The 72,089-nt window shown below is 31.5% G+C and overlaps 5 protein-coding genes and 2 long non-coding RNA genes across 10 annotated transcripts; 5 read left to right on the forward strand and 2 right to left on the reverse strand.

Annotated features, from left to right (window-relative positions):
- The first annotated feature begins 6,169 nt into the window (after window positions 1-6,169).
- Window positions 6,170-8,718, forward strand: LOC11440945 (uncharacterized). 2 transcript variants are annotated; one of them, XR_003013073.2, is made up of 4 exons: window positions 6,170-6,716; window positions 6,861-6,917; window positions 7,209-7,439; window positions 7,953-8,718. It is a non-coding gene; the product is annotated as an uncharacterized lncRNA (long non-coding RNA). The 2 variants fall into 2 exon arrangements; XR_003013072.2 differs by having other exon boundaries at window positions 8,355-8,718.
- A 4,993-nt stretch (window positions 8,719-13,711) lies between these two features.
- On the forward strand, window positions 13,712-22,619 carry LOC11437173 (uncharacterized). 3 transcript variants are annotated; one of them, XM_024785804.2, is made up of 10 exons: window positions 13,712-13,866; window positions 15,542-15,808; window positions 15,994-16,228; window positions 17,000-17,172; window positions 17,490-17,632; window positions 17,883-18,060; window positions 18,144-18,723; window positions 20,078-20,190; window positions 20,679-20,922; window positions 22,057-22,619. In XM_024785804.2, the coding sequence occupies exons 2-10, from the start codon at window positions 15,618-15,620 to the stop codon at window positions 22,282-22,284; spliced, it is 2,085 nt and encodes a 694-aa protein (XP_024641572.1). In that variant the 5' UTR covers window positions 13,712-13,866; window positions 15,542-15,617; the 3' UTR covers window positions 22,285-22,619. The 3 variants fall into 3 exon arrangements, with proteins under 3 accessions (XP_024641572.1, XP_003620460.1, XP_024641573.1); XM_003620412.4 differs by having other exon boundaries at window positions 17,003-17,172; window positions 22,057-22,284; XM_024785805.2 differs by lacking the exon at window positions 13,712-13,866 and adding an exon at window positions 13,964-14,097.
- Window positions 22,620-23,709: 1,090 nt separating this feature from the next.
- On the reverse strand, window positions 23,710-24,252 carry LOC11436732 (VQ motif-containing protein 20). The gene has a single exon (XM_003620413.3). It carries the CDS (start codon window positions 24,250-24,252, stop codon window positions 23,710-23,712), a length of 543 nt encoding a protein of 180 aa, XP_003620461.2.
- A 6,000-nt stretch (window positions 24,253-30,252) lies between these two features.
- On the reverse strand, window positions 30,253-31,109 carry LOC112422718 (uncharacterized). Its single transcript, XR_003013259.2, has 3 exons — window positions 30,962-31,109; window positions 30,816-30,885; window positions 30,253-30,570 (listed from the first exon to the last, which is right to left on the reverse strand). It is a non-coding gene; the product is annotated as an uncharacterized lncRNA (long non-coding RNA).
- Window positions 31,110-51,111: 20,002 nt separating this feature from the next.
- On the forward strand, window positions 51,112-51,558 carry LOC11442366 (extensin). The gene has a single exon (XM_003620418.2). The coding sequence runs from the start codon at window positions 51,112-51,114 to the stop codon at window positions 51,556-51,558; it is 447 nt and encodes a 148-aa protein (XP_003620466.1).
- A 4,942-nt stretch (window positions 51,559-56,500) lies between these two features.
- On the forward strand, window positions 56,501-56,947 carry LOC11428928 (extensin). The gene has a single exon (XM_003620419.4). It carries the CDS (start codon window positions 56,501-56,503, stop codon window positions 56,945-56,947), a length of 447 nt encoding a protein of 148 aa, XP_003620467.1.
- Window positions 56,948-61,886: 4,939 nt separating this feature from the next.
- Window positions 61,887-62,333, forward strand: LOC11426067 (extensin). The gene has a single exon (XM_003620420.2). It carries the CDS (start codon window positions 61,887-61,889, stop codon window positions 62,331-62,333), a length of 447 nt encoding a protein of 148 aa, XP_003620468.1.
- Window positions 62,334-72,089: the final 9,756 nt, after the last annotated feature.

Here is a 72,089-nt window from a genome sequence, read left to right on the forward strand (position 1 = left end):
ATAAAATAAAAACAAAACTTTTTAAACGGTAGAAGTAAATCATGAAATTTGTATGACTCGTTCGATATTGTCATGCATAAAAAAAATTGTAATTAAAAATATGCAACAGTTTAATAAGTTTATATCTTATGAGAAAATAAATATATACCATTTATATCATACAATAAATCACAAATTATAATAATCTTTTAGTATATCATAAGTTTATTGAACATGCGATTTTAATGAAAAAATTACGCACACAACTAAATAGTACATCAAAGAAAATGATTTTATATTTATCGGAGAATTTATAGGATTATAAAACTAAAACAATAAAATATGGGTTAAATCATGGGTGCCTAATTCCTCTCCATTATTTTTTCTTTCTATTTTCTTAATTTTAATTTCAATTTTTTGTCAAAAACATTTTAATTTCAATTTCTAATATTTTATTTAATTAATAGAAAGAGGGAAATAAAGTTTTGGAGGGTGGGTAGTTATAAGATTACAATAATAAATTATTTTTTAAAATTTAATTAATAAAATGAGTGTTTTGAAGGGAAAAGTTGTGGTGTAGAACTTGTAGGATTATAACAATATAGCTGTGGAGGTTGGATAGCTATATGATTATAACTATAAATATTTTTTTTAATTTAATTAATAAAATGAGATTAAGGGAGGGAAAAGTTATTGTAAAACTTGTTGGATGCCAATATAGTTGGGATCGTTTGCCTTTTCCGGCACCCTCTAGCATTTTTTTGTTTAAAAAATGACATATTTGTAAAATCTCATTGTAATAATGTATAGTTAGAAAAAATAATGAGGATAGAAAAAGGAGTTTCATAATTATGCAAAATAGTATGTTTAATATCATATCAAACTTATTAAAACAAAATAAAAAATGAATATGAAAAAATAAAAAATAAAATCCTCAAGAGGAAAAAGATGTAGTGAATTGTACCAAACATTGCAAAATGTATACTAAATAATGTTTCTCTTTGTTTTTTCGGCAGGTTATAGGAGAAAGTAATAACATGGGATAAGAATGAATAAGAAAGTTGTTGAACTTTTCCATCAAATATTGTGTGCTTGCATTAAAAGTGATGCCCCCAAAAAATAAATCAAAAATAAGAATCAACAAACAACAACTCTAGCACAAGGAAGAAGGAAAGATGAGATGATACATGAGGGGAGAAGGAAATAACAACCAAAGAAAAAGAGAAATGTATTGAGAAAGGTGGAAAGTAAACGCCCAATTTGTAACAGCTACATGTAGACGTAGCAGGCGTGGTTCAAAGAATTTGTTGGTCATGAATTTACTCATGTATATCTTTCTTACTAAAGCTTGTTTGGTCAAGCAATCACATACCCTAATTTTAACCTAATATTTTCCCTCCATCATCCAAGCATTAAATTCTCCTAAGTGCTTTTCCTAATCATCACTCTAAGTTCAAATTCAAATTTTCCCTCCCCCACATCTTGAAGTCTACGGATGCATGTGCATGTGCTCTCTTTCCCATGCAAATATCTCTTCCCAACATACCTCTTTACATGTTCTATGCAAATTTATGCAAATTAATGTTCACACTCTTTCCCGTATACATACTTCCACTACCATACATGTGGTCTATATATATGTGTGTGTTATGTTGATAGCTTGGTTGAAAATCAAATATACATTACATATTACCTTGAGTTTGACGTGGAAGATGCAATTAAAGATTCTTCATGTTTTGATATGAGTCTAAATACAATAACCTTATGTGTTTTCATTAGCTGTTGTCGTTTTGATGTTGTGTTTGTCTTTTATTTAATTTTGGTCGACTTGAAACGTGTATAGAACGGAGATTGTGCAGCTTTCTTCAATTTTGTACGATATATATGTTTTGTGATCATGCCTCCATCCGATGTGCGCAGAACTTTGGTTGCACCAATTAGCAGAGTTCGAAAGGGATACCTTTTAATCAGTTTGAACAATACTTCCTTCCATAACAAAATTATATGTTATCATGAAGTGTTATATTATGTGGGAAGTATTTGGTTTTTTTTTTTAAGAAATTTGTGTGCGGGTTAGTTCTGGCAATGTAATTTTGGTTTTTTGTTTAAGAAATTATGTGTTTCTTATATCATATGCGCTTACGGTTCATCTAAGTATTACATGCATGGTGATTTTTTTAAGTTCAATATGCAATCATTTACTATATGTTCTTTTCAAAAAATAATGGTTACATATATACTATAGTTCAATATGCAATTTTACCAAATTATCCTAATCAACTATTGATTTGTTTTTTATTAAAGAAAAAATAATACTTTGGAAGTTATGTAACATAGTATTAATTGAAAGGTACAATTGAAAAAAAAAAAGTTATTATTGCATTGGAAACTGAAAATAACATTCATTTTTAAACAATTTTTTTTGGATAAAAGGATACTCATTTTGAAACGAATGGAGTATTTGGTTAACCAAAATTTGACATCAAGTTGAAAGCACACAAAATAGAAATACAAGAAGAAGTTTCCTTAATCCAAACAAAACCAGATATGAGCATAGCAAATTTTGCTAAATAGTGTACAACTTATCAACACGATTAATATGAGAAAATTGCAAACTATGCAAGCAACAGAATACATCGACACAATCCTCAACTATGACACCTAAATAGGAGTGATTTTGTTGTTTTCTTGCAATTGTTCTAATTGTGTTAAGAAAGGAATGGAGGTAGTACGTGATTAATACAAGCATTTTTTTGTGCTCTATTTAATCGAGGAAGGCTAGCAACAATAATTTTTCAACACTCTTTTTAACACTCATTCTTTTATTGGATGAAATTAATTTATGTTCCACCATTTTGTGTCGGTTCAATTTTCAAAGTGTTGACTCACAAGGATTTAAATTAATGAACACGTGAATATTAGAGAGAATGTTCAAGAGAGAGTGTTGTTAACATTACTCATATGTAATCTCTTTCATGAGAATTTCACACGAGGAGTGTAGTGCATATTTGTACATTTATAACTTTTTATTTTTACAATTTGAACAACCTACAATAACAAAAACAAATGGTTCAGATTTCACACAAAACAACTTTTTTTTTTTTTGGTAGATAGACGAAATGGCAAAGCCATTATAAACTCACACATAAGTGGAGGTACCGGGGTTCGAACCCCAGTCATGGCACCCGGCCTAACAATTTCGGCATTTTTGCCGGTTGAGCTAGGACTTCTGGATTCACACAAAACAACTTTAATGGGAGAGAATCTCTTCCCGTAATCATGGAATATGCTCTATAAAAAAAATACGGCTGAAATTAAAATGTGGAATGGTAAGCATTAGTGAACTTGCATAAAAAATTACCATGCTTTTCTTTAAAAAAATCACACATTGAGAAAGTTGATAGTGTATCTTTCAAATAACACCTCAATATTTATTTTGATGTTTTTTTTTAAAGAAATAGTGTATCTTTGTTAAGCTTTCAAATACGACATTCATTTTTATTTTTAAACAGAGGGAGTACATGTTTTAGATGATAGGACCCGTGCATCGCACGGGTCGATGATCTAGTCTTTATATCTAATCTAATCTAACTTATTCCTAATCCTAGTTAACACTCCAATTACTACTTAAAACCCTAATTCTATAATTTTAGGCGCCAATCAATATTAGCCCTTGGATCCAACCCTTTTTTTGCGCCATTAGTCTATCAACCCTACATCTAATCTTGATTATGGGAAGCACAAATGGTAATTATTGCTTGAATGTATATCAACCGTTGATTACAAAGCAAACTGATCTGCACACATTCCACCTAAATTAACTAACGTAAATGCATCAAGTCAAATGACTACAACCTTCTATTGCATTGCACTAAATTCTAATTTTGATTTCCAAAAGCTACCCCACTTTTAATATTCTCTTTCTTGGATACGCTAAAAATTCTCCTTCTATGTATTGGAATTGTACAAGCATTCAAAATAGTTTGAGTATTCCAAAATCATCCTTCTTAATTTTTCAAAATCTCATTCTTACCAAGAATTTGACATTTTTATGTATTCTCTCTAAACACCCAGTTCTATTATCTTAGTAGTTTCTCACTCATAGAACTTCTTCATTCTTCTTATTCTTCATTTCCCTTGCCCCTTTTTCTAAAAGGATTTTCAAGTTCTTCTCTGGAACCGATAAAATGGGTTTCCATGCAATACTTAACTGTATAGGTTATGTGTGCCCTATGTGTATATATACATGCTCTTATTCCCTCATACTTTGACTTTTCTTCTTATCATTTGTGCCATGCCGAACATAGATATCCGAACACTGCTATCATACCATTGTCTGACCGGTAAAACTATAAAGTTCGATTAGTCCGTTTTTCTATTTGTATTGGCATAAGATTTCTGATTTGGTTGGTGATTATGCAGCGCCATTGGATCCCAACCCTGTTGGTGAATTTGATACGATGGTTAACGAGCTTCGTCGGAAATATCGAACATATGTGGTTGAGTTCGACATTGAGCATGTAAGTTATTTGGGTTGTTATGTATATATGTGTCCTCTCATAATTAATATCAATGTTCTGTCCCCTCATAATGAGCTTCGCCGTGTTTTTTTTTCCGACGTTCTTATTTTCTATCAATGTTCAGGGAGCTGTTCTTCTTCCAATGATGTTCAGTCATGACTTTGGTGACCAGATCGATCATCACACGATGTTGGTTGAAAGCAAAGGAAATGAGTTTGAGGTTTATGTCGAGAGACACATCAGTTGCATCTATCTAACTAGGGGATGTCATGCGCTTTGGGATTTTAACAAATTTTAGCTGGGTGCTTGGATAACAATGGTGTTTGTTGGGTTGGGCAAGTTTGAAATAAGCTTGAAGGATAGATTTGGGAAGAAGATCCGTAATCCTGTTATTTCCGGATCGTTTGCAATTTTGAAGCATACCTTTGTGTAGTTCTCGAACATTTGGTTTAGAATGATGGGAGTTTGGTTTATGTTAAGAAATATAGTTGATATCCCAAAAGAATGGCTCCCATCATCACTTCAGTGTCTGCAATTATTGCTGGTAAAAGGAACATCAATCTTCATATTCATGTCATCAATGTCTGGAGTGTTCTAGATTTCAGCAAGCCAGCATAAGATAGCTCGATACACATGTTGCTGCTAGACGAAAAAGTATCTCACGGTGCAAAATGATTCTTTAATATTTATCACCATAAAACTTGATGTTTGTCTGACGTAAAGTTTGTGTCACTATGCAGCTAGGAAAAATTCAAGCAATTGCCAAGAAGGTCCTTATACCTAAGATTCGGTCCTTGGTGCAGAATAGAGCAGCTTACTAAATCGAAAATGTCTTGGTTATTCACAATGAAGCAAAGTATAGATGCATTATACACAGGTTTAAACTAAACCTGATAGAACGAACGAATTAGTTCACAAGGCATAGGCATCACATGTTGCAAGTGTATGTTTCATGTGTTAAGTATTTCATGTCTGTCCTGGATCTCAGGTTTGTTGTCTTTTGGTAAACATATTTACCCAATTAGCTGTATTGGAAGCCTACTTTATGACACTATTTATGTATTATGATATGCTTCAATATTAAGTGCATGTGTTTACTATTACAATGTGCATATCAGAGCAGATTTTATTGGGCACCAAAGTGAGCATATTTTCATGTCTATGACAATCTAGAAAAAATCCATCCATAGATGAATTTCAAGTCCATGTAGTGACATATTTTATGCATTTTGTTATGCTAAATTGTGAAAGGCACGAGTTCACCGTTATCAAGTGTCGTGGTTAGTTATTGAAATTCTTAACGTGCGATCATTCGTAAATTGTGTATCAAATGTCGTGGCGTAGTATACATACTTATCTCAAACTCACATTAAATATACCATGTTAACTTTTCAATAAACATATACGATTATTATATATTTCTTCAAATAATGTTTTAAACTATATATGACCCGTGTGGTAGCGCGGGTAGACGAACTAGTCTAATCCTAAGGTACAATTGCAAACAACACATACATAACCCTAAACCCTAAATATTTTGGCGCTAAACAACTTTTTTTCTTCAATGCACACCCTTTTTCCAAAACCCTAATGCTTTTGGCGGAATTCTTTCTCAATTTGAAATTCAAATTTTACAACTACAGCTTATTAACTCCTCAAGTGCTTCACACGGCTCTATGCATACTTAGGAAGAATACAATTTTCTGGATACCAAATTGTATTTATGACTTTGTCTCCCACACTTAATTTTATTCATTTTCCAAATCATCGTTTTTTCCCAATTTCAAACAAAAAAAATAAAATCAGATCTTCCTTCTTCTCAACTTCCCATTAATCTTTCGTTTCAGTGTGTTTGATCTTTAAATGTAGGTCGAACATAAGGTGCTATTCTTCTTCATCTCTCCCCCTTTTTTGTGTCATACATTATCCCAGAATCATGGCTGCTTCTTCTCTCTTTCTCCACCAAAGCCTCCCTCACGAGTCACGATCTCCGATCTCTTCTATGCAGTGGTGTACGTTTGATCTTTAAATGTAGGTCGGGTGGTCTCGGCGGTGGAGACAACAAGCGGTGGACTGGTGAACGGTGATTAAACAGGAACTCACATTAACAGAAACCCAAAAACACCATCCTTTCATCACTCAGCTTCTTCTTCATTGCTCCGCTCCGATCGAGAATCTCACCGTCTATTCAACCTTCTCGCTTAGCTTCTTCTGTGAGTATGTGACTGACTATAGTGAAATTTGTTCCTCCCATCACTCATCTTAACCCTTTTTCTCCCACAAGTGAAGAATTTTGTTTCTATATTTTTCTTTCTTAACAAATCTATGTAACATATGTGGTTCCATTTTTGTTTGTTTCAGCCTTACGCGTGAGAACAGGAAACAACAACCAAATGTTGAAGACATAAGCTACAAAAGGTAAATACAAATTCCTCTGTGTGAATTAGTTTTTGTTCTCACTTTTGCCCACCAACTATTCGATATTTGTTTCAGCCTTGGCAAATTTAAGTGTTGGGTTATTTAACTGAGTTATATTTGCAGTTAAAAAAAGGATATAGACTAAAAAAATGACATTTTTTATCAAGCATGTTGTCAATCAAATTATGATGATACATGAAGTGTGTTTTTTAAATGACATTGGTTACTTGGTTTTGAGCTGCAACATTAAGATGTCTCATAACATGACAAACATTTAACCACTGGCTGCAGGTTAAGATTCACAACATTTTGGAGGCAACATCTTGCACCTAGAGCTTCAGCCAGCAGAGGATCTACTTCAATATATGCTCCAACTTACAAAAAGAAAATTCAGCAGTACCAGTTCTGTCATAAGTGGCCATTCCCCGCCTTATCGACCCTCTGTGAAGTTGCCAGCATCCACAGAAATATTTTAAATTGATGCACTTTCATGCACAATGTTGGGAGTTGCTTAAGCATTTGGTGAGAATGTCGTCTCTTGATATTTTGCTTTCTTTAATCTTCTGAAATTTAGTTATTCAAAGATGAATAAGTATGGAGGAATTTTGGATAAAGATTTTATTTAAGTAGAATGGCTTATAGAGTTTTATTCGTATTTAACCCCTGCATAGTCCATTTGTTGTAATGATTTCAAAGATCATGTATTTATAAAAAATTGCATTGTCCATGTTTTAGCATTGTCTTTTTAAGTTACTGTGGATTGCTACAAATTGTACTCTGCACTCTGAAACATATGATACTGTCAATAATTGAGTGGAGCCTTGATGATGTAGGAGATGAGTTTTTATCATGAGTCTTCTTCAGTAGCATATATAGCCTTCAGTAGCATATAAACCACAGTGCTATGAATTTTTTTCATGCCAATGTACTATGTAATGATTGATGGATTAAGATAGTAGCATATACAACTTTTTTTTGGTAATTATATTTACTTCACTGTTTATTCAAATTTGATTTGATGTTGACTATGTGCAGGCCCTGATTATATAACCAAAGAACTTTGTTTGGAGTAAACTCAGCCTCATTGTGCTTTCCACTCAATTATTGAAATTTAAACAAGATGTGGAACTTTATGCCAAAATAACTTTGTTTTATTGTTGAGGTGGTCCTTTGGAGATGCTAATTTTATAGAAAATTATGTTTCTTTTGTTGAAGGTCTTGGTTTAATTTACTTGATACCATTTAATTACTTGATACCAATCACTATTGCTTTTGGCTTATTATATTGTGTTTTGCTATTTATATATATGGTACTGTCAACATATATACAAAAGAAATAAGATTTTATGCTACTGCTTTTTCGAAATAAATTACTTTGATGCTAATATTTTATGCTACAGTGATTGGTTCTAAAAGTTTGATGTTTATTTTGAACAGAAAATGGCGAAGTTACCGGCATCCTTTACATAATAATTTACTTTAAGGAAGACTTGAAGATACCGGTAACCGATGAGGAATGTGAAGATATAGATGTTACAATCAAATGTAGTTTATTTTTTATTAGAATGTTCTCTTTTTTTTTAAGTACTACAAAGAGGGTCAAAGGACCATGATTATAATGTTGTTTAGTTGACTACTATAATGTATAAAATTTTCATTGTAAGAGTGAAGGATGTAATTATCTTGCAATATCTAGAGCTACATCAAAGAATGGTCTGAAGATTCTAATGACCAATGAGAATGGTGTTAGCATGGATAACACTTCGAATGTTGTTTACAAAGAAATTTTTCGTAATTTACAAACATGAACTCCTTTTTATTTGTATTTTTTTTTTGGTCAAGTAGTTGTATTTTTATTATTAACATTGTATTGGCACCAAAAGCACATTATTTTCTATCTATTTGAATGTTATGTTTGCCATCAATAGGATCCGTGCGGCAACACGGGTGGAAGGTCTAGTCGTGTATTTATATGTGATGTTGCTTGTGGACAATTTGGTCGAAAATGGCGAGTTAGTGAGATAATATGTGGGTTTTTTATGTGCTGTATGTCTGAGCGACATGAGTTAGTGGGAATATATAAGTTATTTGTTGTGTTTTTTAATTTAATTATTAATTAGTAGAATTAGAATTTTGGAGGGATATTTTTTAAAAAGAACTTGTAGGATAGTTATAAATGATAGATTTTTTTTTTGTTACTACTTCGATGAATGTAGTATGTGGGAACACGGAACTGGATCCTCGGCAACGCTTGTGTCTCTTGCCATCTTTGCTGCCACCTATGAACCGTTGGATATTGCTTTCTTCTTTCTCAACCGTTGAATTTACTTGTGTTTATAGAAAAATGTTTGAGCTCTTCGTCCACATTCTTTACACTTAATATTAGGATTAAATGTACATAATATTAATTTTATTATTTGTTTTTTTTTGACAAAACATTTAATAACTTATAATTCTAAAAAAAAAAATCAATTATTGTTAATAAAAAACACTCAATAACTTTAAAACTTGTTTTTCTTAAGAAAAGTCTCTTTTGTTCATAACTTGTGTTCATTGTTTTAAAGTTTACTCATGTATATCATTCAATTTAATCCATAATTTAATTTAAAAGTTCACTGTGCCTTTAACTTTGAAATCAATCAATTTGATCCCTTTATTTATGTAAATCTTCCTTTAATATATGGATATGATCGTATATTTTCGATCCATTAACTATTTTTATCTCGTAATGTGTGAAGGATTATCACTATAGTCCTTAGATTATTCAAGAATTTTTTTGACAACATAATAACATTCAATGATCAAAATGATTAACAAAAAACACTTACGAACACATTTGTAATTTTGATGCATATGGAGCGATTTGACAATATAAGATACAATTCCAAGAAACAAGTTGTGTAAACATTTATAAGTTAAGAAACTAAATTCCCTAAAAAATAAAAATAAGGAACTAAATTGATTGATTTTAAAGTTAAGAGACCAAGTTGAATTAATTTGCATAAATTAAGAGACTAAATTAAGCAAAATTTGGTTTAAGTTTTCTCAAGAACAACAAGATTTAAAATTTATTGAATGTTTTATGAAAAAAAAAATATTAATATTATTTTTTTCTTTGAAGGGATTAATATTAATATTATTTTATTATGTACACTTTGATTATGCAGAAAAATATAATTGCTCTGTTTGGTAAAAATAGCGGATAGCTGATAAGCTAGCTGATAGCTTTTAGCTGATAAGCTAACTGAAATGTTTGGTAAAAATAGCGGTTCAACTAGCTGATAAATGTAAAATGACATAAAGGGTATTCTTAATTCATAATAAAAATTATATCATTAATTTAAGTATTTGTAATTTTGTAAACTAATTTTTCTTTAAAAAAATACTTTAAATTTATTAATTTAATATATTCTATGTATTATAAATTAAATTAAATTTTATTCACTAAAATTTTATCTTATATTTATTATCATTTAAGTGTTTCTACTTTATAAAGAAAATAACATTTACCTCAAAAACAAAAAAAAAGGTAGCACTAATAGAGTAATACTAATAACAGAGAATAAAGAAAATAACACTTACCTCAAAAAAAAAAAAAAAAAGGTAACATTAATAGAATAATAGTATTTTGTTTCGTAAAAAAAAACGAAGGTATATATTTAAAAAAAAAAATGCCAGCTGATATATATATATATATATATATATATATATATATACAAAAAATTGGAATAAAGGGATAGTAGTCTTTATTACGTAGCTTATTATAAAAATTATAATGGATAAAAATACAATTTAAATGAAATAATAAGGGTAAAATTGGAAGAAAAAGTGAGAAGCTTAAGCTCAAACACTACTTGGAATAGCTTCTGAAAAACAGCTTATAAGCTCGTGAAATAAGCTATAAGCTCATGGTGAAAAAGTGTTACCAAACAGAGCTTTTTTTGTCAAACGAGCTTATAAGCTATAAGCTAAAAGCTAAAAGCTCTTTTTTTTGTTTTCCCAAACAGACCCATTAGTACGCGTGCTATGGAAAGAATGTGGAGGAGGAGCTCAAACCTTTTCCTTATAAACACAAGCAAATTCAACGGCTGAGAAAAAAGAAAGCAATATCCAACGGTTGATATATGACAGCAGAGATGGCAGTAGACAAAGCGCTGCCGAGGATCCAGTTCTGTGGGGACAAAGCTATGAAGTGGTATTAATAATATTGCACATGTTAGACAAACCCTTAATAATATTAAGCATTCATTCATACGCAGATCGGCTAAGTGGATGAGAGATGACTATATACATACGGTGACATGACAAAGAATATCGTAAAATCTAAAAACATGCTACTACTATTTGAGTGATTGCAAACTAATAATGATGAGTACTAGTAGAATCAAATATGCATGCAATATTTACAAAAACTCTTAGATGCGAGTTTAGAGATGATATATGCCTCTTTTAGTTTAGAGATGCAACAACATTAAAACTTTTAAAGCGAGTTTATTGTTCGTTTTAGTCCCACAAGATTCGAGAGATTAGTCTTCACAGTTACGTGCGTGAAGAATGCTTGTTTTTGACCAAAAAGAAAATGTATTTAAAGGAGCCAAAAAATTCTTACAAAACCCAAGTGAAACCTTTTTTTCTTAGAAAAACCTAAGTGAAACCGAAATAATGAAAGCGACAAAAATGTGTAACTGAGTTGATTTTTTTTATATCATTTGTTTATTTGTTGAAAGGAGATATAAAAGGAAGATAAGAGTTAGATGGATTGGAAATGAAGGATAAATAAAGAAAACAATGGAACCATTCCATCTCTATCATGCGATCTAGACATTAACATAAAAAATTCATTCATTAAATACAAATCCAACTGTACCAAACCCTGATGTACCATCATATCTACCAAATTAATTAAAAAGTTATCAATCTTGGATTTCATTTGAATTTTCATTTTTGTGTTGACTTTATCTTGCTCAAAAGAAAGATATTATAATAATATGAAGTTCGATCACAAAATAAATAAAATTTAATAATTTTTTGTTTCATCTAAAAATTAAATTTAGATTTTCTTGAACTATTCGTCTAATAGAGATCATCAACCATTTAAACCAAATTATTTGAGTATCCATTAGTCTTATCATCACATATTTTTTTCCAATGAGATATTTTCACTTTATTATAAACATGAGCACAATATACATATAAACACGTTGCAAAAAATTTTAATAAAAAATGCCAAGAGCCAACTATATGTAAAGTCGTGGCATAACTTCAAATTGAAATAAAATATGAAATATTTAGAAAAGGATATCAAAGGAACAAAAAGAACCAATATTTAAAAACTAGACTTTACAAATAGTTCAACCTGTAAATCTTGGTTGGATAAACATCTTAGAATACCTTTTATAGCATACCAATTTATCATATAAACACCTCTGAATAAGTTATTTTATAATACAAGATAAAATAAATTTAAATTATTTTGTATATTTAGTTTATAAACTATTTTCGTAAGATATATTATCGAGCTTATAAAAATAGCTTACAAATATGCTATAAGTTGTTTTCATAAGTGTTTTTTTTCTTTCAAAAAGTATAACAATTGTTTATGTGCTACTAAATACTCAATTCGGTCTTATATAGTAGTATAAGTAAATAGTGGTTAAACAAACTTATGTATTTCATTCAATTTAGACCAAAATCATCAATTTTCTTCATTATACTACTAAATTATGTTATTTAGTTGTCAACAATTTTTTTTTGAAGAAGCTAAAATGAAATATATTATCAACACAAAAATGTATTTCCTAGCACAATGTGTGCATAAGAAAAACAAAAAATCTGTACAAAAGTTCCAAACCGGTGAAAGAAAAAACAACAAAAAGAGCAAACCAAAGTAATAACAACTAATTATTGTCCAACATAGCGAGGGGACTAAGCCACCAACCATGATAATTAAAAGAGAAAAGAACAAATTTCTCCTTTAACCACGAAAAGGAAAGAGACTTTACTTTGTTCACTATACGCATAATCGAGCAATCTTTATCTATGAAAATCCTGTTATTTCTTTCTTTCCATATTTCCCAAACTGTAGCAAGCCAAATGACGTTTAAAAAAGTGTTCCACACCTGAGAGCCACTGCCGAAAAAAGAATTTAGTTGTCCACAATTGTTTATGTATGATCTAAATACAATTTTTTTTTATTAGTTTTTTCTCCCTTCTCAAATCAAATCAAATCATTATCAAATAGTTGTATATAATATATTTTAGGCAATGTTAACCGATACTCTCAAACACAGGTAAAGGAAAATTATAGCGCATTGAAAGTTTACGATCAATTCTTCAAAAGTCTAAAAAATATTATTTTTAAATTAATTTTTTTAAATTCTGTCTTCATTAACCAGGGCGCCGAAACACTAGTTTGCATGATCCATGTATATTTTAATTTGTCAAATACCTTGTAAATTTACCTCTAAAAAAAATACTTTGTCAATTTTTAATTGTCCAAATAACATTCAATTGAAATTAAACATTATCATGTTTGATTTATTTATATTATTTTATATTTATATATGTGAGAAATGCTAACAAATGTTTTGTGGCATTTGCTAAAAAGTCTAATGAAAGATTTGATTCTAAAGATTATGCATTCATTATATTGAATTTAAAATTGACTTTTACTTCATTAAATTTATCAATTATTTTTAATTTGATCTTCTTAAAGAGGACACCTATCCTATAAATCCTCGTTATGACCCTTTTATATTTATCATTATTTTGACAAATATGTATTAATCATTTGATAATCCAATCATTTGACAAATATGTATCAAAATCCATTTTTTAAATCAAAAAAATAATACAAGAACCAATGTATTTTCCCAGAAAAAGAAGAAAAAAATCAAAAAACGAAAATCACACGCAATCATCAAATTTCTGGATTCTGTCTGTGAAAAAGGTAACAACTTTAAATTCTTCCCTCTTCACAAATCAAATCAATTTCTCGAATTTCATACTTTTTTCAATACTAATCTAATCACTCTTAATTTCTTCACAAACTTCAATTCAACTTACTTGTTTTTCTTTTTTTGTTGTTGTTATTATGATTTGAATTTCGGAATTTGTTAATGTTTTGCGATTTCAAGCTAGCCCATTTGCTAAAGATGAAATTTTTATGTCGTTTTTGTAGGTGGGTCACTTCGTTTTGCTTTGTTATGCATGTTTGGGAGTGATTTTCATATTTTTTTTTATTTATAATTTATTTGCTTTAATTTTGAATCATTTTGAGCATGTTATGTGTTTGTGTTTGAGTCTGAGATAGTTAAACTGTTAAAGCACTGCTTTTTTGTGAGAACTTTTGCGTTTATGCACTTAACACACACCAGATACTTTGATACAGACACCGATAATAATTTAGGAAAATGTAATTTTACGTAACCATACATGTCAGTATTGTGTCGGTGTTGTTCTCAAAAAAAAAGAAAAAGTATTGTGTCAGTGTTGAGTTGAACACCGGCACATATCAGACACTCAAACACTCCGTCAATTTGAAGTGTCGGTGCTATATAGTTTGTTACCCTCGTGTATGTTTTCTTTTGTAGATTAATGGCAACTCTCGATTGTTAATTCTAAATTTTGTAGGACTCTTGAAAGGTTTCAGAAATTGTAAGAAATGTTTGAGATTCAAATAGTTAAAGAATTAATTCTTTTTAGCACTCTGACACCTACATGTAGATATTGGTAATAATTTGAGAAAATAGAAGTGTTAGTATGTAACCGCACACGTAAGTTTTGTGTCGGTGTTGGACACTCTGGCATACCTTCAGGCTGAAGTGTTTCTTACCCTTATGCATGTTTGCTTGGTGGATTAATGGCATACTGTCTCTTGTAAATCCTAAATTTTGTAGAACTCTTGAAAGGTTTCAGAAGTTGTTAGAATTGTTTGTGGTTTATAAGTCTGATCACTATGCTCCAATTGTTATGCAATGTAGCAAATAGAAGCTATAGAGATACAACTAGCAGTGAGAAAATAGAAGTAATAGTATGTAACCACGCATGTCAGTGCCGTGTCGGTGTTAGACATTCATACACGCCTTTAATGCAATCTGAAGTATTGGTGCTATAGAGTTTGTTTCCCTTATGCATGTTTGCAATTTTGTGGATTAATGGCACACTTTTTCTTGTAAATCCTGAATTTTGTAGAACGTTTGAAGGGCTTCAGAAATTTTTAGAAATGTTTGTGGCTTATAAGTCTGATCACTATGCTCCAATTGTAATGCAGTGTTGTCAAATAGTGGTTATAGCTATTAGTGTTATAGTGTAGTGGAGTAGAATGATCATCATACTTATAAATCACAAACATTTCTAACAATTTATGAAACCTGTGAAGAGCTATTGTTCTATGATGCACGATTTAGTTCAAAATGTTGTCAAATAGTGGATATAACAGTGATATAGCCTAACCTATTGGAATTTAAACAAACCTCTATTTCGCGATTTGTGATTGACACCACTGTTGGAGAAGTTGAGATAATTAATCTATGATTCGGAGTTTGATGATGATCTAGTTTTGAGGATTCATATTGGTGTTGTTCGTTATTCATTTTGTTTACTGCCTTACCTTTATGTTTCAGTCAAGAACTTTGAGAAAAATTGGATATTAGGTGTCTTGTTTTCCATCTTGACAAGATAGTAGTAGGTTTAGTAGAGATGGCTACAGCTGGAAAAACCAGAGCTATGTTTGAAGGTCTAGTAAAAGATGGATCACTTAAATGGTTGCTTGGCAAGAAGAGTTATTTTGCTGAAGAATTTGAGGAGATGGAAAATTCACCTTCTGCTGGGAAGAACTTTGTACGCGAACTATCTCCAGTTGCAAACCTAGTTGTTCGTAGATGCGCAAAGTAAGTGCGTTTTTGGCGTTTTAACTCGTTATTGCTTCATTATCAGTTTCCAAACTTTCACTCTTGTTTGATTTAGTTTGAATATTAGGTAGCCGAGGACCCTTAACGTGTTTCTTTTCGTTCGATACATTGTCGGATGATTTTTTTATTGGAAATTAAACTGTAATTAAAAACAAATAATGCAGAATCCTCAAGACCTCTTCAAGTGATCTTCAGGAGGGCTTCAATCTAGAGGCATCTGATTCCCTAAAGAATCCATCACGATATGCAAGGAACTTATTGGAATACTGTTGTTTCAAAGCTCTTTCATTGAAAGCGCAAATATCCGGTCATCTACTTGATAAAACGTTCCGGCGCTTGACATATGACATGATGTTAGCTTGGGAGGTCCCGGCTGCAACTAGCCAACCTCTTACTAATGTATGTCTTTCAGAGTACAAGTGATATATTTCTTCAGTCTTGCCTTACCTCATGCCTTTTTTGTTATTGGGATTAGTGGTCATTTTACACTAAACTGTAACATATGGTACAAATAGTTAATAACTTGAAATTCTTTGAAGATGTTTCTGTCAATGTTAGTTCTTTCTGTACATATCTATTGGTAAATTATACTCAAAATTTCTTCTCTGTGTTAGACTTGATATTTTGTTAGTTTCCATTAGGCAAAACTGCACTAGGGTAGTTAAAATTTCAAATAGGTCCTTTATTTTTTTTCTAAATAAAAAATATCCTTTATCTTTCTAAACAACAACAACACTAGACCTTCAGTTATTTTCTATCCAAAATCGTTAAAGTCTCAGGGCCTCTCCTTCATTAATAGGCCCACAAATTGTTGTGAACGAGAGGCTCAGATTGTTGCGAGGTGATGGTGAGCCTATTAATGAAAGAGAGGCTTTGAGTTTTTCACGCTTTCAACAAAAAATCACTAAATGTCTAATGTTGTTGACGTTTAAAAAGATAAAGGACTTTTTTTTATTAATCTAAAAATAAACATAAAGGACCTCTTTAAAACATTAAATTAATTTAAAGGACCTCTGATGCAGTTTTGCCTTTGCATATTTATTGCCATATCAAATAGATATAACATGTTAAGTACCTGTCCTAATGATTATCTATATTTTTATATTATATATGCATTCTGTAGGTTTTTTTGTCGTTTCTTTACTAATACTAACGAACCTTGATGTTTAGAAGGTTGATGAAGAAGTATCTGTTGGATTAGAAGCTTTCTGTCGAATAGCTCCCGCAGTTCCCATCATTGCCAACGTCATTATTTGTGAAAATCTTTTTGAGGTGCTGAGTTCGTCAACTGGAGGCCGCCTTCAGTTCCCCATCTATGACAAGTACCTCGGTGGGATAGAAAAGTAATAACCTCTACCTTTGAATATATTACCACTTCCCCCTTTGTCTGGAATTCTGTAATAGGCTATGTATAGTTGTGATCAAACATTTACAAAATACCTCTAAGATTATACCCTCTAATTTGGGTGCACTAGCTACATGTACTTAACCAAGAAGAGTACGCGACTTTTGTACTTTATAATTGATAATTTCAAAGGTGCCAGTGCAACATTTCAAATATCTGCTTCAGTTTCTGGTTAAGAGAGTTTGTTATTTTGTTATATTCTTTATCATTGTGATTAGAGGTAGGCTCAAATTTATTTTATTTTTATCTTTCCAGAGCAATAAAAAAAATGAAGAGCAATTCAGATTCGTCTCTCCTTTCTGCTATAAGACCGACTAGAGGTGAGAAGATTCTTGAGATTGATGGAACAGTCACCACACAGCCAGTCCTTGAGCATGTAGGAATATCCACATGGCCTGGTAATTGCTTTAAAATATACATTTTATATACCATCTTTCTCAAATATATATTCCTTGACACTGCCACGTAAACACCGGCAATAGTTTGAGAAAATGAATGTAATCACATGTGTCAGTGCTGTGTCGGACACCAGACACTTATTCAACCAAAAGTGTTGGTGTATTGCCACATAGTATATACTTGCTGATGCAGCAAAAGTATGCATTACTTATTCTTGAAAACTTCAATGACTCTGTAACATGCATGCAGGAAGGTTAATCTTAACAGATCATGCACTTTATTTCGAAGAACTTCGCGTTGTATCATATGACAAACCAAAAAGATATGATTTAGCAGACGATCTAAACCAAGTTGTTAAACCCGAATTGACTGGACCATGGGGTACTCGACTATTTGACAAAGCAGTATTCTATAGTTCGACATCCTTGTAAGTAATTGCATAGTTACTTTTTCTAGATAACTGCACAAGTTTATCTTTCTATTAACTTTCATGTTGTATTTCTCTTGTAGATCAGAACCAGCTGTACTAGAATTTCCAGAGCTTAAAGGACACGCTCGTCGTGATTATTGGCTAGCCATCATCAGAGAGATTCTTTGTGTTCACAAATACATAAGCAAGTTTGGAATTAAAGGGGTGGCACGGGACGAAGCACTTTGGAAGGCTGTTTTAGGAATATTGCGTTTGCAGGCCATCCAAGATATTAGTTCTCTAGGCCCTGTACCGAATGATTCTCTTCTCATGTTTAATTTATGTGATCAGCTTCCAGGTGGAGACTTGATATTAGAAACCCTTGTAAATATGTCAAACTCGAGCGAGTCAAATCACGGGCATGATTCCAAGCCTGAAAGTGGAATGTATTCTATCTCGGTCTTGGACACAGTTTCTAACTTAGGATTCGTATTTGGAACAAGTTCAAACAGCTCTGTTGAGAGCAGGATTGCTGTTGGCGAAATAACTGTTGGAGAAACGACTTTGTTGGAAAGAGTGGTTAAAGAATCTAAGAACAATTATAAAAAAGTCGTATCGGCACAGGCAACAGTTGACGGTGTTAAAGTTGATGGTATCGACACTAATTTAGCTGTGATGAAGGTACTGATTCATTATCCATTTTTACCATTTAGCCAAGCTCTTACGATTTTGCTTTTACCAATAGTGTTATTGGATATGAAGCACTAACGCAGGCACATACACATCAGACACCAGTAATTAGTTAAAAATTGAACGAAAGTAATTGAATGTAAACATGGCCCATGGTCTAAACACAGTCACGGTCAATCTAGGAACAATGAGAACATTGGAATGAAGTAAAAAAAATGTTGATGTTTCCGATTTTTTATGGCGAAGGAGGGAAGAAAAAGAAAAGTAATAATGACTTTTTGAATTATGATATTGGTTTGATATGTTTGATGATTGATGAAATGAGACCGAGTACTAAGCCTGATTTATACTTACTCATGACTACAACTCCTAATTAAAAAATAGGGAAACAAATCATGATGATTACTAATCGTAAGAGATAGTTTTAGATACTCATACAATAAAACTCTTAGCTTTTGAATTCAGTCTAATTCATTCTTACCAGACTAACTTTTAAGGCGACGGATGCCCTTCGTTATAAACTCTTTTTAGGCCTTATCCATTTTTAATGTGACAACTGAGTTTTCCTCAATCCTCCCCGCTTGATGAATAGGCTCTGATACGATATTAGGTTTTGATTTATGCCTAACTCATATGATGGAATTAAAAGAATAAACAAAATGTTTGGTAAAAATTAGAAGAAATTGAAATGTGAAGTGTGAAGGAAAAGGAAGAACAGAACACTGGAAAAAAAAAAAAAAAACGAAGAAGAAATAACAAATACCTTCAAGGTTCAAGCTGTAAATCATAAACAGACACTGCCGTCTCTGCCGTGTGAACAAAGAAAAGAGACCTGCAAGCTCTGGGCATCTGAAAAAATCGGGGTTAAATGAAATAGATACGAGTGGGTCATGGATCAAATAACAAAGATGGGGTAACTTTCTTGCATGAACGATCGAGAAAAGTTTCAAACCTTATAGTTTCTTAAGCAATACACACATAAGAAATCATGACACTATCCAAAAATATATATTCAAAAACTCAGAAGTTGCATATAAATGTGGGGTTGTGACTTGAGATCCCACGTCAACTAGAGATACGGCAAACACCTCTTGAGCCAGCTTTTAAGGTTGAGTTAAGCCTAAAGTCCAAATTCTAAAATGGTATCGGTGCATATTATAGGTTGAGTTATAAATGAGCACCTATGGCAGTCATCCACCACAACATGGCTGTGCTTTACCACCAATATTGTACATGATTCATTTCACTGTTTCTACTTATTCCAAAATCAGAATAGAAAACTCTGACTGATTCTATGAGTTATCCTATTTTGTCTTTAATGTGTGCGTTTTCCTCTATTTTTCAGGAACTACTTTATCCTCTAGATGAACTTAGGAAGTGTCTTCAATCTTTGCTAAATTGGGATGATCCATTGAAGTCTTCTGGGTTTTGTTTGTTCTTTGGTTACATCATCTGGAGGTAAAACTTTCATACATCGATCAATATTATATTGACCTGTTATTTGAAATTGCTATAGAAATGAGAAAAATAATTTAAGGGGAAAAATTATGGATGGTATGTAATACTGAAAGAAAAACAAATTATTCTGATTTCTCAGTTTTAACATGCAGATTATGGTCTTGTTTGGTTAAACAACTTAATTAAGTGCTTATATTATAAGCACTTATTGTATAAGTGCTTATGTATAAGCTATTTCTATAACAAAAGATAAAAGTCATTGTTTTCATAAATGCTATAAGCTATTTTCGTAAGTTCTCCTAGAGGGCTGACAAAAATTGGCTGAAAATGGCTTACGGACTTGTCATAAGCTATTTTCGTAAGCTCTTGCGAACAGTCTCACAAGTACTTATGCAAATAGATAAGCTCAAATAAACCGATGCAAACAGGCTTATGATGATATATTTGCCTTCTTTTGATAACTTGGATAATCTTATTATAAATTGCAGGGGTTGGGTTGGCTATGCAGCGGCACTAGTGCTTGTGTTCATTTCAGCTTTTATGATCATTTCCAGATGTTTTAATCAAGGTAGGTCTGTAGCTGAAGTTAAAGTAATAGCCCCTCCACCAATGAATACAATGGAACAGCTTTTAGCTGTTCAGAATGCTGTCTCTCAAGCTGAACAGTTCATACAAGATGGTAACATATTTCTACTCAAGTTCCGCGGCTTGTTGCTGTCCATTTTTCCTCAGGTATTCTCTCATTCCCCTTTGCTGATTTTTACGAATCCTAGATGCATTTCTTGAAAGAAAGAAAAAAGCTTAAATATTCTTTTAGCTCTTGCCATATGTTTTATTCAGGTTTTGGTCCCTATAAAAAAGAGTTTTACAGTCCTTGCAAAATAGAAATTTGTCTTTTGGTTCTCGTTATTTTGGCTTGGTTCCTGTAAATGTAATATTCGGTTCATGTTCAATTACTCTTGTAATAAATAGTAGTCAATCCCAGATAGCGGTGCGTAGTGGCCGACCCCAAAAGTGGGATAGTGTATACGTATGACAAATAGTGGTCACCGATATTTGATTATTTTTTTGACAAACTACATGAATAATACTATAAGGTATAAACAAACTTATATATTTCTCAACAACAAAAAATTTATATTTAATATAAAATTAAATATAACACTCAAATCTCACGAGACATTCATAAATCAAAACACCAAAAAACAAAAGAGAGGAACAAATAAAATAAAAAATCATAAAACAAGAGAAACCGTAAGGTAGAAGATAGAAGAGTGTGTTTCACGGCACAGGTGAGAAGAGAGAAAAAGTTGAAAAATGTTAGGGTTTACGAAATCCTCAAAATACCCTAAAAAAAGGTTTTAAAAATAGGCTCAATTTAGAAATTTCCTACTAAAATCAAACAGCTGCTGAAGCGGCCGCTATCCACTACGCCACTATAGCAGCTGAAGCGGTCACTATCCACTACACCACTATAGCAGCTGAAGCGGCCGTTATTTCATTCTGCGCCGCTAGGACGATTAACGTAACGGTTCCTCGCCGCTACGCTATGCGCGGACGCTATCTGCCGCTATTGACTACCTAATACATAGACATTACTACTGCTTTTAGTTCTTAAAATACGACATTAATTAAATTTACTTTATAGGGACTAATTCAACACGATTCAAATATTACAGGGACTAAAACAAAGCAACTACGACCACTATCAAAATTTTAAATTAGTCTTCTTTTGCCAATTTGTACTTTTATCTTCCAAAGAGTTTGGATGCATTTCTTAACAAATAAATTGAGAAGTTTATTCAAATATTGATTGAAAATTTCTGTCACTCATTGTAATACTGGGTTCCTTTATATGACAATCAGGCTACAGAGAAGATGGCATTTGGTCTTCTATCAGCAGGGTTGGTTTTGGCTTTCTTACCAACTAAATACATAGTTCTTCTAGTGTTCTTGAACACATTTACAATGTTTTCACCTCCAAGGAAAGCTAGCACAGAGAGATGGGAGAGGAGATTTAGGGAATGGTGGTTCAGCATACCAGCTGCTCCTGTTAAACTTGAAAGAGATAAAGAGGACAAGAAGAAAAAGTGATGATGGCGAAATCTTTGCTTAAGCTATGTACATGTTTGTATTGAATACATTCCTTTTCTCCTCTTCGCATGCGGAAGTAGATTCCCTGTTGTATCAGTGCCACAGTTACAAATCTCGACTGTCCGCTCATAAGTCAGTGGCCGAGATAATTTCATATTAATGTACTGACTGTGTAGAACCATCCGATCTCAAATTAATAGCCAGGATTGATTACCACGTGTGACTTCGTGATATTTTTACAGCAGGGATTCTAAGTCCCTTCTTATATATAGGAATGTTTAAAATGTAAAACTCAACAGTTGAAGCAAAGAATGAAATGAAATCTTATCTCCCAAGAAGTGACTAGAAATTTTATTTGATCATAGTACTAGATAAGAAGTTCTAAAAAGCATGATGAAATGGAAAAGTATCATGCATGTTGCAACTGTTTTGGTCCCAAAATTTAGCTCAAGATTTCTGTTAATTGTGAACCAGCTCCACTTATGTCCAAGGACTCTATCTTCCCAAATGTAAATGTATTCATCAAGGTAAATAAAAAGAAAAGATGCATTTTCTTATCAAAGTATAACTTTATTATTTGTGCAGATAAAATCCGTTAAGAAAATGTATAGTTTCAAAAAAAAAGTTTTGATATAAAGGCTGTTAGGGATACATCCTTATCACTCTTGATCTGTCATTTATGGTTTGAAACTTTGAATACAAAGGATAAAATGAGTTGTGGAATTTCTAATTTAGAGTCATTCCTTACACAAATTATCAACTTGCCCTCAAGAAATTTATATCATCTAAAAAAGAAATTTATATCATTCAGATAATTACCAATTAAGTCTACCCTCATCATTAACTGATCATGTTCATTTCCACTGCCTATTCTTTGGAGTATGTAATACCATTATGTTCACAGTATGATGAAGAATGCAATTAAGCAGAAAACTTTAAGGCAAGTTGTGGGTGTTGTATCCTTAAAGTATTGAAGTTGTACCCCAAACATATTCATCAACAGTTTATTATAAACAAATGATACAAAAAATATTATAGTATCACTTAGACCTAGGATAATAGTAGGATGTATCAATTAAAATTAGGTGCAGTAATATGTTAGATCAATGTAATTGTAACATCTTATTATACAGTTTAGTGCACCATGTTAAACCCAAAAAACATGTGAAAGTTCTGAAAAGCTAATAAAGAAATCATAGCCATAACATAGAAAGCCAAAACTTTCTTAATAATTCCTGAATTACAAATCTATGAAACTCACTATAAAAAACAACTGGAATAAATCCTCTGAGAGGTACAAGTTTTTGTCTACAACAAAAAAGTATTATTGATTCTTCAAAAAAGAAAATGAAGTTCTATCCTGGAAAACTAGAACTTTTATTAGCTCAAAACATTCAAACCAGAGAAAAACTTCAACAACTATAATCAATAGTCACCAAACTCTTTCATCCCTCCCAAGGTCCTCATGTTATGTGAGAAAAATGAATCTGAGTAGTTCAATAAGGGCTGACTTGAGCACATGAACTCGGCTGAGCTCGACGCCAAGAAGTTTGTCATGTAAGGGTTCAACGGAGGCTCCAACATCAATGTATCTGATGGAATGAAACACGAGTTAACCTGATTTTCACCGACGTTGTTACCATAATTATTCTCATCGGTGATCACCGATGAGGATGTGTCATTGTCCTCATTTCTAAGCAAAACAACATTTTTTCGATCATTCTCTTTGTCTCCGATCAACATCCCATAGTTGCAGCTCACAGGCTCCTTCTTCGGGGTCTGATATTGAGACGACGAGGCATTTTTGCCATTTTTGCTCCCGTCGTCCTCCTCCGAGCGAGAGAGCCCGGTAAGCTTTTGCACCAATGCCATGAAATCTTTAGGCTGAGTATGTATAACACGTGGAGAATGTGTGTAGATTATAACCGGGCTACGATGTTGTTGGGGTGGTTTATTTGATGCCACCATGGTATTCATCATTGCAGACGATGTTGATGATGAGGACGACGATGAAGACGACGGTGGTGATGGTGATGATTTTTTGATGAAATGAGAATCTTTATTGATTTTCAAATGTGGTGGTAACAATCCATTAACGTTGGTGTTAGATTTTGTGGTGGTTGAGATGATTTCTTTCTTTGGATGAAATTGTGAAGGACTCATGTTTTGATTTTTCAAGAAAATGTTAACAATCACACAAACAATATAGATAAATGAAATTTAGGTTTATGGTTATGAAGAATTATATACGTACATTTGCTTTAAATGGATATACACAAACCTAAAACATTATAAAAAAAAAATGTAACAAAAATTAAGAAAAACAAAATAGAGAAAAAAATGGTTAGATTGTTATGATTTTGTGGAGGTGGTTAATTAAGGTAAATATTTATTAGGATAAATTTGTTATATATACAGGGTTTGTGAATTTTGCATATTACAAAAACTAAATTGTTTATATTCCCTCAAAAAAAAAACACTAAATTGTTATAAGCTAGGGTTTGATAGCCAATGGGAATGTGACATGTCGGCAATGTGAAAAGGGGAAGGGTATTTTTGGGATTTTAATAAGTGAGGATTAGTGTGTTGGAGGAGAGAAGAGTGCTGACGTGTACAATGAGGAGATTAAGGTGGAATCAGTTGAGGGGTGGGTCCCACGTATAGATTTTGAGGAATGTTTTTATATGGTTTTGTTGTGGAAGTGCGTAATTCAAGGTTGCTCTTCCAGAAACAAACAGAAATAACAACAATATGGCTATAATTTCGACTTTTATAATCTATGGGTTAAATAAGATTTTGTTACTTATAAATATAATCAATTTCGTTTTCAGTTTTGGTGTGGAAGTGTAAATGACATATTTCGGTAAGATTTCTTTAGTTTTAATCTTTTTATACCTAAGCTCTTAAATGTTTGGATGATTTTTTCGAGATTTGTTCAGAGCATTGTAAAAAGTTTCTCCATTTCTTAACAAAAAAAGTTCCTCTATCAAATATGAGCTCAAAATTTGACATTTATGTTTAAGTTTTCATTATTTTTATCTTAAAATGTTGGCGTTTAAAAATTTCATATTTAATTCATTACAAGTTATAATAATTTCAAATTTATATAAAATATTTTTTTAAAATATTTTTAACATGCAATAAATGATCATTCAAAATTTTAAAAGTTTAACTATAATTAAACAATTTTTAATTTAACAGGGACTAAAATTATGTTTTGAATTTTTTTATAAAGAACTAAAACATGCAACTTTTTGTATGAGGATTAAAAACAAAATTCGTTATATTTATAGAGAACAAACACTTATTCAACCCAAATTTAAACTTACTTGTAAAGTTACTTCAAAAAAAATTGATGAAGATAAGCTTGCTAAAATTTCAACATATCATCCTCTAAAAGAAGTTAAACTTTTCATTGTATTTATACTAAATTGTGTAACAGTCCGATTTTCGTTAGATTTATTTTTAATTGTTTAATATGTGTTTTTTATATGCTTTTATGTGATTAATTGCTTCTGTGTGTATTTTGGTTGGAATTATTAGAATTCGGTATAAGAAAGGTATTTTCGTCATTTTGTGAGTAAGGGTAAATTGGTAATTTTTGATGGGGATTATTTTTAGTATTTAGTGAGAACCATTATTTTACTAAGTTACTAGTGTGGTAAATAGTTATGAGTCGGTAAGTGATCGTTGTTAGTATTTTACCGTTAAGTGTGTAGAAATATTTTAGAATTGAGATTGAGTGGTTTAAGCCCACTAAGACATTAGGGTTAAGCCCATTTGAGAATAGTCTATATAAGCCTTGTCTTAAGAGAAAACTAGACTTGTCACCCGTGCTGAGAAAATAGCATTCATTTTTCATTTCATAAGATTTTTAGAGAGAGGTAGAGAGAGAAAGTACAAGAGAAGAGGAAAAGGGTTAGAAGAGAGGAGACTTGAAGAACTAAGAGGTGGTGGTGATTCTAGGAGCTAAGTCTGAGCTAGGATTTTTGCTAACTAAGGTAAGGGGGTTAGATTTCAATCATAATCACTTAGTTGTAATTTTTTTCCTAATTGTATGCTTAAGTGCTTAATTGAATAAGTGATTATTTTGCTCTTAGTTGTTGAAATTCATGCTCTTATTATGATGATATGTTTGAGTACATGAAATTGGTGATAATTGAATTGTTGTTAATGAAATTGCATGTTCATGGTATGTATAAATGGGTATATTGTGAATTGTTCTTAAATTGATGAATTGTGTTAAGTTGTTGTTGATTTATGGTTGAATTCATGTTTAATGAAGTTGTTATTGAATTTGATATGTTGTTGCTGTTGATTTGTTCCATGGGTATTCCATTTTGTGGAGTTATTGTTTGGATTGGTGAAGTTGATGTTAAGTTGTTCACGTGAAGAACCAAAATGAACTTATATAGGATTGTTGACTGAAATTTTGATGTTGTTGGGTGAGTTAGACCTAGTAGAATTTCTGTTTTCATGTTGAGGTTGCGTTAGTGGAGTCGTTTGGGAGAAAACGGGATTTTCGCTTGAAAAGTCGGTGTCTAAACGTTTTTGCAAATAAGTGATTATGTGAGGTTCTGGAAATCGATTTTTGGGTGGTTGAAACTTGAATTTTTCTGTAGATTATGATAGAGTTAAGTGTCAGGAGCGTGTAGGCAAAAACGTGAAAATTGGAAAATTTGATGTTGTCTGTTAGGCAGAAATCGGACTACGATTTTAGGCATCGGACTACGATTTTGACCAGGTTTTGGGGTGTTTCAGCACGAAAAAAATCGTACTACGATGGGGATAAATCGGGCTACGGTTTTGCCTGACCAGGAACTTTTAAAATGCATTTTTCTTCAACTAAATTGTTTCCAAACTTATTTCTAAGTGTAGGGACTTTATCCTAATCATCTAGAGGTGTTTTTGTGAAAGAAATAACTTTGTATAAAGGGTCTAATGAGTTATTGTGTTGCTTTACATTGAATTAAGTAATTATGGAACGAACTTAGGGTTTTCTTAAATGAACCTTGGTGGAACTTTGAACTAATGTTTGATGGATTATAAGAGACCTATGTTTATGCCTATATGATTAATTAAGATCGAGTTGTAGGTTTTCAAACTTGAACAAGTTACTTAGCTTTGAAAATTATCAATGTTGGCCGTTTTGCCACTTGATATGGACTTTGTCGATAATGATTCTTGTAAGTCATTTAACTTGTAAACCTTGGTGAATAGCTTTTTATGGTTAAATGAAGTTATGTGAGTGACTTGTTAAGTGTTGGATATGATGTTCATCATAAGATTATTGTATTTCATCTTTACTTGCAATGTGGAAATTCATGTATTGATATTGAATGATGATGGTGAAATGTTGAGATATATGTTTGATAATGCATATATGACATATGATGATGAATTGTTGGTGAATGCATATATGCTAATTGTTTGGTGAGATTGTGGTGAATTGTTTGTGTGAACATATGTATTGTTGTTGAGATATATGTTTATACATACATGACTGATGGTGACGAATTTTATATCCAATTTGGTGAATGGTTTGTGTGAACATAGACATTGTTGTCGAGTCATATGTTCATGCATTCATGATTGATGGTGACAGATTTTTTATCTAATTGAGGTGATTATGGTGTTCTGTTGGCATCATAGGGTGACGGCCTAGACGTTGGTGACGACGGTACCGCATGCATTTATGTGTCGTGTCTAGGGACATATCATATTGTGGCATGAGTCCTAATTGTGGAAATAATTGATATACTTGTGGTTGTGAGTGATTGGTTGTGATATTTGGATCTATCATTATGAATTATTATTGAGATTAAAATATTCATGTTAATTATTTGGAACTTGACATGATTCATTTATGTTCAAATTTATTTTATTGATTATGATTGATGTAAAGCTTACCCCTAGTAGTTTTGACCGCCTACCTGTCTCTATGGATGAGTAGACGAAGTGCAGGGTTAGTTGCTTTGGTGAGTTACTTGGTGTTTGCTTGGATAGCGGGAGCTATCTCCGTTATCGGTTCCGTAGAGTCGTAGGATGGGCACTGATCTAGGATGTTGCCTTATGATTATTATAAATTGTCTATCCTGGATTTATTTATGTTTTGGAGAATTTTATGATGATGTATTTGATCTCATGACATCTATACGTCGAGGTGTATGATTTATATCCGCTGCAACCGTTGAGAATTTTTATACATGCATGTTGTTTTGGATTTTGTTGATGACGTGGCGTCTATTTCTTGAATATTATATTATTCGCGTGTTTTATCGTTTTAATAGAAATAGGGCGTTACAAATTGAATAACACACGTCCGTTCAATCAAAGAAATCGTGGGACACACGTCAAAACTACTAAAAAAAGGACATTTTAGACCGACAACATTCTATGGTACATGCACCCCTAACTCCAAACTATTAAACAGCTACCCAAGCGCTCCCTAGCCAACAACCTTGTCCCACAAGATCGGCGGAAAGTGTCGTTGCAGCAACGAGATCGGTCGTTGATTGTCAAACCCCTTACAAGCTCCTTACGACATAAGGACGATAATGGGTTAGGGGCAACTGTTACAGACCGAACCTTGGGATTTCATGATCCAATAAGTGATATATCAAAGGCCCCAGAGCCTCCATCTATTTTTGATATGTAGGCGGGCAGAACATCTCTTGAAGGCCTTTGAACGACACAATTTGGGCGCATTACAGCACAAAACAGGGTAACTTGATGACCCCGTCTATCATCGTATCACCAACGGTTGTTACGCCTCTGATGTCTATATAAGTGTGGCATCTCTGTATACAAACTCATAAACTTAAGGCTTAATTACACTTTTGATCCTCGTGTTTTGGCCTACTCACGAAACTGGTCATGCTCTTTTAAAACAGAACAAAACAGTCATTCAATTATTATTTTTGTTGCATTTTTCGTCCTACCTCCTATTTTCAAACTCCAGAAACGCAGAGAAATGGCAGTTTTAGGCGATTTTAGACCTACCCCTATGCTCAACCATGAAATCAACATGGAATAAAACATGTGGGCACAAGGAATCTATTCTATTCGGTACACTAACCCAAAAAAACACTAATTTGAAACATATCTTAGAAATTCGGGTTTTTTTGGTTAGTGTGTTGAATACAGTGGATTCTTTGTATCCACGTGCTTTATTCCTTGTTTATTTCATGATTGAGCATAAGGGGTAGATCTAAAATTGTCATTTCTCTGCGTTTTTGGAGAATAAAATGGGGGGTAGGACGAAAAATGCAACAAAAATGATAATTGAAGGACCGTTTTGTTCTGTTTTAAAAGGGCAGAACCAGTTTCGTGAGTAGGCTAAAACACAAGGACCAAAAGTGTAATTAAGCATAAACTTAAAGCGAAACTTTGAATACTTTTTCTCTCTTGAGCAAACATTGACTTGGGCACAAGAGCTTGTGTTTGTTTTGCAGTTACTATCATCTAGAGCTGTCAAAACGGGCGGGCCGGGCTAAAAAGCCCGATTTGAATATGGGCTGCAAAAATAGAGCCCGAGCCCGGCCCTATACGGGCTCCCGGGCTAACGGGCCAGCCCTGGCCCGTATTTTTTTCTTCCCTTTTCCATTCTTTTAAGTACTGAACATACATAAATATGCCGGGCTAACGGGCCAGCCCGGACCCGTATCTGTTTTTTATTTTTTTTCCTTCCCATTCTTTAAGGATTGAAGATAATAACTTAAATATACACAAATAGGCTAATAGTGAACAAAAGATAAATTAAGATTGATCCGAGAGAATAACAATTATCCATAGTAACATTAACACAAGTTGCCAATTATCCATAATGAAGATTCTAAATTCAAAATACTAATTATCCAGAATAAGTAATAACATAACAAAAGTTTTAATCCAAAAAGTCCCTCCCAACAATTTTCAAAATCAGTTGCTCTTTATTTAACATGGTAAATAGCATTGTAGTCATCTTTTAAAAGAATAAGTTGCTAGTAACTTTAAAAATAAATTCAGTAGCATATTTGATGTATAAGATATGAGTAATGAACTATGTTTACAACTTCTATCAGAAGTTCAGCCTTTCCAATTGGTTATCCAAGAACAATCTCTGTAGTAGTAATGACAGTTAATTAGTCTAAAGAATGCTATAGGAAAAGTTAATAGCTAATTGTTCTTGTCAATATGATGAAACAGATCCCTTTCTTTTGCATGTTAGTATTTTGACATGCTTGCAGAAAATAGCGGAACACAATCTGCTATATGAAGAAAGATGCTTCCTCCTTTAAGAAGAATCTACAGGTTTGAGAATTAAATGGATAATAAAGAGTTAGAGGAAATCAACTGTGACAAATCAAAATCGGAGAGAAAATCAACACTATTCAAATTAAATTTTACACTTTTAAAATAAACTTTTTCTCATTCAAACCAAACATACATCAAAGTAAAGTGAAACAAATTTCAAATTTCACCTATTCAAACCCTAATTTCAACAGATAAAAGAAGAAGAAGAAGAAGAAGAAGAAGAAGAAGAAACGAACCTGGAAAATGATGAAGAAGAAGAAGAAGAAACAGAGTTGTTGAGCCTGAATTAGAAACAGAGCTGCTGACCTGAATTAGAAACCAATAAAACTGAGGAATAAAGAAAGGAGGAAACAAAGAAAACGAAGAAAGGAAGAAGACGAACCTATGTCTGTGTGAGTGACTGTGTGAACGAAGAAATCGAAGAAGATGATGCTTGGGTTGGGCAGGGCTTCGCGTGCGTGATGTGAGCTTGTGAACTGAAGAAGATGATACGACCAGTGGACATAGAGATTAGAGAGAAAAGAGTGGAGTGTGAGTCTGTGATGTGAGTGTATTAGGGTTTTTTAGGATTAAAAATCCATTTGGGCCGGATCCTAATATGGGTTGTCCAGTCCAGGTCCAGCAAACACCACACCAAAAATGACCCACTTTTAATTTTTTGCGGGATGCCGGGCTGCCCGTGGCCCGAACGGGCTAGCCATAACGGGCTCCTGGCTTTTTCGGGCCTGGCTAAAAAGCCCTAGAAAAATTCGGGCTGCAATTATTAGGCCCAAGCCCTACGTTTTATTCGGGCTTTCGGGCCGGCCCGTTTTGACATAAGAGCTTTGTTTAGGCCCAAGTCAATGTATGCTCAAGAGAGAAAGAGTAATAAGACGATACCGATTTTTTGAAAGTGTACGAAATCGTGCAATTAGTAAAGTTAAAACGGAAAAACAAGTGTTGAACTCGAGGACTGCGTCATATTGTCGAATTGTATATTTTAAAACTTAATTGAACAAAAAGATACGAGTGTGTTGTTTGTAATTTTTGCTACTACGAAAATTGAATAAAAGTCAGTTATAATATAAATGTGTTAGCATGAGTACGGCTTGGTTACAAACTTTACACTATTAATCTCATCCTATAAATTTAATTCATTATTCATGTTACTATCAGTTTCTTAGATTGTTTAATTCTAATCTATTGGTGATTAAACCTTTAACCTTGAGATAACCCTTAATTCATCTCTTAGTGAATTTAAAATCAATATAAAACTACAAATATTTGAAAATATAATAATTTCAAGGGTTCACAACTATATATAACTACCATAGTAAGAACATATTTAATCTCAAATATTCCCAAATTTCACTCTCATTTTAAATTGTAAATCTTACATGAATTTAAGGTTGGACAAACGATAATAAGCATTAAGGTCATGTTTTGTCAATACAACTCATCCATAACAAGAGAAAAAAAATATCTACCAATAATATTAATCATAGAATTTGCCAATTAAATTACCCCTCACCCTACTTTCTTTGTCGTTAGTAACTTACGTTAGTGTCTCTCTTCAGAAACCAATTTCCTCAAGTCAATCACGTGATTTTTTAATTATTCATGTCCATCTAATTTGTTGTGGTGGAACAATGATAAAGAAGTGTCAAGGAATTATATGAACCAATGGTGCATTTAGGAGAGGGGACCGCGTGAACATAGAGAGAAGTCAGAATGTACAAGACTCCATGCGTACATTGGAGTGTATTTTGTGGTGGTTTATTTGATGCCACTAGTAAGATACTTTTGGCAACTATGTTGAGAAAAGTTCATTAAAATATTTCTGGCACCCATGTTGAGAAAAGTCTAGTAACATATCTCTGGCAACCATGTTGAGAAAAGTCCAGTAATATAACTCTGGCAAAATGATGAGTAAGTGTGGTACCACATTCATATAGGTCTTAGGACTGAGTCCATATAAATTGATGATGATCTGTATTTGGTGAATAAGTGTAACTGTGTCTGTGTGTAACGACGAAGGTGATTATCTGTTGAGGTTCTTATGAAGATCGTTATTGGTGACTATTTTAGACAGGGCCGTTCCTAGAGTTTTACAGGCCTTAGGCATAGTATGAAAAAAGGGCCCTTTGTCTTGCATCATATTTTTTTTCTAAATGATGAATGAGACATGTATTAGTTATAGTGGTTGACATCCCAACTATGCTGGCACCCAAAGTTACTATAATACGATATTTTGACATCCCAGCTATGCTGGCACCCCAAAATATTGTGTGTCAAATACACCTCATCCTATATATTATTAATAAAAAGGAAAAACAAAACAAAAAAGTTGGGGGGGGGGGGGGGGGGGTCCGAACCTAACCCAACAAAGTTAAGTAAAATTATAGGTAACATCAAGAGCTCCTTGTTGTGATTTTATTAGCTCTTCATTTCGTTTTTTTTTTTTTTTTCGTTTTTCACTACCAGACAAATGTTTTTTAGGCAACATCTTTAAATAAATCAGATACTCAATAGAAACCAATACAAACAAACAAACAAAAAAGAAAAACCATATTAGTACCAGTAGTAAGTGAAGTAGAGAGCAATAGCACCTTAAAATAGACCGAAGTTTTAACACCTGAAAATAGAAGTGCAACAAAAAAAAAAAGAAATATATCAACACTTAATTAAGCAAAAATCAAGAATTGAATTGAAAAAAAAAATACAAAAATCACGTGTACAGTGTACAAACAATTAATTAAAAAAAATATCAAAAATAAAAAATGACTGTTATATGTACAGTACGTGAAGTGAACTCTTAAATCAATATCATGTTATATGCTTTTAAGCTTTTTAGTGTACAGTACAAATCATGTTATATGGAAAAATAAAAAATTCAATTGAAAAAAACATAAATCATTCAATTAGAATTTTAAAATTCAACACCTGAAACAATTTGATAATTGAAACAATGATTATCAAAGAGAATTGGAATAAGAAAAAAAACATAATTAGAATTCAAAACTTGAAGCAATTAGAGAATTGAAACAATATTATCAAATAGAATTGGAATAAGAAAGAAAAAAAAAAATAAACCTAAAACAATTCACCTGGAGAGAATGACTGATTTTGGAACCTTTTGGTTTTCTTTTTAGGTTTCTTTTTTCATCTCTTTCTAATTGCTCAAAAGAAGTTTTTGTTTGTGTGTTAGTTGGGCCAATTTCATTATTTTCCTCTTCATTGGGACATTCCACGTTTTTTTTTCTTTCTGTTTTATTCCTAATGGGCCCAGAAAATGATTCAGAATTAGGCCTCCTGTTACGAATTACTATACGCACCTCACTTTTTCCTTAGCTTTGCTATATACACCCCCCCTATAAAATTCTTTTTAAGGGCCCCCTACGAGCATGGGCCCTAGGCCGTCGCACTCGCGGCCTATGCCTAGGGCCGGCCCTGATTTTAGAATTGAATTGTGACATTGTGTTTGTGAAGATTTTGGTTCTTATGTCGTAATGATATTTTTTATTGATGTGGATTGCGTTGATATAGTATATACTTCAAGGTTCTGAATATTATGTCAGTGATGTGACACGACTTTAACTTAATTGCTTACGTGTTCTTCTCGTTTATTTTATACTTTTACATGTTCTCGAAACTCACCTCTTCGTTGTTTGTGTTTGCTGGCTTGGCCCTGTGGTTGCGAAACCGTAGTTCTATAGGTTTTGAGTCTTGGAGTCACGTACATGCCTTCCATGAAGACTTGTCTCGTGTCGTCTGTTATTTTGGGGGAAAACACCGCTCTGATAGTGACACGGGAAAAGGGATATGCTTACTTATTTAATTTTGTACAAGAAAATCATTGCTTGTGATGTAATAGAAATTATTTTCAAAAGCAAAAGATTCAATGTTAATATTATAATAATTTTCAAGGAAGGGAAATTTGAATTATGTTTGTTATGAGTCAATCTGATATCCTAAATCTTGCAGAAGAATTCTTATATTAATAGAAAAGTTTTTATTTGACATTTTCTGATGTGAATCAAACTCTGTTTTTCGAATGAATAATAGTAATATTTATTTTTGGGACTTAGGGTGTCACACTTTCTGTCCCTTTCGGTTTCGAATAGAGCGGTTACGTACCGTACTGAGTGGCTTTAATCGTTCAATTAAACCATATTTTGAGGTGTATATCTCGAGCGATTATATACTGTGCAGTATGTAATTGTATGTAATCGTAACAGTGATCTGAGCTGTTTTATCCTGGAGACGGCGTGGTTGTTAGTTGACCTTGCATAACTTAAATAGTGCCGCCAAACATCTTAAAGTGAGCAACCTGATCGTGACTCAACCCGATAATTCCTTTAGCAGTGGTTCTGATTTTTAAACACAAAAATAACATAAACTCATGTTAGTTAGTTTTACAATGTTAAAGACAAAGTGACAAACAAATCCTTCAATGCAGTAAACCACACTACCGCAAAAGTTGACAAAATCAAGGGGAGAACTATTATAAAGTACTATAATAAATATATACACACTCACGCAGTATAAATCTTCAAGTAAATAATGTAACGCCCTCTCTAATTATTTGATTATTTTTAATGAGTTTAGAATATACTTATATGATTTGTATGATTTATATGATTTATTTTGATGATTGATATTTTGTTATGATATATGTTGGTATTTATTAGTATAATATATATATTATTTGATTTAGAAATATAAATGTTATTTGATGTAGAAATATATATGTTATTTGATTTAGAAATATATATATATATATATATATGTTATTTAATTTAGAAATATAAATGTTATTTGATTTAGAAATATATATATATATATATATATGTTATTTGATTTAGAAATATAAATGTTATTTGGTTTAGAAATATAAATGTTATTTGATTTAGAAATATATATATGTTATTTGGTTTAGAAATATAAATGTTATTTGATTTAGAAATATATATATGTTATTTGATTTAGAAATATATATATATATATATATATATATATATATATATATATATATATATGTTATTTGGTTTAGAAATATAAATGTTATTTGTTATAGAAATAAATGTTATTTGTTGTAGAAATACACATGATTTGTTGTAGAAATATATGTTAATTTGTGTAGAGATATATGTTATCTGGTGTAGAAATATATTTCTTATTTGGTGTAGAAATATATATATATATATATATATATAGAATATTGAGATTTTGGTAGGCAATCTAATATATTTTTGTACTGAATAATATATTTTGGTACTCAATTGATATATTTAATTACTAGATCTAATAGGTGCATTACTTGTTTCCAAAGTTTCTCACTTATTAGTTGTAAATTATCTCTATAAATAGAGAACTCACACAGTGCATTCTACACACCAAAATTCACAGTTGATGCTTTCTTTGCTTTTCTTCTCTTCTCCCTCTTTTGACTTGTGTCGACGAGTCTTTCTTCTTTTTCTACTCCTTTCTGTCCCTTCGGAATTAAAAGTGTTCTTAAGACCATAATCCCTCTTCGGTTTAATATCCTTTTAGAGAAGAGAAAGCGGTAGAGTCCTTCGTCGATCAATCCAAAGGTAAGGGTGAGACTAACTTTGCAATTCTATTAAGTATGTGAATCAATGGTTAGGTTTAACATGATGTAGGATGAGTTTTTGAGGAATTGAAAAGTAGGTTAAAATTGTAGAATTAATGAATAAACGGGGAAACTTGTTAAACAGATGTAGAAACTGTCCTTAGACCATAGATAATGATTAAGATGATTTGATGATATTATATAATTAGATTAAGATGATTTGATGATATTTATAATGTTATATAATTAGATATATATTGCATAAATTTTGTTTGATGATTGAGATGTTGATGACGTGCATTTGTAATTGTTATATATGATGATTATCATTATTGATTGATGCTATTTTGTTGTTGTGATGAATATGATTTACTTTGATGATATGATTAATGAGAGAATATTATATACTGTGAATTAATGATTAAATGCATTACTTGAAATATTATTGAATGATCAAGATGTTGAAATGAATTGTTATTAAGCTTGATATGAATTGATTATGCTGCAATTGTTGTTAAACTAAGTTGCATGAGTTGTTGTTGATTATCATTTGATATTGTTATATCTTGAGATGTTTACGTGTCGTCTATGTTGCTGTTGTTGGTTATGTGAAATATTTATATGACTTATGTGGAAGATGTATGATGTTTAAGTTGTTGATACTTCATATTAATATTGTTATGTTGTGAATTGCTTGTGCTGTTTCTGTTGCTGTTATGAACTGCTAAGTTGTTTGTAATGTGATTTAATGATTAAATGCATTACTTGAAATATTATTGAATGATCAAGATGTTGTTAAAATGAATTGTTAAATGATTAAGAAGTGAATTATGGATTGAATTATACCTACTTGAATTGTTGTTGAATGATCAAGAAACTTTCGAGAATGATTTGTTATTTAACTTGATGTGATTTGATTATGCTGCAATTGTTATTTAACTAAGTTGCAAGAGTATGAATAAGTTGATGACGTTTAGCTTCAAATTATTGGATGCATGATAATATGTTGATTACGATGATTACGGTGTTTTGTTGTTAAGAGTCCATGCATAGCATTTCATTGAGCTTTGTCCTCACCACGTTTAGGAGCTTTGTCCTTCGCACGTTTTAGGAGCTTTGTCCTCTGCACGATGAAAGTATATTAATACTTATGATGACGATTGGTACCAAATGCATATAAGTGTCTAAGTTGCATTGTCGCATTTGTCGAGTCAAGGTCGTTGTTGATGAATTATCATCCATGAGTTGTTAAGTTGTCGATGAATTATCATCTATGAGTTGTCGAGTTGTCTTCTACCTATGTGTTGTTAAAGAAGTACATACGAAGATTATACGATGTTTATGATGTGAATTATATGATGATGACTAAGATGTTGCTATGTTGTTTAACATATTGATTATGATATTGTTATGTTGCTATGTTGTTTAAGATATTGATTATGATATTGCTATGTTGTTTAACATGTTGATTATGATATTGTTATGTTGCTATGTTGTTTAACATGTTGATTATGATATTGTTACGTTGCTATGTTGTTTAAGATATTGATTATGATATTGCTATGTTGTTTAACATATTGATTATGATATTGTTACGTTGCTATGTTATTTAAGATAATGATTATGATATTGTTATGTTGCTATGTTGTTTAACATCTTGATTATGATATTCTTACGTTGCTATGTTATTTAAGATAATGATTATGATATTGTTATGTTGCTATGTTGTTTAAGATGTTGGTTATGATATTGATATGTTGCTATGTTGTGTAAGATGTTGATTATGATATTGTTAAGTTGTTATGATGATATATATAATTGTTATTATTAAGTGATGAATATGTTGTTCCATATATGATTAATTATTATTAAGTGAATATTATGTTATGTTATTGATGATGATCGAATGTTGTGATTACTTGGTAATTGTTTATCAAAGATGCTATTGTTTAAGATGATTATGTTGAAGATTTATGATGTTGATTATGGTGTTAGTACGTGTTGTTATATTAATATAAAATGATAAATATGTTGTTGTTATATATTATAAGATGATGATTATGTTGTGTCGTATATGATTATTATTATAGGGAGATGATGATTACATGATATTATCTATGAGTTGTTAAATGTATTTGATGATGTTTATGTTAAGTTGATAAGTTGTCTTTTATTCATGAAATGATAATGAGATGTTTGATGAATAATTATTATTATGAATTAATGATGTTGTTATGTTGTATATGAATTAATTAAGATGTTGTTATGTTATATATGAACTATGAGTATGATGTAATGATCTATGTTGTTATGACTTGGTTAATACGTGTTATATGATTATGTTATAATGTGGTGAATATGAAGTAAATGATAATTAGAAGTTGGTTGGACTATTAAGGATTATACATCAAGAATTATTATTACTAATAGATGAAGTTATTGTGTTGTTAAATATAATTATTGAATTATATGCTTGATATTATTGTTTTGTGAAATCTCACCCCTTCTGCTTGAAAATGTTGCTCTTCGTATGAGTAACTTGCAGGTGATCGAGTTTAAGTTGCTGTTGTGAGTGGATTAGCTCTCATGTGTGTCTTTAGGTGCTCTGATACGTAATGGGATGGGAATTTTAATGTTGTCTTTCTATTCCTTACGTATTGCTTAAAGAATTTTCATGAATAAGATGTTGATCGAATTTGTATGAGATATTAATGATGAGGCCTTGTGCCAAAGACTGTTTTGATTATTGAATAATGTCCGCTGCGAAGTATTAAAGACATTTTAGTTATTGAATTTTAAAGAATAAATAGTTATTTATTCAGTTTATGATTTTAAGAAAAGAAGTGTGACATTCCGTTTTTGTTAATTACTCTGATTAAATAAATGAAATTTTCACGTTGGGAAAACGGGGTGTTACAAATAACACCTCCATCAAGAAAATTGTTGTATACACATGTTGTTTGGCCGAGAAACACATGTAAAAGTCAAAAATACCCTTCGGTAGTTAACTGTCGAGGAAAAATAAAACCAGCTGCAGTTATCTACCCAGGAAAACCTCGGGAGTTAACTACCGAGGAAAAGAAATTTTCAAAAATAAATCTCCTTCGGCACTGAAGTAGCGAGGAGTTGTTTCTAGCTTTTTAATATCAAGTCTAATAGGCAAGTTAGCAACTATAGTTTGTTACAGTTTTTATTTATTTATTATTATCATCTTATAGGTAAGTTAGCAACTATTAATCTCCATATGAAACATGTGAGGCACACAAAAATTAAAATTTCAATATTTGTTTTTGCTGGCGTCTGCAATGTATTTTCTTAAAGTTTAAGAATTTTAAATATTAGTGGTAAAGGAAATTAACCCAAGAGTAGTGTTATTTGAACAACTAAATGAGACAATTTATGTGACAACTTCTTTTTTCTCTCTTTTTATTGGTTAAAATCAATGGAGAGAAAAAGGAAGAGAAAGAATAAGAGTATAATGTGAGTATGAGAGAAAAAGTTGTCAAAATGTTGTCAGAAAGTGGTTGTACAAATATCATTTATCTTAACCCAAGTTCAAAATCAGCAAAGAAAACAAATACAAATATTTATGAGTGTTTTGCATATAAAATAACAAAGTATTTAATAGAAACATTACATCAATATTAATATTTAGAAAATAGTAACGAGTTTTCAAAATTTAATACTGTTAATTTTCTCATATCAATACATAAAAATATACTTCTACAATATAAGCCAATAAAATCCACAATGCTCGGCAAGCTTCTGGTGATGTAGGAAGATGTAGTACTAGAAAGGAGTCTGAAGTTGTATTGCTGAAGGACGTTCAATAAGGGTTGTACAAACTCCTCGGTCCCTTGACTCCACTTGCTTATTCACATGCTCCAGTGTCAATTGAAATGGTGTTCGTTCAATTCCTATTAAAATTAAGGGGAGAAAACTGTTATGAAGTACTGTAATCTATTTTAAATTTTCAAGTAAATAACACCTCCATCAGTGCTTTCCTGATAAGTGAGATATGAGAATAGTGAGGTGGAAGGAACTTTCATGATAAAAGTCATTTTTGAGGAGCGACACCTAAGTGTCGCTGCAATATCGACAATTAAGTATCGTTATTTATCTAGCGGCAGTTAAGTGCCGTTAGAGTTAATACCGACTCTTTCACATGCCTCTAAACAATTCGCAACGTGAGATGAGCAATCTTCTTTTCACTTTAATGAGACGGTGATCAAAGAATTAGAAGTAATGTAATGATCAGTGTCGGCTAGTTTGAAAGATGTTTGAGGTTTAATTGCATGCATAATCTAAATCAAGAAATTAAAAAAGTTAAATGTTATTGGACAAAGAAAATCAAAATATACTAATATGTGTAGTGTATGTATTAACCCATAATTAAATCAAAACAACAGAGCGAGTAAACAAAAACACAGTCGTAAGAATGAAATATAAAATTGTCACAAAATAATTATAAAATACTTCATCCGTTTCTATATGTAGACACTTATTTGACTAAAAATTTATCCTTAAATGTAAATCCTTTTTTAAATTACTAGATACGTTTATTATTTCTAATTATTCACGTCCATCTATTTTGATGCCACCAACTGTATTCATATCATGAAGCACATACATTGATACAGACACCAGACATAATACGGATATTGACACGTTCATACCTTTAGTAATTCGATAAAATTACATAATTTAATGTAATTGTGAAGGACTCGTGGTTTTGATTTATAGGAAATTATGGTAACAATCATACACTGATTAAGAAAAAAAATGCTTAAGATTAAGAAAAAAATTACAAAATTTATCAAAAAAATGCTACAAAAATTAAGAAAAAACTAAACAAAGAGAAAAAATGGTAAAGATTTATAAGGATGAACTCGTTAGTCTATTTCATCTTTTAAATTAAATATATTTCAATTCACTGATTTAAATTTTTACTACTCTATCGTTGAATTAATTTTGTAATTTGGTTTTCTTTTTTTATATAATTTTTGTTTACAGAGGTTCCACAATTATTATTGAAATAAAAAATCAATTTGACATGTATTTTTACCAAAAATTGATGCGAATCAATTTATGAAGGCTCACATTATTTTTTTTGATGGAAGGAAAAAAATTTGTTTGTGTTAGGGAGATGAACATGTGAGAATAGGAATGATGTGGGTGTGAGTTTTAATTAGGTTTCCAGAAATAAGAAATGACGAATTTTCTTTTCTTTTTCTTTTTTTTTAAAAGAAAAAGAAATGACGAAATTAAATGGCCATAATTTAACCTCACTCATAAACTTACTCAAAAGAGAAGTTTGATGAAGATAAACTTAGCTAAAATGAAACTTACATTGTATTGATATTTTTAATTACACGTCACATCGTAAATATAGTTCTTTTGTAAATAAGTATAGGTAATTAAGTTTCATGAAGAAATATAGGTAAATACTTTATTTTTTTTAAGTAGAGTTTAAGTTATATACGGTTCCCCCAAAAAAATAGTTATATACAGTTTTTTTTTTTGAACAAGCAAAAATGGAACTTATATTAACAAATCACGAACTCTTCCTGGTACAAGATGTACCAAGAAAGTCCAACGTATTTACAAATATACAGGGTCAAATAAAATTAGACCAATTCCAAACAGGTAAGAGGACTCGACCACCACAATTGGGAAGCAAAAACAAAAACAGCATTGTTAGCTTTTAGCCACCAAAGGGAATACCGCTTAACTCTATCCAACAACTGATCAATGGAGCTACCTGTGCTATTGAACAATCTTTGATTCCAGTCATTCCAAATGATCCACACACTAAGCAACCAAACAAGCTGCATAATGGAGCACCTTGCTCGAACACCGCCTGCTGAATGAGAGAACTGAAATAAATGATCTGGAAAGAGAATGAGGTCTGGACCCGAGACACCAAGCCAAGAAATAAATAGGTGCTGAGAAATCACAAAAGTTTTACACTTTTATTCATGTACCAAATATTCAATAATGTGTTGCGACATCAAATAATGAAGTATGACTATGACAAGTTTTATGTTTTTTATTCATTAAAAACGATGTAATAACATATCATTAAATACACGTGTAAAACTTTTATACATCGACTGTTTTATATAAATTAAACTCTTGTAACAAAGTAAATGGTTTACCATTTTACCAAATAATTTTTTGGTTTAATGGATATGTGGTGTGGCTGTAAATTAATATTATACTTATATCTAATGGATATCAAACAACGAATCGCCCGTAAGTACATGTACCTACGAAAAGAGATTGGGTTCGAACCTCAGATTCTTTATATATCATTCCTAAAGTAAATAATCAAAATGCCCCTACGCATGTTAACATGCGCTAGTGCAAATTACAACGTAACTTAAGATATATACATTGTGTGACTTAACATGTGCTAGTGTTATTTGTAGAATAACTTAGCGTAAGTTAACATGCGCTAGTGTAATGTGTAACGTGAGTTAACTCACGTTGCCATTTGTACTAGCGTGAGTTAACTCACGTTCATAGCAGACAACAGAAACTGCAATAAATGCAGTGCAGTAACAGAACTGAAACTTGAAAAGTGTAGAATGACCAGTAATCACGCCACATTCATAACTTAACCGAATTACGCCAGTTTAACAAGATTATCGGATAATACAACATAATAGATCAAAATTACTTAAAAACATCGTTTTTCTCACAATTACGTAATCACACATAAATGATCCAAACGGTCCAAATTTAAAAAATTCACCGGTAATGTCCCGTAACAATTTAAACACACTTAATGACACGTAAACGATCCAAAATAATTCATTTCATATATTTATATAATATTAGTTACATATTGGCCATAAATATCAAAATTACACAACCGGCCATCAAAAAATATTTCGGGGTGTAATACCACCAAAAAAATAGGACGAACACCGACCGACCCAAAAGGGTCATAACCTATCTAACTAGACTAGTGATAGTGCATATTCTTCGTCTTCATCCATGACTTCGATCTCTTGCTTTGGCTTTTCCGGAGTGTCGAAATTAATAGGATTATGCTCATTTGTTGGTTTCTTTGGCGGCATCGGCTCCTTAGACATGAGCTCATCGAAGGCGGTTTGTCTATCCGAAAACTGAAAAAGCCCTTGCTCTGCCTCACCAATCTTGTGAGTCATCCACTCCTTAGAAGGAGGTGGTAGCAGACAATTTTCTTTCAACTTCACATGAAGAAAGTGTTTCGGAATTAAGCAAAGGCACATTATGTTGGAATATGGATTAAATGGTGGAGCACTCCGGATTGGGAAATATGTCTCAGATGCACCACTCATTTCGGGCAAAGTCAATAGAACAACGGATCTATTGTAGCAACTAGCAATAATGTGACCCATATCCGAAGTGATGAACCACTTCTCTGGTGGCGCATCACCATTTTTAGTTGTAGGAGGGTGTAAACCATCGAAGATCTCTTTGTAACACTTCTCGGTAGCATAAAACGGCAAGTAGTCACTCTTGTGATTTTTCAACTCATTAATAAGTGCATTACGAACCAAAACATGACTATCCTTATTCAATCCCATGTGCCTAGCTACGACCCGGAAACCACAATTATCATTCCCTTTAACATTCACAATATCTTCAACAAAAGGTCTCATGAGATTTGGAATTTGTGAAATGTATGGTATTTGCAAATAAGGTTCCTTTTTAGAAGTAGGAGTTGAAATTTGTAAGCGGGACCACCAAATGCCAAGACGTGAACCTTTAGTCTTTGACACACTACTCTTGGCAGGTGAGCATGGACTATCGGAATTTTGAGCATCAATAGTTTCCCACCTAGAGGGGATTCGACCCGTGGACCTCGTTTTCGGTGTAGACTTCACCCTTTAAGGTGCCCCCTTGGTGGCCAATTTTATCGGAGGTGACTTCAACATTGTTTCCTTCGGAAATCCTAGTTCACGCAACTTGTATTTGATGAAGAGTTTCATCTTGTAAGGGGCCCTGTTGATACGTTTTTAAACGGCGTCCCATTCCTCCGTAACGGAAAAATTTGCATCAACCTCTTCTCCAATTACACTTAACCTTCGCCAATGAAGGTGTATTTCATCCAAAAGAATAGGCAATTTTTTCTTTCTCTTCTCGGCAAGAATACAAGCACAAGGCAACCAGAACATTGCCATTTGCACACAACCACAATCTTCTTTAGCAAACCCAAATCTCCTAGAGCGTTCAAATTCATCATCAATGAAACCCAAAGCGGACTTAGAGACATACCCCTCCAACTCCGAGAATATATATTTTTTTTTTTTGTATTTGTGTACCATGACGGTTATGCTCCTCCCAAAACTCCCTTGTATCTCACCAAATTGGTTTTTCAACATTTTGTCAATTTCATCCCAACATGATGCCAAGTCTCCCACGCTACTCCTCATGTACCTTTTCAATTGTGCATGAGCCGATTCAACAATGTTGGTGCTTCTACACCCTTGATGCAAGTATTTATTCGTCCATGCCCTGATCACAAAATGCTTCTTAAGGGGCAAAACGGTTTCCTCAACATATTTAACAAACAATGGAAACGGTCTGCATACCTCATCTTTGAATGTCAACCATGCAATTGCAAATGAATCCTCCGTAGGAGGGTTAATCACATCTCTCCAAGCCCTCACTATTTTCTTAACAAGCTCACAATGCTTGTCATCTTCCGCTTCCTTCGCATCTTTGTCAACAACTTTTCCTTTTCCTTTCTTTGGCTTGGGATTGACTCTACAATCCGCGATGCACCTAGATTTGGCATTCTTCCCAATATGAAAATAGCAAAGCACATGATCCGTTTAAGGGAGAACTTCGGCAACGGCTTTCATCAAAGCGGGGTCTCTATCGGTGACAATCACAGCGGCTTTCAACGGATTTTATTATCTTTTTATCACTTATATATTTAATTTCAATATCGTTTAATCATCACAACCTTACAAATATTTTTATTCACGCTGTCGTTTAATGATACAAATATTTTTATTTACTTTCTTCAACCTCACAAATACACACACACATTAACGTTTAGTGTAATATTTGATGTCCTTCTGTCTGTTTTTTTTGTTACGCTAATGCATATAATTTTTTTACTATTTTCCAATTTTTATATTTTTAACTCTTTTCCAATTTTTTCTCCCAAATTCAGTTAGTTCTACACTGCCGTTGTGGGAGATTAAGATGTTGTTTGACCTGGTTTTTTTTTTCAACTTCTCTACATTTTTAAGGAGAAGTTAGGCCAAATACAATATCAATTAAGTACTTACTAACATGATATTTCAAAAAACTACTTCTCGACAATTTATTTCACAAACATCTCTCTACGTTGGTAACCTTTTATTTTATTTTTTAATATTATGTTACAATATGTTTGTCCTTCTGTCTATTATTTTTTTTTATCACTTATATATTTAATTTCAATATAATTTAATCATCACATCCTCACAAATATTTTTATTCACGTTGTCATTTAATGACACAAAATATTTTTATTTTCTTTTTTTCAACGTCGCAAATAGACACACACACACATTAGTGTTTAGAGTAATAATGTAAACACTCATTTGACTAAAAATTTGTCCTTAAATGTAAATCCTTTTTTAAATTACTAGATACATTTATTATTTCTTTCCTAAACATACTCCTAGTTAATATATTATTTACTTATCTTGAAATATGAAAAGTCAAACTTAATACACATACAAACAAAAGACAATTTGGTACTACCTCCGTCCCTAATTATAGGGCCTTTTTGAAAAAATAACGGGAATTAAGATATTGGATATTTGTATTAAATATGTTTGTAATTACTATTGTTTTTACAATTTAATCCTTTAAGAGAGAGAGTTGGTTTATGTTTTCAACATGCTATTTATTGCTGATTGAAGAAAAAGATGTATAATAAATAGGGGCATGTATGTAAAGAAATAATTAATGTAGTTGGAAATTGCAAAGGGGTCTTATAAAAAAGGACAAAAGAAATTCTCAAAAGGGTTTTATAATTAGGGACGAGTGTAATAATATTAACACACAAAATATACACATTAATTATGCTAACAACTTTTTTCAAGAAATGTGCAAAAAGCAAAAGGGGGATATATAGGGATGGAGAGGGAGTAGTTCCTTAAATATCATTTTCATTAACAATATTTATTGTGTACACTTTGTAGGTTAGATCTTTTGTCTTTTTGTGGGTGTCAATTATAGGTAGGAATCAAAACCTAATTGAGTAGTGAAGTACCACGAAGATGGGAAGAGTGGAAAGTGTCGTTGCACCAACGAGACCGGTCGTTGATTGTCAAACCCCCTTACAAGCTCCTTACGTCATAAGGACGATAATGGGTTAGGGTCAACTGTTATAGACCGAGCCTTGGGATTTCATGATCCAATAAGTGATATATCAAAGGCCCCAGAGCCTCCATCTATTTTTGATATGTAGGCGGGCAGAACATCTCTTGAAGGCCTTTGAATGACATAATTTGGACGCATTACAGTACGAAACAGGGTAACTTGATGACCCCATCTATCATCGTATCACCAACGGTCGTTACGCCTCTGATGTCTATATAAGTGTGGCATCTCAGTATACAAACTCGTAAACTTAAAGCGAAACTTTGAATACTTTTTCTCTCTTGAGCAAACATTGACTTGGGCATAAGAGCTTGTGTTTGTTTTGCAGTTACTATCGTCCCTCATTGTAGCCATCACCGAAAATCTCATCGTCCACCACATCCGTTGCCAAAAAACTCATCAGAATATCTCCATCATATATGCTCGCCTTCAAAGGTGTATCATTACGGAATAATCCTTAAGCTCTGTTTTCGGACAGATTAAATACTCAATTTCAAAATTTAATTTATATATTAATAAGAGAACATTTTTTAAAAAAAAGTTAATATGCGTGCCTATAATATTGAATCATATATTAATACATGTATCTAGTTTCAAAATTTTGTAATATGTTACGCACTGAATTATGCATGAGTACAAAGTTCCGAAATTCAAAATGATCACCTATAAAGCACATATGGTTCATACAATGTGAATACGATACGATGCACTGATACGATACAAGAAAATTATACAATGAAAGATACGATAATTGTCATACTTTAATAAAAAAATCAGTCATGATAAGTAAGTTGACGGTGAGTCTTTATATCCGAAAAAGAGGTAGGTGAAAATTTGTTAAATATGGATTAATTTTTTTAACCACGTATATTGATTTTTCAACTACATTTTTGCTTATATTTTATTATAGATGTAATATATCATAAAAAGAGAACATCATCACCGTTAAACTATATCTCAAAAAGAACATCATTATATAATGTATATATTGTAAAAAAAAAAAAAATCTTTTCATTTTTCTAGTCTTAAAGAAAAAGTAGAAAAATCATGTTAATAATAGAAAAAGATAGTATTCCGCCTGTGCCTTGTTCTACAATCGTATCCCTCACGTATTCAAGAAGTATATGATATGTATTATACAATTGTTTTTTTATTACAAATAAAATTTAATAATCGGATACTCTTATGATATATATCAAGCAGATATCAATGTATCATACATATCAAATACTAGTATTTCATCAATTTTAAAGTATCGCAACTTCAAATTAATCACTAAATTTAGCCATCGAAACTATGCACGGATGTCTTGTTTTGAAATTTAGTTATTGTAAATTTTATATTGCATAAAATATGCAATATCTCTACCAACTAAAATAAACTTACAGGTATATATTTCAATAATATTAAAATTAAACACAGTTTTAACTTAAAAAAAAAAGTAGCAACTCGCAAAACCTCATGATTACAAACGATAACGATTTCAGACTTTTCTAATTGTAACATGAAAATTTCTAAACTGCACGATGTCGTGCTGATTTTTTTTCATTTATTTTAATTAAAACTTATTTAAACAATGGAAGTGTGCCACATATATGTTGTGTGGTTTGTGGTGCATATACTGTCGTGTACTATAACATTGCTCTTGTAACATATTTATCTTTAAAATTATCATTAAATTTGAATTTTGACTAAATTAAGTCATTTAATATTATACACACTGTACCTAATATCAAAATGTAAATTATCGATAAACCCAATAACGCTTAGATAAGATGACACAAATCTTTTTTAGCTTAATCAAGGTTCTGGGTTTGAATACAGCTTTGGGTATGCAGCAACGTTAAAACTTTTAGGGAGAGTTTTCCGTTTATTTGAGTCACACAAAATTCGAGGGATTAGCATCAGCAAGTTGCGCAGGAAGAATATCCAATTTACATAAAAAAATAAAATGTAAAATATCAATAAGTATTATTCAACGGTATCGAGAAAAAGGGTATCGAGTTTTGAAATTTTGTTATTGTTAATTTCGTATTCCTCTTTGATTATAACGTTCAATATTATTTAAATTTAACATAGAGCACCAGAGGCAGAGCCCTTCATAGGCTAGGGTGGGCCAAGACCCACCCGAAAAATTTAAAAATTAACGATAATGTCTATTTTGTGAGATTTTATATAATTTTGTATCGATTTTAAGTTTTAGTTAATCCAAATTCTCACAAAGTGGTGTAGTGATCCATCCAAAAAATTTAGGTTAAAAGAATCAAAATCTGACCAACTATTAAAGAGTAGTGAAGTACTGATGAGAAAAGATCAAATGGTGGACAAGATTCAGTCTCCACGCGCAAATATCATAAAGATTGACAAAAGAAAGAAAGAAAGAAAAAATTAAGGGAGAAAATTATTATGAAGTATTGTAATATAATATATATTAAATTTTCAAGTAAAGAAGACCTCCATCAATATGTCTTAGTGGTAAAGGAAATTAACCCAAGTTCAAAATCTGCAAAGAAAATGAATGTAAATATTTAAGAGTGTTTTTTTTTATATAAAATAACAAAGAGAAATGTTATTCGGTACTTCGGATCCTGGTTAAAGATAATTTAAAAAAAGGAAAATACTAATAAATATCCTAAGTTTGCAATAAAAAATGGTGTAATTATTAATTAGACAAAAGTAAAAACTTATATTTTCAAGATCAAAATTCTATTAATGGATTCCTTAATCATTGTACTTAGGATACTAGTTAACAAGACCCTTATTTTAAATTTTAAACATCTTATCAAGTGCCCCTAAGATATTTTTTTTTTATCATTTCTCTTAATAAAATAATAGAAAATCTTTATTGTGTACACATTTTATTTAGTAAATAAAACACATTTTATCATTAAAATCAACACTATTAATCAATTATTTCTTTAAGAGAAATGTTAAAGAGTGCCCTTAGGACATTGGTTAAGAGGACAAACTTAAAAATGATGTATTGGGAAATGGTGAAATGAAAAGTGATAGATTTAATTTTTAAAAAGTTAAAAAATTGTTGAATTCAATACAAACTTACTATTTTTAGTTTCCTTAACTAGTGTCTTAAAGACACAAATTAGCCTAACTCGTTCTATAATAACCATGTAAAATTCAAATATGATATCTATCGAGAGAGTATATGGAATTAAAAAAAGTTAAAAGTCTTTATTGAGTCAAACAGGACATCTATTAGGGTTTAAATGCATGGAGAATCTATGATTAATTTTACTGTATTACTCCTATTTAATTTAATTTAATCAAAATGTTATGTTATGAAAGCAAAATAAACAAATCTCTTAAATTATTTCCTAATTATTTTCATGAAATATTAAATGTTTGTTAAATTCGATTCATGCTTATCTAAATAATTAATCAACAAATTAATATTAAGTTCCATGCATAATAATTAAATCGTTTTTTTCAGCTTATGGAAATCTCCAATTTTTATGGAAAGCAAATTTGATTCAAGCTTATCCAAATAATTAATCAACAAATTAATATTAGGTTGCATGCATAATAATTAAATCGTTTTTTTCAGCTTATGGAAATCTCCAATTTTGAAGGCACGGATTTTTGGAGGCACAATAAACTCCCTTATCAAAGATGTCAATCTTATTTTGAAGGCACAATTGCATTATTTTTTTGGACTCTTACTTATAAAAGTTTACGCACCTTCCTAATGTTTTTCGTTCATTCCTATTTTGAAGAGACAATAATTGCATTATTTTTTGAAAAGTACTCAGCATCTCTTACTCATAAAAGTCTGCGCACCTTTCTAATGTGTTTCGTTCATTCCTTGATATGTATCACATACTCTCCTGATATATCGAGCATATATTAATGTATCTATCATACATATCAAATACTAGTATTTCATCAATTTTAAAGTATCGCGGCTTCAAATTAATCACTAAAATTAGCCATCGAAACTATGCACAGATGTCTTGTTTCGAAATTTAGTTATTGTGTACACTAAATTAAAAGTCTTTATTGAGTCAAATAGGGCATCTATTAGGGTTTAAATGCATGCAGAATCTATGATTAATTTAACTGTATTACTCCTATTTAATTAACCCTATTTAATTTAACCAAAATATTATGTTATGGAAAGCAAAATAAACAAATCTCTTAAATTATTTCCTAATTATTTGCATGAAATATTAAATGCTTGGTAAATTCGATTCATGCTTATCTAAATAATTAATCAACAAATTAATATTAAGGGGGATATTCAGGGATGAAAGGAGTAGTTCCTTAAATATCATTTTCATTAAAAATATTTATTGTGTACACTTTGTATGTTAGATCTTTTGTCTTTTTGTGGGTCTCAATTATAGGTAGGAATCAAAACCTAATTGAGCAGTGAAGTACCACGAAGATGGGAAGAGTGGAAAAAAATCTCACGCGCAATTCCATAATATTTTGTTTTTTTTCTTTCTTTCTCAATACATATACCTTATTACAACATCGTAAACATGCAAGAATTGTAAGACCTTATTATAATTCCATAACCAAGAACACAAAATCTCTCAAATCTCTTTGATATTTTGTTCAAGAACATGGCTTACTGTGGATACCCAGAGGCTTATCCACATGCATATCCACCGAATCCACCAACTTATTCACAGGTTCCACAGACTTATTCACATGCTCCACCAACTTACCCACAACCTCCATCAGTTTATCCACAGGTTCCGCCGGCTTATCCACAACCTCCACCGCCGGCTTATCCATACCCTCCACCGGCTTATCCACAAGCTCCACCGGTTCCAGCGACCTATCTATATACTCCACAACCTTATTTGCAGGCTCCACCAATGTATCCACATGTTAATCCAAGACCACAAAAACCTAAGAGGAGTCGTTTTGAAAGATTGGGATTAAAAGTAGGGTTGATTGGAGTTGCATGTGCAATAACCAGTGGGGTGACTGGAGTTGAACATATGATTTATGATGCTTTTGTTGGTGATGATGATGATGATGATGAGGATGGTTTTGAAACTTAATTGTTTTTACTTTTGGAATATATATCATATACCTACTAGCAGATAGAATAGACACTCTAACATGTTCTTCTATCCGCTTTTCTTTGCATTTAAGGTGTATTTGATTAAAATACCCCATCCGTCTTAAATTGTATGTCATTTTAGGAAAAAAAATTGTCCCAAATTGTATGTCACTTTACAATACCAATGAAATATTAATGTTACTTTTCCTATTATATCCTTAATTATTTATTACTCTTTCTTCTTTCAATTCTTTCATTTATCTTTCCCATATCATTTATTAAGGACAATTTTGTAAAACAACTCATAATATCTATTTCCCACACAATATTAATTACATTTCTTAATATGTGTTAAATGCCCAAAACGTCATGCAATTTGGGATGGAGGGAGTAAGTTATAAGCCAGTGATAAGGAGGATTTTTCCTATCCTGGTACAATAGTAAGTATTATGTATGTTTCTTTAAAAATAAATTATGGAACCTTATTCGCGCACAATATTAAGTATTATGTAAACAAAGTTTTACAAAAGCTTTTTCTTAACAGGATTAGATTTCATCAATAACAATTATTCCTCGTATTTTTCATTCTAATCGATTATATATTTTTTTATGCTTCAAATATAACTCGAGATATACTTCAGTATACATCTCCAATTCTGATTAAGGATGTGAGATCTATTGAATCCACCGAATTATGATGCTCGATGGCAACATAGTCGATTGCATAGTTTTAAAAATCGGCTTGGACCGGTCCAACCAGAAATCGGTGGGGTATCCTGTTCGGTCTGCATGATGGATCGGCTATGCAGTTAAACCGATGGGAACCGGGTGAAAATCAGCAAAACTCGGGAAAAACCGGTGACATTGTGGGTTAATGTGAACCGGGCAAGTCAACAGCATTTGACCGCACATCCAAATTAACTTTTAAAAAAATTTTAAATTTGGCATAGGTGGGACTTGAACACAGGACCAACTACTAGCGTGACCCTTTTTTATTTTTTTTTTTAATTTATTTATTATTGTTTTGAGCTAAACACAATAGATAGAGGAAGAGAGAAAGATTAATAAGACGATACCAATTTTTTGCAAGTGTACGAAATCATGTAATTAGTAAAGTTAAAACGGAAAAACAAGTGTTGAACTCGAGGACTGCGTCATATTGTCGAATTGTATATTTTAAAACTTAATTGAACAAAAAGATACGAGTGTGTTGTTTGTAATTTTTGCTACTACGAAAATTGAATAAAAGTCAGTTATAATCTAAATGTGTTAGCATGAGTACGGCTTGGTTACAAACTTTACACTATTAATCTCATCCTATAAATTTAATTCATTATTCATGTTATTATCAGTTTCTTAGATTGTTTAATTCTAATCTATTGGTGATTAAACCTTTAACCTTGAGATAACCCTTAATTCATCTCTTAGTGAATTTTAAATCAATATAAAACTACAAATATTTGAAAATATAATAATTTCAAGGGTTCACAACTATATATAGACTACGATAGTAAGAACATATTTAATCTCAAATATTCACAAATTTCAATCTCGTTTTAAATTGTAAATCTTACATGAATTTAAGGTTGGACAAACAATAATAAGCATTAAGGTCATGTTTTGTCAATACAACTCATCCATAACAAGAGAAAAAAATATCTACCCATAATATTAGTCAAATATATCGGGTGTACCATAGAATTTGCCAATTAAATCACCCCTCACCCTAATTCTTCCTTTGTCGTTAGTAACTTATGTTAGTGTCTCTCTTCAGAAACCAATGTCCTCAAGTCAATCACGTGATTTTCTAATTATTCATGTCCATCTAATTTGTTGTGGTGGAACAATGATAAAGAAGTGTCAAGGAATTATATGAACCAATGGTGCATTTAGGAGAGGGGACCGCGTGAACATAGAGAGAAGTCAGAATGTACAAGACTCCATGCGTACATTGGAGTGTATTTTGTGGTGGTTTATTTGATGCCACCAGTAAGATACTTTTGGCAACTATGTTGAGAAAAGTTCAGTAAAATATCTCTGGCAACCATGTTGAGAAAAGTCCAGTAACATATCTCTGGCAACCATGTTGAGAAAAATCCAATAATATAACTCTGGCAAAATGATGAGTAAGTGTGGTACCACATTCATATAGATCTTAGGACTGAGTCCATATGCATACAAATTCATGATGATCTGTATTTGGTGAATAAGTGTTACTGTGTCTGTGTGCAACGACGAAGGTGATTATCTGTTGAGGTTCTTATGAAGATTGTTATTGGTGACTATTTTAGAATTGAATTGTGACATTGTGTTTGTGAAGATTTTGGTTCTTATTCCGTAATGATATTTTTTATTGATGTGGATTGCGTTGATATAGTATATACTTCAAGGTTCTGAATATTGTGTTAGTGATGTAATACGACTTTAACTTAATTGCTTACGTGTTCTTCTCGTTTATTTTATACTTTTACATGTTCTCGAAACTCACCTCTTCGTTGTTTGTGTTTGCTGGCTTGGCCCTGCGGTTGCGAAACCGTAGTTCTATAGGTTGTGAGTCTTGGAGTCACGTACATGCCTTCCATGAAGACTTGTCTCATGTCGTCTGTTATTTTGGGGGGAAACACCGCTCTGATAGTGACACGGGAAAAGGGATATGCTTACTTATTTAATTTTGTACAAGAAAATCATTGCTTGTGATGTAATAGAAATTATTTTCAAAAGCAAAAGATTCAATGTTAATATTATAATAATTTTCAAGGAAGGGAAATTTGAATTATGTTTGTTATGAGTCAATGTGATATCCTAAATCTTGCAAAAGAATTCTTATATTAATAGAAAAGTTTTTATTTGACATTTTCTGCCGTGAATCAAACTCTGTTTTTCGAATGAATAATAGTAATATTTATTTTTGGGACTTAGGGTGTCACACTTTCCATCCCTTTCGGTTTCGAATAGAGCGGTTATGTACCGTCCTGAGTGGCTTTAATCGTTCAATTAAACCATATTTTGAGGTGTATATCTCGAGCGATTATATACTGTGCAGTATGTAATCGTAACAGTGATCTGGGCTGTTTTATCCTGGAGACGGCGTGGTTGTTAGTTTACTTTGCATAATTTAAGTAGTGCCGCCAAACATGTTAAAGTGAGCAACCTGATCGTGACTCAACCCGATAATTCCTTTAGTAGTGGTTCTGATTTTTAAACACAAAAATAACAGAAACTCATGTTAGTTAGTTTTACAATGTTCAAGACAAAGTGACAAACAAATCCTTCAATGCAGTAAACCACACTACCGCAAAAGTTGACAAAATCAAGGGGAGAACTATTATAAAGTACTATAATAAATATACACACACTCACACACCTTAAATTTTCAAGTAAATAACACCTCCATCTAGAAAATTGTTGTATACACATGTTGTTTGGCTGAGAAACACATGTAAAAGACAAAAATACCCTTCGGTAGTTAACTGTCGAGGAAAATTAAAACCGGCTGCAGTTATCTACCGAGGAAAACCTCGGCAGTTAACTACCGAGGAAAAGAAAATTTCAAAAATAAATCTCCTTCGGCACTTAAGTACCAAGGAGTTGTTTCTAGGTTTTTAATATCAAGCCTAATAGGCAAGTTAGCAACTATAGTTTCTTACGGTTTTTATTTATTTATTATTATCATGTTATAGGTAAGTTAGCAACTATATACCCGTCCCCCGTCCCATACCCATGTTTCGAGATCGGGGAAAACTCATACCCATACCCAAACCCAGTCAAAACGGGGAAAACCCGTCAAATTGAGTTTGGTTTGGACGGGTAACCACGGGTATGGGTTTTGTTGCCATGCCTATCCATAAGTCTGCGCATCTTCCTAATGTGTTTCGTCCATTCCTATTTTGAAGGCACAATAATTGCATTATTTTTTGGGAAGTACTCAGCATCTCTTACTCATAAAATTCTGCGCACCTTCCTAATGTTTTTCGTCCATTCCTATTTTGAAGGCAAAATAATTGCATTATTTTTTGGAAAGTACTCAGCATCTCTTACTCATAAAGTCTGAGCACCTTTCTAATGTGTTTCGTCCATTCCTATTTTGAAGGCACAATAATTGCATTATTTTTTGGAAAGTACTCATCATCTCTTACTCATAGAAGTCTGCGCACCTTCCTAATGTGTTTCGTCCATTCCTTGATATGTATTGGATACTCTCCTGATATATGGAGCAGAGATATCAATGTATCATACATATCAAATACTAGTATTTCATCAATTTTAAAGTATCGCGGCTTAAAATTAATCACTAAATTTAGCCATCGAAACTATGCACGGATGTCTTGTTTCGAAATTTAGTTATTGTGTACACTAAATTAAAAGTCTTTATTGAGTCAAATAGGGCATCTATTAGGGTTTAAATGCATGCATAATCTATGATTACTTTTACTGTATTACTCGTATTTAATTAACCCTATTTAATTTAATCAAAATGTTATGTTATGCAAAGCAAAATAAACAAATCTCTTAAATTATTTCCTAATTATTTGCATGAAATATTAAATGCTTGGTAAATTCGATTCATGCTTATCTAAATAATTAATCAACAAATTAATATTAAGGGGGATATTCAGGGATGAAAGGAGTAGTTCCTTAAATATCATTTTCATTAAAAATATTTATTGTGTACACTTTGTATGTTAGATCTTTTGTCTTTTTGTGGGTCTCAATTATAGGTAGGAATCAAAACCTAATTGAGCAGTGAAGTACCACGAAGATGGGAAGAGTGGAAAAAAATCTCACGCGCAATTCCATAATATTTTGTTTTTTTTCTTTCTTTCTCAATACATATACCTTATTACAACATCGTAAACATGCAAGAATTGTAAGACCTTATTATAATTCCATAACCAAGAACACAAAATCTCTCAAATCTCTTTGATATTTTGTTCAAGAACATGGCTTACTGTGGATACCCAGAGGCTTATCCACATGCATATCCACCGAATCCACCAACTTATTCACAGGTTCCACAGACTTATTCACATGCTCCACCAACTTACCCACAACCTCCATCAGTTTATCCACAGGTTCCGCCGGCTTATCCACAACCTCCACCGCCGGCTTATCCATACCCTCCACCGGCTTATCCACAAGCTCCACCGGTTCCAGCGACCTATCTATATACTCCACAACCTTATTTGCAGGCTCCACCAATGTATCCACATGTTAATCCAAGACCACAAAAACCTAAGAGGAGTCGTTTTGAAAGATTGGGATTAAAAGTAGGGTTGATTGGAGTTGCATGTGCAATAACCAGTGGGGTGACTGGAGTTGAACATATGATTTATGATGCTTTTGTTGGTGATGATGATGATGATGATGAGGATGGTTTTGAAACTTAATTGTTTTTACTTTTGGAATATATATCATATACCTACTAGCAGATAGAATAGACACTCTAACATGTTCTTCTATCCGCTTTTCTTTGCATTTAAGGTGTATTTGATTAAAATACCCCATCCGTCTTAAATTGTATGTCATTTTAGGAAAAAAAATTGTCCCAAATTGTATGTCACTTTACAATACCAATGAAATATTAATGTTACTTTTCCTATTATATCCTTAATTATTTATTACTCTTTCTTCTTTCAATTCTTTCATTTATCTTTCCCATATCATTTATTAAGGACAATTTTGTAAAACAACTCATAATATCTATTTCCCACACAATATTAATTACATTTCTTAATATGTGTTAAATGCCCAAAACGTCATGCAATTTGGGATGGAGGGAGTAAGTTATAAGCCAGTGATAAGGAGGATTTTTCCTATCCTGGTACAATAGTAAGTATTATGTATGTTTCTTTAAAAATAAATTATGGAACCTTATTCGCGCACAATATTAAGTATTATGTAAACAAAGTTTTACAAAAGCTTTTTCTTAACAGGATTAGATTTCATCAATAACAATTATTCCTCGTATTTTTCATTCTAATCGATTATATATTTTTTTATGCTTCAAATATAACTCGAGATATACTTCAGTATACATCTCCAATTCTGATTAAGGATGTGAGATCTATTGAATCCACCGAATTATGATGCTCGATGGCAACATAGTCGATTGCATAGTTTTAAAAATCGGCTTGGACCGGTCCAACCAGAAATCGGTGGGGTATCCTGTTCGGTCTGCATGATGGATCGGCTATGCAGTTAAACCGATGGGAACCGGGTGAAAATCAGCAAAACTCGGGAAAAACCGGTGACATTGTGGGTTAGTGTGAACCGGGCAAGTCAACAGCATTTGACCGCACATCCAAATTAACTTTTAAAAGAATTTTAAATTTGGCATAGGTGGGACTTGAACACAGGACCAACTACTAGCGTGACCCTTTTTTATTTTTTTTTATTTATTTATTATTGTTTTGAGCTAAACACAATAGATAGAGGAAGAGAGAAAGATTAATAAGACGATACCAATTTTTTGCAAGTGTACGAAATCATGTAATTAGTAAAGTTAAAACGGAAAAACAAGTGTTGAACTCGAGGACCGCGTCATATTGTCGAATTGTATATTTTAAAACTTAATTGAACAAAAAGATACGAGTGTGTTGTTTGTAATTTTTGCTACTACGAAAATTGAATAAAAGTCAGTTATAATCTAAATGTGTTAGCATGAGTACGGCTTGGTTACAAACTTTACACTATTAATCTCATCCTATAAATTTAATTCATTATTCATGTTACTATCAGTTTCTTAGATTGTTTAATTCTAATCTATTGGTGATTAAACCTTTAACCTTGAGATAACCCTTAATTCATCTCTTAGTGAATTTTAAATCAATATAAAACTACAAATATTTGAAAATATAATAATTTCAAGGGTTCACAACTATATATAGACTACGATAGTAAGAACATATTTAATCTCAAATATTCACAAATTTCAATCTCGTTTTAAATTGTAAATCTTACATGAATTTAAGGTTGGACAAACAATAATAAGCATTAAGGTCATGTTTTGTCAATACAACTCATCCATAACAAGAGAAAAAAATATCTACCCATAATATTAGTCAAATATATCAGGTGTACCATAGAATTTGCCAATTAAATCACCCCTCACCCTAATTCTTCCTTTGTCGTTAGTAACTTATGTTAGTGTCTCTCTTCAGAAACCAATGTCCTCAAGTCAATCACGTGATTTTCTAATTATTCATGTCCATCTAATTTGTTGTGGTGGAACAATGATAAAGAAGTGTCAAGGAATTATATGAACCAATGGTGCATTTAGGAGAGGGGACCGCGTGAACATAGAGAGAAGTCAGAATGTACAAGACTCCATGCGTACATTGGAGTGTATTTTGTGGTGGTTTATTTGATGCCACCAGTAAGATACTTTTGGCAACTATGTTGAGAAAAGTTCAGTAAAATATTTCTGGCAACTATGTTGAGAAAAGTCCAGTAACATATCTCTGGCAACCATGTTGAGAAAAGTCCAATAATATAACTCTGGCAAAATGATGAGTAAGTGTGGTACCACATTCATATAGATCTTAGGACTGAGTCCATATGCATACAAATTCATGATGATCTGTATTTGGTGAATAAGTGTTACTGTGTCTGTGTGCAACGACGAAGGTGATTATCTGTTGAGGTTCTTATGAAGATTGTTATTGGTGACTATTTTAGAATTGAATTGTGACATTGTGTTTGTGAAGATTTTGGTTCTTATTCCGTAATGATATTTTTTATTGATGTGGATTGCGTTGATATAGTATATACTTCAAGGTTCTGAATATTGTGTTAGTGATGTAATACGACTTTAACTTAATTGCTTACGTGTTCTTCTCGTTTATTTTATACTTTTACATGTTCTCGAAACTCACCTCTTCGTTGTTTGTGTTTGCTGGCTTGGCCCTGCGGTTGCGAAACCGTAGTTCTATAGGTTTTGAGTCTTGGAGTCACGTACATGCCTTCCATGAAGACTTGTCTCATGTCGTCTGTTATTTTGGGGGGAAACACCGCTCTGATAGTGACACGGGAAAAGGGATATGCTTACTTATTTAATTTTGTACAAGAAAATCATTGCTTGTGATGTAATAGAAATTATTTTCAAAAGCAAAAGATTCAATGTTAATATTATAATAATTTTCAAGGAAGGGAAATTTGAATTATGTTTGTTATGAGTCAATGTGATATCCTAAATCTTGCAAAAGAATTCTTATATTAATAGAAAAGTTTTTATTTGACATTTTCTGCCGTGAATCAAACTCTGTTTTTCGAATGAATAATAGTAATATTTATTTTTGGGACTTAGGGTGTCACACTTTCCATCCCTTTCGGTTTCGAATAGAGCGGTTATGTACCGTCCTGAGTGGCTTTAATCGTTCAATTAAACCATATTTTGAGGTGTATATCTCGAGCGATTATATACTGTGCAGTATGTAATCGTAACAGTGATCTGGGCTGTTTTATCCTGGAGACGGCGTGGTTGTTAGTTTACTTTGCATAATTTAAGTAGTGCCGCCAAACATGTTAAAGTGAGCAACCTGATCGTGACTCAACCCGATAATTCCTTTAGTAGTGGTTCTGATTTTTAAACACAAAAATAACAGAAACTCATGTTAGTTAGTTTTACAATGTTCAAGACAAAGTGACAAACAAATCCTTCAATGCAGTAAACCACACTACCGCAAAAGTTGACAAAATCAAGGGGAGAACTATTATAAAGTACTATAATAAATATACACACACTCACACACCTTAAATTTTCAAGTAAATAACACCTCCATCTAGAAAATTGTTGTATACACATGTTGTTTGGCTGAGAAACACATGTAAAAGACAAAAATACCCTTCGGTAGTTAACTGTCGAGGAAAAATAAAACCGGCTGCAGTTATCTACCGAGGAAAACCTCGGCAGTTAACTACCGAGGAAAAGAAAATTTCAAAAATAAATCTCCTTCGGCACTTAAGTACCAAGGAGTTGTTTCTAGGTTTTTAATATCAAGCCTAATAGGCAAGTTAGCAACTATAGTTTCTTACGGTTTTTATTTATTTATTATTATCATGTTATAGGTAAGTTAGCAACTATATACCCGTCCCCCGTCCCATACCCATGTTTCGAGATCGGGGAAAACTCATACCCATACCCAAACCCAGTCAAAACGGGGAAAACCCGTCAAATTGAGTTTGGTTTGGACGGGTAACCACGGGTATGGGTTTTGTTGCCATGCCTATCCATAAGTCTGCGCATCTTCCTAATGTGTTTCGTCCATTCCTATTTTGAAGGCACAATAATTGCATTATTTTTTGGGAAGTACTCAGCATCTCTTACTCATAAAATTCTGCGCACCTTCCTAATGTTTTTCGTCCATTCCTATTTTGAAGGCAAAATAATTGCATTATTTTTTGGAAAGTACTCAGCATCTCTTACTCATAAAGTCTGAGCACCTTTCTAATGTGTTTCGTCCATTCCTATTTTGAAGGCGCAATAATTGCATTATTTTTTGGAAAGTACTCATCATCTCTTACTCATAGAAGTCTGCGCACCTTCCTAATGTGTTTCGTCCATTCCTTGATATGTATTGGATACTCTCCTGATATATCGAGCAGAGATATCAATGTATCATACATATCAAATACTAGTATTTCATCAATTTTAAAGTATCGCGGCTTAAAATTAATCACTAAATTTAGCCATCGAAACTATGCACGGATGTCTTGTTTCGAAATTTAGTTATTGTGTACACTAAATTAAAAGTCTTTATTGAGTCAAATAGGGCATCTATTAGGGTTTAAATGCATGCATAATCTATGATTAATTTAACTGTATTACTCCTATTTAATTAACCCTATTTAATTTAATCAAAATGTTATGTTATGCAAAGCAAAATAAACAAATCTCTTAAATTATTTCCTAATTATTTGCATGAAATATTAAATGCTTGGTAAATTCGATTCATGCTTATCTAAATAATTAATCAACAAATTAATATTAAGGGGGATATTCAGGGATGAAAGGAGTAGTTCCTTAAATATCATTTTCATTAAAAATATTTATTGTGTACACTTTGTATGTTAGATCTTTTGTCTTTTTGTGGGTCTCAATTATAGGTAGGAATCAAAACCTAATTGAGCAGTGAAGTACCACGAAGATGGGAAGAGTGGAAAAAAATCTCACGCGCAATTCCATAATATTTTGTTTTTTTTCTTTCTTTCTCAATACATATACCTTATTACAACATCGTAAACATGCAAGAATTGTAAGACCTTATTATAATTCCATAACCAAGAACACAAAATCTCTCAAATCTCTTTGATATTTTGTTCAAGAACATGGCTTACTGTGGATACCCAGAGGCTTATCCACATGCATATCCACCGAATCCACCAACTTATTCACAGGTTCCACAGACTTATTCACATGCTCCACCAACTTACCCACAACCTCCATCAGTTTATCCACAGGTTCCGCCAGCTTATCCACAACCTCCACCGCCGGCTTATCCATACCCTCCACCGGCTTATCCACAAGCTCCACCGGTTCCAGCGACCTATCTATATACTCCACAACCTTATTTGCAGGCTCCACCAATGTATCCACATGTTAATCCAAGACCACAAAAACCTAAGAGGAGTCGTTTTGAAAGATTGGGATTAAAAGTAGGGTTGATTGGAGTTGCATGTGCAATAACCAGTGGGGTGACTGGAGTTGAACATATGATTTATGATGCTTTTGTTGGTGATGATGATGATGATGATGAGGATGGTTTTGAAACTTAATTGTTTTTACTTTTGGAATATATATCATATACCTACTAGCAGATAGAATAGACACTCTAACATGTTCTTCTATCCGCTTTTCTTTGCATTTAAGGTGTATTTGATTAAAATACCCCATCCGTCTTAAATTGTATGTCATTTTAGGAAAAAAAATTGTCCCAAATTGTATGTCACTTTACAATACCAATGAAATATGGATTTTTCTAACATGTGCAAATTTGCACATGTTAAGGATACTAAAAGAAGCAACTTTTTATTGAAAATCACAGTTGTTATTAAAAAGAATATATATTTAATATAAAATACACAAGTTCCAATATAAACTTACTACTTTAAATTTCTTAACATGTGCAAATTTGCACATATTAGAAAAATCCATGAAATATTAATGTTACTTTTCCTATTATATCCTTAATTATTTATTACTCTTTCTTCTTTCAATTCTTTCATTTATCTTTCCCATATCATTTATTAAGGACAATTTTGTAAAACAACTCATAATATCTATTTCCCACACAATATTAATTATATTTCTTAATATGTGTGAAATGTCCAAAACGCCGTACAATTTGGAACGGAGGGAGTAAGTTATAAGCCAGTGATAAGGAGGATTTTTCCTATCCTGGTACAATAGTAAGTATTATGTATGTTTCTTTAAAAATAAATTATGGAACCTTATTCGCGCACAGTATTAAGTACATTATGTATGTTTTATCAGAAATTAATTATGGAACCACGAAGACTGCACTTAATTCGATTTCCCTCAAATTCACCAAATTTCTAAACAAAGTTTTACAAAAGCCTTTTCTTAAGCTGATCAAATGTAAAATAGTCCAAGTTAAAGAAAATTGTGTTGGGATTAGATTTCATCGATAATTATTCCGCGTATTTTTCCTTCTAATCGATTATATATTTTTTTATGCTTCAAATATAACTCGAGATATACTTCAGTATACATCTCCAATTCTGATATATTAACGATGTGAGATCTATTGAATCCACTGAGTTATGTCTATGTTTCGAATTTGAGCAATTAGTCGATAAAATTATTATTGTTGGATATTTATTTTTATTTTACATGTGTCATTATTTTCGTGTTTAAAGTGACCGAGTCACCGATTCAATCCGATTTAATCGGTTAAATAGCTATTTAAATTTAATCTCAAGACCGAGATATCCAACCGAGTAATCCGAGTTGATCCGGTTTAAATACTATGATAAGTTTTACAATATTAAATTCTATTACTTGAATTTATATTAGAAATCAAAAATTTCAAATTCAAGAAGTACAAATTTGAATCAAATAATTATTTTTAATAATCAAATAGTTTAAATTGAAATTATTTCAAAAAAGATAGTTTGAATTAAAATATTTGAATTCATAGATTAAAATAAAACAATTGATTGAATTATTCAAATTTATTTTTTATTAATAATAACGCATAATAGTGTTTATTCAAAAAAAAAAACATCAAATAATGTTAGACATTTCTTACTTTTTATTTTCGTTTACAATATCAAATTATATTACTTGAATTTATATTAGAAATCAAACATTTCGAATTCAAAAAGTACAAATTTGAATCAAATAAATTTTTTTTAATAATCAAATAGTTTAAATTAAAATTCTTTCAAAAAAGATAGTTTGAATTAAAATATTTGAATTCAAAGATTAAAATAAAACAAATGATTGAATTATTCAAATTTATTTTTTATTAATAATAATGCATAATAGTGTTTATTCAAAAAAAAAAAAAACAAATAATGCTAAGGCATTATAAATCTTTCAAGCTTGCTCATGACATGTGGCACTTTGAAGTAAACCAAACATTCTCATGAATTTGACATTTAATGCTATTAATTTTATTTGTATTTGAGTTTTATAAAATTATTCTAATTTGATGTGTTGCTATTCATGAAATATTAAATATATAATATATCTTAACAATTATTTTAATTGAATTTTTTTCTTTTCAAACACATATACACACGAATCTATTTATATCCAAATTATTTTGTGTTTGACATTAAAAGTAACAAAACCAAATGATACACTTCATTGTATTTTGTATTTTCGTTCTTAAAAAATAGCATATTATGTATTTTCGTTAAAAAAAATAAAGAAGTTCATATGTTGTAATATTATTAAAAAAATTGGGTCAAACTTAAATATTACTATAATATGAAAACAATGATGAAAACAAACTATTAATAATAAAAAAAAATTAATGAAACATTTAGTGAGAAAATATTCACTATTATCACTGACCAAAATTTTAATTGTTTATGCTTGGATCATTACATATATTATAATATAAAAAAAACACATAATCAGAAGAAGAAAAAATGACCTCTATTTTAAATGATTATGTTACATATATATGTCAAAATCACCTCTAACTTAGCATAGGAGATTTCCTAAAAAAAAACTTAGAATAGGAGACTTTTTTATGATACGTTTTTAATGGCTATTAAAACAATTTATGGACATTAAAATTGATTCATGACCAAATAATTTTGTAAATGAATACCCTGCATAGAACAATTGTTTTTTAGGAATGTTAAAAAAAAAAAAAAAAAGGTTATTATACCAAATTACGGTGTGAAACAAGTTTATAAATTAGAAATATGGATTGACATAATTTCACATCACAATTCACAACTCTTATCCCCCGTTTTTTATTCTTTGTTCTTCTTCTTCTTTTTTAACTTTGATATCAATGCTACAAGATTTATATTTCCTTTATGTTGTGACTTTGATGAATCAAATATTTAGACAAAGATTGTTTAGTTTTTTTATTCTTTTTTCTTCATATATTTTTTTCATTGATATATGTTGTGACTTTGATGAATCAAATATTCAGACAAAGATTGTTTAGTTTTTTTATTCTTTTTTCTTCATATTTTTTTCATTGATATCAATGTTCCAAGAGTAATATTTCCTTCATGCTGCGATTTTGATGAATCAAATGTTCACATAAAAAGTAGTTTCTTCGTCTCTCCTATAAAAAAATTATTCATCTCCTTTATTTTATTTTATTTTCATGTGACTTATTTTATTTTTTTCTTATGCTTTTATGACATTGTTATGCTTTTTTGTTTTCGTTATTATTCTATTTAAATTTATGGATGATTTATAAATGAATACTATAGTTTTTTTTTTTTTTTACTTTTGTGGTTCCTATGCATACAGGGTATTGAATCAAGAAATCACGAAGAAGCACAAAAAATAAGAATATGGAGATATTATTTTATAGATGAAACCGATTATATGATGGTTGAGCTCAAGACAACATATTCTTCACACGAGGGCCTAGGGGAAAAAAGATGACATTATGACAAACTTTGAGATTTCAAATAAATTAGTTGTTCTTAGAAAAGAATCTAGATAAATTTTTTACTATGATGAGTCACTATTTTATGTATCTTATACAAAGAAGGATTGTGTAGTTTTTTGGTATGATTTATATGTAATCGGACTGAAAAATGGAACAAAGGAGTATTATATTGATGAAATTAGTTAATAAATTACTTATCATTTTAATGCTTTTTACTATTAGTTCATAATTGAGTTTATCATTTTCTGCATATTTAAAGTCAGTTTAGTCGAAATCAAAAATAAACATCATGCACACACACTATCAAATGGCAACACCCAAGTTTCACTAGCAATCTCATGTCCTCTTTTCTTTGGTAAATTATATATTCATTTATAATTTGTTATGATTTTATTTCAATAATTTCTTTAAAAAATTATTTTTCATTATGTAGTTGACAAAGAAACCTATGACCAGTTGTTTATTGGACGGTAATCAATAGCAATATTTTTGTTGTTGTTGAGGGAAGTAATAATCTTGATTAACATATTTAATTTATCCATCACATCACCATATATGTTGTAATGTAAATGGTAATTAATAAAAAAAATATTAATTAAGTAATATAGTTACAGCTCATTTAGTCATTTTCACAAAAGAGTAGATAGAACTCTTTTTTTCGAGAAAAATTTAAAAATGCCATGAAATAAACCTTTGACCAAATAATTAAGGAGTTTATTTTTTCATGTTTATAAATCATGAAAAATCTAGACATTATTATTTTTTAATTAAGATATATCTCTAGGGATCAACAATATTTTGGATGTAATTAATTTGATACAAACTTTTTAAATAAGTGATCACATTGTAATATTTGAAATAAACGTGGTAATATTTTGAATGAAATTAATTTGGTACAAACGTTCTAAATAGGCTATCTATTTTTTTCTTTGTTTCACGACATTTGATTCCAAAGACTTGGGTATATGCTTATAGTAAAGGATCATAACTTCCGCATGAATACGATATAAAAAATTGTTAGTAATTAAGTACCTTTAAATAAGCATAAAAAATATTCTATTTTGTACTTTCAAAAATTAAACACATAATTTAATTGTCTTAATTATAAATGATTTGTTAAAATTTTGAAATGCTCCAATCAGGGCTATCTTAAAGAAGAAACTCACAGAGTTCTTTAAATCATTTGAGAATATAAAGCAAGTTTTCTGTTTTCCCTTAACTCGACTTAGTGTTGTTAATTGATTCTACAACCAAACTTTGATCATTCACAATAATTAAAGATACAATTATGTCTTTATAATAATAAAAAAATGTATAATTACTTCATTAAAAATAATAAGTAAAAAAGATGACATTGAGATAGAGATTAAATTTTCAAATTAAGTTTTTTGAACTTAAAGGTTTTTTTCTTAGCAACTAATTGGGTCTCAATTTTTATACGAATTTAAAATTTGTTTTGACTTAAAATTCAAATTTACCCTCAATCACTACATTAACCCATAAATATAAATTTTACAGTATAATATTTTTAATATAATTTATATTACCAATTAACCATCCATTATTGTATTTATAGCAAAAACAATGACAATCAAATGATTTCAATACAGAGATATACATATGTCAACATGTATTGAAAAATAAATAAGGATGCAAACTTTCTTGCCTTTCTAATTTGAAACCCTAACTATTAGTTCCTTTATTTGCATTCTCACATATTTCATCTATTGCAGATCAAAGTTTGTGCTTTTTTTTCTTCATACATATATGACTCACTTATCACGTATCAAAATATTCTCCTAAATCATCAATCATAAAAAAGTTTAATAGACATGCATTTTGTCAAATGAGCATAACACATTCATGTTTTTCTACGATTAGTTTTCACCAAAGATCAAAAGTGAAGGAATTTAAAATAATACAAAAAATTTAAATATTTTTTTATATTTAATATAAAAAAGTAAGAAAATAACACCTAAAAAAACAAAATATTTCATCATAACGTTTGGAGTTCTGAGGGAGTCTACAATTTGTTGGATCATCATATTTGGTTTAGAGAAACCCAACATCTTCATTGAAAACACTTAAGACATGAGGAAATGGATTGCATCATACGCGAATAGATTGCATATAGAATACAAGACAGGGTCGTTGATTATGGCAATGTTGTTAACTCGAGGAGATATGTTGATTGCTATACTATGATTGAATCACAACGGTTGAGGTACATTAGAAAAAATCAAAAGACCATAAGGTGCAGCATTCTGAATGGTTTGCACGAGGCAATGGATATGGGTGAAACTGATGCGTCTAATTTTGGACGAAAGATAGTGTTACAACCGTCCTTTCCGGGTGGCAAACATTACATGTTTAATAATTGTCAGGATGCAATGTCAATTTGTAAGAAATATGGATATCCCGATCTGTTCGTAACAATCGCGTGCAATACAAACTAGCGAGAAATTCAAGATTTTCTTAAAGAACGAAACTTAAAGGCATCTGATAGACCTAATATTGTTTGTCCAGTGTTCAAAATGAAGTTGGATAACTTGATGGATGATTTTAAGAAAGAAGAATGTTTGGCAAAGTTGATGCAGGTATACACTGTAATATTAGTAGTATTTTAGGCTTAAATATGCAATCTGTCCCAGAAATTTGGACGCGTTTTGATTTACGTTCTTATAAAAAAAAATTAAAAAGATCCCTGTAAATTTTTTTTAGCTGACATGGGATGGCTTTGGCCACGTGGCAGTCCATGTCATTTTTTTAATTTGAAAATAAATTAAAAAATCATAAAAAAATTCCATTTTTTTTTTGAAATATGAAGAAAAAAATTGGAAATTAGTGTTTTTAAAATTTAGAAAAATAAGATTGAAAATTATATAATCTCAAAATTTATAACTTTTGAAAATATAATTTAATTTTCAGAATTAAAAAAAAAAAGAATTTTTAAAAATTTAATTTTCAGTTTTTTTAAATTTTAAAAAAATGAATTTTCAGAATTTTGAAGAAAAAAAATTTAATTAAAAATCGAAATTTTTTAATTTTCAGTTTTTTTTTTCCGATTTTTCAATTTAAAAAATGAATTTTTAGAATTTTGAAAAAAATAAACAAAAATTAATTATGTGGCATGCCACGTCAGCGCCACGTGTCATGTGGTGGGGCCCATCCCTTTTCGCCTTGCATGGACAGGGGCAGATGTACGAAATATTATCCGAAGGATTATAAAGGAACTAATTTTTGCAAGTGGATACTCTCAATTGGAGACGGCAACGATGTTTCGGGTGACAATGGTGAAATGAAGGTAGAAATTTCTTAAGATTTGCTGATATCAACCACAACAAATCTGTTGATGTCACTTATAGACTTTGTGTATCCTAATCTGAATGATAACCTTGGTGACCAACTATTTTTTCAAGAAAGGGGAATACTCGCACCAACGCTTGATTCAGTTGAGCATGTTAACGAATTTATGATGTCGCTGATTCCAGGTGAAGAGAAAGAGTATTTAACCTCTAATTCTATTTTTAGATCGGGTGAAAATTCTGATGTCTAAAGCGAGTGGTTCACACCAGAATTTCTTAATGGTATTAAGAGCTCTGGAATTCCAAATCACAGGTTGAAACTAAAGGTGGGATGTCTATAAGGATGGCAATTGTACCCAGACGCAATGGGTACCCGCAAAAAATATCCACAATGGGTAGGGTAAAACCCCGCTTTTATAGGTCTGAGCACGGGTACAGATAATACCCACAAAATTTAAATGGGTATGGGCACGGGTAAGGGTACTATTAGAGCTGTCAAAACGGACGGCCCGACCTTAAACGGGCTGGCCCTAGCGGGCTTCGGGCTTTAGCGGGCCGGATCAAAAAGCCCGGTTGACAAAACGGGCTTGAAATATACTACCCGAGTCCGGCCCTACACGGGCCCGTATTTAAATTATATATATATTTTATTTTAAAAAAGTACAATAAAACACTGCTATAATTTTTTTATAAATAATATTTTTAATATGTTTAAATAATGTCTAGCACAAAAGTAAATTGTAAACATTTTCGTACAAACGTCGTAAACTAAAACGACGAGGAAAATGATTTTAAATAAATTAGATATGTTATGGTTATAGATATTTATATATTCGATCTTTAAAACTATAAATAACGAAATGAATAAATATAATTTTATATTACATTTATATTTGTGTTAATTCATTGAATTTTCACTTTTGTTTTTTACTTTGATAATCAACTAAGTAAATAATTATTTGAAAAATATATATAATTTATAGATTTTTTTTTGTTATGCGGGCTAACGGGCTAACGGGCTACCCGCGGCCCATTTGGGATAGCCCTAACGGGTATCGGGCTTTTAAGGGCCGGGCTAAAAAGCCCTATTAAAATTCGGGCTCAATATTTTAGGCCCAAGCCCTATATTTATTCGGGCTAAACGGGTCGGCCCATACGGGCCGGCCCGTTTTGACAGCTCCAGGTATTATACTGCCCAAACCCGCAACCCCGCATATACATATTTATATAATATCATAAATTATTTATTTATGTTTTATGTATAATTAATTAATTAATTTAGCTATTTAATCCTAAACCTAAATTTAAACCAACACTTTCTTAATACAATAACAACTCCATCATGTCGGTGTATAATTTTTTAGGGATATTTTGGATGTTTTCTATTTGACTAAATACCACGATTCATATTATTTTATGAGTTAATTTCAAAAAATTGGGATCGTAGTTTTATTTCATTTGTGATGTTTTTTTTTTGTTTTTTCATAGTTAAAGTGCGGGTATGGGCACTTAGGTGCCCATGGGGTATGGGGATGGCGACTAAAGTTGTTGTCCACGAGGATACGGGCACGAGTATGGGTATTTTTTTATAAATGCGGATATGGGGACAGACGCTGTAGTACCCTACCCATTGCCATCTCTAGATGTCCAGTTATGCTGATGAGAAACATCGATCAGGCCAATGGACTATGTAATGGTACTAGGCTGACAGTTACACATCTAGGGAAGAGCACGATAGCTGCTACCGTAATTACAAGAAAAAGGGCAGGTACTAGGGTATTCATTCCCAGGATGAATGTTATTACGAGTGATCCAGGACTACCCTTCAAATTCAGGCGCAGACAATTTCCATTGACGCTTTGTTTTGCAATGACAATAAATAAAAGCCAGGGTCAATCTTTATTTCGAGTGGGGGTTTATCTTCCTAAGCCTGTGTTCACGCTTGGACAACTTTATGTCGCTGTCTCTCGAGTAACTTCAAGAAAAGGTCTGAAGCTGCTCATCCTGGATGAAGATAATAATGTTTGTAAGGAGACCACAAATGTTGTGTATCGTGAAGTTTTTCAAAAAGTATGATCATTGGTTATGTTTTAGAATTGTTGTTGTTATAATTTATAAAACTAAAGTTGCCTATTGTTTGGAAGTCGTTTTATTTTTAATTTCTTTGTAAGGCGTACTGGTCATTATAGACATGCAATTTCTATATAAGCAGATCCTAATTCATGCATTTTTCAGGTTTAACAATCCGTGAAACCTTTTTTTTTACATCGTTGTTACCCTAAAATACAATATTTACATCAGACCATTTGTTTTGTAAAAATTAAAAACAAATAACAATCGGCGTTTCGGTAGCCCAAACTATATTTATACACACCCGTAAAAAATTAAACGTTTGCATTTACCGACTACATGTATGCATGTGACAATGACTATTATATAAAAAAAATACATATTTTTTAGTTTTTATGATTAATAAAATACATTTTGTCAACAAATATTATTACACAGTACGTCGGCGTATTTTTGCAAGAAAATTACATATGCTAAGTTTAACAATGAGTGCATCTTATACTACAAATAATTAGTACAAGTATAATAATCCAAATATTTTTATCGTTATATGCAACGTTTAGATATTTCAAAATATATACAAAATTAAGATGATATTTTTTTCATATCGAATTTAAAATCTATACATTTGATCAAAAAAGTTTTTTATTTCCCCGTGCTGGCACGGGTCACTATACTAGTTCACCAAATTTCTAAACAAAGTTTTACAAAAGCCTTTTCTTAAGCTGATCAAATGTAAAATAGTCCAAGTTAAAGAAAATTGTGTTGGGATTAGATTTCATCGATAATTATTCCGCGTATTTTTCCTTCTAATCGATTATATATTTTTTTATGCTTCAAATATAACTCGAGATATACTTCAGTATACATCTCCAATTCTGATATATTAACGATGTGAGATCTATTGAATCCACTGAGTTATGTCTATGTTTCGAATTTGAGCAATTAGTCGATAAAATTATTATTGTTGGATATTTATTTTTATTTTACATGTGTCATTATTTTCGTGTTTAAAGTGACCGAGTCACCGATTCAATCCGATT

The sequence above is a fragment of the Medicago truncatula genome, chromosome 6 (assembly GCF_003473485.1).
Source record: "Medicago truncatula cultivar Jemalong A17 chromosome 6, MtrunA17r5.0-ANR, whole genome shotgun sequence".
Taxonomy (NCBI): domain Eukaryota; kingdom Viridiplantae; phylum Streptophyta; class Magnoliopsida; order Fabales; family Fabaceae; genus Medicago; species Medicago truncatula.

Excerpts from the sequence above, each read along its gene's own strand:
- LOC11437173 (XM_024785804.2), top strand. The coding sequence starts at position 15,618 with ATGGCTACAGCTGGAAAAACCAGAGCTATGTTTGAAGGTCTAGTAAAA. Across the intron at positions 16,229-16,999 it reads CTAGCCAACCTCTTACTAAT|AAGGTTGATGAAGAAGTATC; the intron begins GTATGTCTTTCA and ends CTTGATGTTTAG. Across the intron at positions 18,724-20,077 it reads CTAATTTAGCTGTGATGAAG|GAACTACTTTATCCTCTAGA; the intron begins GTACTGATTCAT and ends TCTATTTTTCAG.
- LOC11428928 (XM_003620419.4), top strand. The coding sequence starts at position 56,501 with ATGGCTTACTGTGGATACCCAGAGGCTTATCCACATGCATATCCACCG.
- LOC11436732 (XM_003620413.3), bottom strand. The coding sequence starts at position 24,252 with ATGGTGGCATCAAATAAACCACCCCAACAACATCGTAGCCCGGTTATA.
- LOC11426067 (XM_003620420.2), top strand. The coding sequence starts at position 61,887 with ATGGCTTACTGTGGATACCCAGAGGCTTATCCACATGCATATCCACCG.
- LOC11442366 (XM_003620418.2), top strand. The coding sequence starts at position 51,112 with ATGGCTTACTGTGGATACCCAGAGGCTTATCCACATGCATATCCACCG.